General features: G+C 35.2%; 1 pseudogene; it reads left to right on the top strand.

Annotated features, from left to right (window-relative positions):
- The first annotated feature begins 53,689 nt into the window (after window positions 1–53,689).
- Window positions 53,690–59,998, top strand: LOC144249252 (uncharacterized; annotated as a pseudogene).
- Window positions 59,999–72,089: the final 12,091 nt, after the last annotated feature.

Raw genomic sequence — 72,089 nt, 5'->3', positions numbered from 1 at the left:
TTTTAACTAAGATAATTCCATAGTTTTGATAGCAAAAGGACAGAACAAACATGCAATTGGATATCAGCGGACTGGGGATATAGCTTAGTGGTGGAGAACTTGCCTAGCATGCATGAGGCCCTGTATTCAATTCCCAGTATTGGTGGGGGAAAAGGAAGGTAGAAATCAGTATCGTTAGGACTTGCTGATTAATCAAAAGTGTAAGGTCAAGTAGGAGGATGTCACAAAGAGGCTGGAGTAGTCCTCATCCCCCCCCAAAAAAAGAAACTAAAACAGATACACAAGCTATCCACAAACCAAATTAATACAGAAAGGGCTTATTAAACAATACAGTGGCCAGGCATGGTGGAGCATACCTGTAATCCCAGCTTGGGAGCCTGAGACAGGAGAATCATGAGTTCAAAGCCAGCCTGAGCAAGAGTGAGGCACTAAGCAACTCAGGGAGACCCTGTCTCTAAATAAAATACAAAATAGGGCTGGGGATATGGCTCAGTGGTCAAGTGCCCATGAGTTCAATCTCTGGTACTGCCCTCCCACTCCACCCCCCAAAAATGAATACAGAGGAACAAAATAATGAATATCTACATGAAAATGATTGCTGGTGAGATCAGCATACCTTAGATGCCAAAAGATGTCTAGAAGCATATAAGAAAAGTAGAGGCAATTGGTATCAGCCACATGAGAGTAGCCATCATGAATCCTAGAAACCTGGTCTGTGAGGACAATTCCCACTAGGGGACCTCAGAGCAGAAGACATGGCTGTGCACTAATTTCCTACCCACAATTCAGGTTTTGCACAGCCACTTCAGGAAAGAAACCCGTATCTCTTCCAAATCCACATGTGCCAGAACCCTGGAGCTTCCCCACAGATGCCCACATTCCATACAGTTCTATGACTGCACTGGGCCACATATCAGACATAGGAACCATTGCAAAAGTGAGCTAGTTCACAAGCTGGGTTCAGGAGTCACATGCTCACTGTGTGTGCTCATGTACCAAGCAATGAATGGCTCAGTTATACTCTAACCTTTCCCTGGAGCCACTCTAACCACACCCACACTTATGCTTCTATTCTGGCCTTTCTGGTTACTTCACAAGCATCTGTGTCTTAAATACTGCTACCATTGTGGTATCATGGGTGCTTACACCATGGGCACCAATGATATTATTGCCCTGGATCCCAGAGATATAATCCTTCTACACATGCCCACATTTCAGGCCTCAGTTCTGTGGATGCTCTAAATGCTTTTTATCATACAATAGTGCCATGAACAGAACCATGAGCCAGACTCAGTGCAAAAAAAAATTCCTCTCATCCATCACATTCTTGTGGGAGACTAGTAGCTGCTTACTCCAAAAACCTCAATACATTCACTGTTACAGAGGACGTCTACAGCATTATTGACTACTGAAGATCTCAGTAGTCTTTGACCAAATCGAACAAATAAGAAATGTAAAAGATTAAAGCATAATGTCACAAAACAAAGCAAAAATTTCATAGTAGAACACCCCAAGACATGGAGATATATGAGAACGACTGAAAAACCACTCAAAATAATTGTTGAAGGAAGCTCAATGAATGGTTTTTAAAAAAATACAGAGAAGTAATTCAGTGAGATCAGAAAAACAAAATAAAATAAATTTTTTTAATTTTTCAAAATAAAAAGTCCATACAGTAAAACTGAAATTATTTTTAAAAACAAGCAGAGATTCTGGTGCTGAAAATAAAATAATGAAAAACACAATAGAAAGCATCAACAGTGTACTTGATCAAGCATAAATAGAATTTATGAATTTGGAGAAGATTTTATTTGAAAGCATACAATCATAGAAGAATAAGAAACAGGAAAAGAAAGAATGAAGAAAATTTATAAGATTTATGAAACAGTATAAAAATACCAAATTGTCAAGTTATAGTAATTCACTAATGCAAAGGGAGAACAAAAGGAATCAATCTTATTCAAAGAAATAATAACAGGAAATTTTATAAATATGGGGAAAATATAAATAATCAGGACAAGAAGGTCAACAGTTAGATTTAATCCAAATAAGACTTACCTTGACACACTTTAAACTGTTAAAGATCAAAGACAAAAAGAGGATTTTGAAAGCAGCAAAGAAAAGCATCACATATAAAAATTTTTCCACTTAGGCTAGCAATGTACCTCCTAGAAGAAACCTTATGGGCCAGCAGAGAGTGGAAACAATGAATAGGTCAAATAACCAAAAAGAAAAATTAAAATGCATCATGAGACAAACTGAAACAATAATAAAATGTACCAAAATATGTGAGAAACAACAAAAGCAGTTCTAAGAGGCAAGTTTATAGCAATGAATTCCTTCAAAAAGAAGATTCCAAATAAATGATCCAGACTAACACATCAAGAATCTAGAAAAAGAAGCAAAAAATAAGTCCAGTGTTATTAAAAAGTAGGAAATAATTAAAAAGAAGGAATAAATGAAACATATTTATTATTCAGACTTTATTGTATAAAGTTTTTATTGATCTAATCTTTAACCTCTTTGGTTTAATTTATTCCTAGCTATTATTTTTAGAATATATTAGGGAAATAATTAATGAAAGTGAGATTTTAGGTTTTTTTTCCTTGAAAAGATAAAAATCAACATTTAACAGGCTTAATAAGAAAAAAAGAGACTCCCCAAATAAATACAATCAGAAATGAAAGAGTAGACATTACAATTGATAACTTAGAAATACAAAAAAATCATAGGAGGTGATTGAAAAGAATCATAAGAGACAAAGAATTATACATTAACAAATTGGGTAGCCTAGGAGAAATGGATGAATTGCTAGAAATATACAATCTATGAAAAGTAATTCATTAAGAAAATTTTAAAAACATGAACAGGCCAGTAGTAAGTGAAGAGAATAAATCACTATGTCTACCATCAAAGAAGATCAGGAGCAAATGACTTCACTGTTGAATTCTTCCAAACATTTGAAGAAGAACTAAAAACAATCATTCTCAAATATTTTTAAAAAGTTAAACAGGAGAAAATGTTTCCAAAGTTGTTTTTCTTGGGCAACATTACCTGATGTCAAAACCAAACAAGGAACCTAGAAGTATATGAGAAAGTGTTCAACATCTGTAATCATTAGGAAATGCCAATCAGAACCACAATAAGACATTACCTCACACCCAGTAGAAAGACTACTACCAAAATGCTGAAAGATAACAAGTATTGTAGAGGATGTGAAGTAAGGGAATTCTTGTGCATTGTTTGTATGAATGCAAGATAGTAAAATCATTGTGGAAAATAGTATGAACTTATCTCAAAAATTAGAAAAAAATATGACTATATATCATCTAGCAATCCCACTATTGGGTATATTTCAAAAAATATAAAATCATTATATCAAAAAGATATCTTCACTTCTATGTTCATTGCACTATTATACACAATAACCAAACTAATAGAACCAACCTGTGTCCATCAACAGATAAATAAAGAAAATATGCATGTTTACATAAACGTACATATACACATATATGGTGGATGTTATTCAGACTTCAAAAATAGGGGAAAGACTGTCATTTGCAACAACATGGATAAACCTAGAGGACATTGTATCTAGTGAAATAAGCCAGCACAGATAATGAAATCTTGCCTGATTTTACTTATATATGGAATATAAAAAATTCTAGAAACTGAGAATAAATTAATGATTACCAGAGGCTCAAAATTTCAGTTGGACAGAATAAGTTTAAGAAATCTAATACGTACATAGTGACTATAGCTAATAACACTATATTATACTCAAAAATTGCTGAGTAGATTTTAAATGTTGTCACTACAAAAATACATAAGCATGTAAAATAATCCATACTTGAAATAGTTTGATTTAGCCATTTCACAATGCATAGTGTTACGGTTTGTATATGAAATGTCCCTTGAAAATCTCATAAAGCAATGCAGGAATGTTCAGAGATGAAATGATAAGATTATAAGAACTGTAACCTAATCAGTGGGTTAATTTATTTGATGGATTAATAATATGAGAAAAATATTTGTTAGTCTTCAGTGTGTATGGTTCAAGTTCTGTAGGCAAATATAATTATCTAAGAAGACAGTGTGAAATAACAAAAGACCTCTGTAGACAAGATCAACTGCTGGAAGCCAAAAGGACCATCAGAAAGATTTCTACAACTAAAAGTAATGTCAATCTGCAAGGTGCCATAAAATTTTGATTTGTTATATATGACAGCATTACAATTCATATTATACATGTAGAGCACAATTTTTCATATCTCTGGTTGTACAACTTAAGGTAGAGTCACACCATTCATGTCTTCATATATTTATTCTGGGTAATGATGTCTATCTCATTCCAGAGTCTTTCCTACCCCAATGGCCTCCCTTACCCTTCCTCCCCTTTGCCCTATCTAGAGTTCATCTAATATTCCCATGTTTTCCAACAATACATTATGAATCAGCATCCTTAAATCAGAGAAAACATTCAGCATTTGTTTTTGGGGGGGATTGGCTAACTTCACTTAGCATTATAAATTCTCCAACTCCATCCATTTACCTGCAAATGCCATGATTTTATTCTCTTTTAATGATGAATAATATTCCAAGTGTATATGTACCACATTTTCTTTATTCATTCATCTACTGAAGGGCATCTAAGTTGATTCCACAGTTTAGCTATTGGGAATTGTGCTACTATAAACATTGATGTGGCTGTGTCCCTGTTGTATGCTGTTTTTAAGTCCTTTGGGTATAGATTGAGGAATCGGATAGCTGGGTCAAATGGTGATTCCATTCCCAGTTTTCTAAGGATTCTCCATACTGCTTTCCATATTGGCTGCATCAATTTGCATTCCAACCAGCAACGTATGAGTGTATTTTTCCCCCACATCCTCTCCAACACTTATTATTGTTTGTATTCTTAATAGCTGCCATTCTTACTGGAGTAAGATGAAATCTTAGAGTAGTTGTGATTTGCATTTCTCTAATTGCTAGATGTTGAAATTTTTTTCATATATTTGTTGATTGATTGTATATCTTCTTCTGAGCAGTGTTTGTCCAATTCTTTAGTCCATTTATTGATTGGGTTTTTAAATTTTTTTGGTGTTAAGATTTTTGAGTTCTTTATATATCCTAGAGATTCGTGCTCTGTCTGATGTGCGTGTGGTAAAAATTTGTTCCCAGGAAAAAATCAAAGTGATAGAGTGCCAGGGATCCCAGCAGCCTGCAGCAGGGCCCCGGAGATCCAGGCCAACTGATTCGCGTGTCCTGCCCTGCGGCTACAGAAGGCGTGGCGCCTCAGTGAAGCCATTAATTGGCAAGCAGGGAGGTTAGGGAAGGCCATTAGGTGGAATCCCACCAGCCAAGCCCACACGGACCCTTGGGCCGAGCACGGGATCTCAGAAGGGGAAGGAGGCGGTACAGTCCCATCCCCCACAGCGGACACTCCACTGAGGCAGTCAGCGGCCACCATCCGGGAAAGCTGAAGGATACACCGCCACTCTCCTTCAGAGTGCAACATCAAAACAGGTCGGTGTCATTCAGCTCACCCCCCAGACAGCGGGAATTCGCATAAAATCTCTCCTAGGCTTGCCGGGAGAGGGAGTATCAAGCTGAGCCTCCATAAAGACTTGGGGGAAACCAGAGACACCTGACCTCCAACCCCTCCTCCCAGTAGCAGCCAAAACGAAATCTGGCTAGAAAGCGCTGGGGGAGGGGCAAGCAGAAAAAATCAAAGTGATAGAGTGCCAGGGATCCCAGCAGCCTGCAGCAGGGCCCCAGAGATCCAGGCCAACTGATTCGCGTAGCCTGCCCTGCGGCTACAGAAGGCGTGGCGCCTCAGTGAAGCCATTAATTAGCAAGCAGGGAGGTTAGGGAAGGCCATTAGGTGGAATCCCACCAGCCAAGCCCACACGGACCCTTGGGCCGAGCACGGGATGTCAGAAGGGGAAGGAAGCGGTACAGTCCCATCCCCCACAGCGGACACTCCACCGAGGCAGTCAGCGGCCACCATCCGGGAAAGCTGAAGGATACACCGCCACTCTCCTTCAGAGTGCAACATCAAAACAGAGGACACTCCATCCAGGCAGTCAGCGGCCACCATCCGGGAAAGCTGAAGAATACACCACCACTCTCCAACAGCTTGCAACATCAAAACAGCCAGCAGCAGGACCCCGGAGATCCAGGCCAACTGATTCGCGCGGCCTGCCCCGCAGCTACAGAAGGCGTGGCGCCTCAGAGAAGCCATTAATTAGCAAGCAGGGAGGTTAGGGACTGCCATTAGGTGGAATCCCGCCAGCCAAGCTCACCGCCCACGCCCGGAACAGGCCCAGCGACCTGCCAGCATTGTAGTCACGACACCCCAATTGGAATAGGGACAGAGCAGAGCCGCCTTCCACTCCCGGAACAGGCCCAGAGAGCCGCCAGCGTGGTAGACACATCACCCCAATTGGAGTAGGGGTACAGCCGCCGCCCGCACCTGCAAGGGAGACTCTTCAAGTATACAAGAGCAACATAAATAAATAGGGGGTAAATTTCAAAACACAACAGTTGCACCAAGCAGAAAGAAACGCGAGCAGTATGAAAAGACAAGGAAAGAAAGGACCACAAGCAATGCAGGTCAACTCAACTTTAGAAGAGGTAATAGCTGCAACAGATGGAATATCAGATAAAGAGTTCAGGATATATATGCTTCAGATGATCTGGAGTCTCAAGGAAGACATGAGACAGCAAAATCAGACAATGAAAGACCACATTGACAAACAAATCCAGGAAGTAAAAGATCAATTTCACAGGGAGATAGAGGTAATAAAAAACAAACAAATTGAAATTCTAGAAATGCAGGAAACAATAAACCAATTTAAAAACTCAATTGAGAATACTACCAGCAGAGTAGATCACTTAGAAGAGAGAACATCAGACAATGAAGACAAAGTATTTCAACTGGAAAAGAACATAGACAGCTCAGCAAGTCTGCTAAGAAACCATGAGCAGAACATCCAAGAATTATGGGACAATATCAAAAGACCAAATTTAAGAGTCATTGGGATACAGGAAGGCACAGAGCTCCATTCCAAAGGAATAAACAGTCTATTCAGTGAAATAATACGAGAAAACTTCCCAGAATTGAAGATTGAGACAGAATCCCAAATCCTAGAAGCCTACAGGACGCCGAATGTGCAAAATCATAAGAGATCCACACCTAGACACATTATAATGAAGATGTCCAACATACAGAATAAGGAGAGAATTTTAAAAGCTGCAAGAGAAAGAAAGCAGATTACATTTAGGGGTAAACCAATCAGGATATCAGCTGATCTCTCAACACAGACTCTGAAAGCTAGAAGATCCTGGAATAACATATTTCAAACACTGAAAGACAATGGGCTCCAACCAAGAATCGTGTATCCGGCGAAATTAAGCTTCAGGTTAGAAGATGAAATTAAAACCTTCCACAATAAACAAAAGTTAAAAGAATTCGCAGCTAGAAAACCATCTCTTCAAAAAATCCTTGGCAAAACATTACAGGAAGAGGAAATGGAAAACAACATTGAAAACCAACTATGGGAGGTAGGACAGTAAAGGGGGGAAAGTAGTCAAAGAGGATAACAAATCAGGTTTAGTAACATCAATAAACAAATATGGATAGAAGAACAAACCATATCTCAATAATAACCCTAAATGTTAATGGCTTAAACTCACCAATTAAGAGACACAGGCTAGTAGAATGGATCAAAAAACAAGACCCAACAATATGCTGTCTACAGGAGACGCATTTGATAGGAAAAGATATACATAGACTGAAGGTGAAAGGTTGGGAAAAATCATATCACTCATATGGACCGCGGAAACAAGCAGGAGTGTCCATACTCATATCTAATAAAATAGATTTCAAGCCAAAGCTAATCAAAAGGGATATAGAAGGACACTTCATACTGCTCAAGGGAACCATACACCAACAAGACATAACAATCATAAATATATATATGCCCCAAATAATGGTGCAGCTGTGTTCATCAAGCAAACTCTTCTCAAGTTCAAGAGTCTAATAGACCAACATACAATAATCATGGGAGACTTCAACACACCTCTCTCACCACTGGACAGATCTTCCAAACAAAAGTTAAATAAGGAAACTATAGAACTCAATAACACAATTAACAACCTAGACTTAATTGACATATATAGACTATACCACCCAACTTCAAGTAGCTACACTTTTTTCTCAGCAGCACATGGAACCTTCTCAAAAATAGACCATATACTATGTCACAGGGCAACTCTTAGACAATACAAAGGGGTAGAGATAATACCATGCATCTTATCTGATCATAATGGAATGAAACTGAAAATCAATGATAAAAGAAGAAAGGAAAAAGCAAGCATCACCTGGAGAATGAACAATAGGTTGCTGAGTGATCAATGGGTTTTAGAAGACATCAAGGAGGAAATTAAAAAATTCCTAGAGTTAAATGAAAACACAGACACAACATATCGGAATCTATGGGACACATTGAAAGCAGTTCTAAGAGGAAAATTCATTGCTTGGAGTTCATTCCTCAAAAAAAGAAAAAACCAACAAATAAATGATCTCATACTTCATCTCAAAATCCTAGAAAAAGAAGAGCAAAACAACAGCAAAAGAAGTAGAAGGCAAGAAATAATTAAAATCAGAGCTGAAATTAATGAAATTGAAACAAAAGAAACAATTGAAAAAATTGACAAAACTAAAAGCTGGTTCTTTGAAAAAATAAATAAAATTGACAGACCCTTAGCCATGCTAACGAAGAGAAGAAGAGAGAGAACCCAAATTACTAGCATACGGGATGAAAAAGGCAATATCACAACAGACACTTCAGAAATACAGAAGATAATCAGAAATTACTTTGAATCCTTATACTCCAATAAAATAGAAGATAGTGAAGGCATAGATGAATTCCTTGAGTCCTATGATCTGCCCAGATTGAGCCAGGAGGATATAGACAACCTAAACAGACCAATAACAATAGAGGAAATAGAAGAAACCATCAAAAGACTACCAACTAAGAAAAGCCCAGGACCGGATGGGTATACAGCAGAGTTTTACAAAACCTTTAAAGAGGAACTAACACCAATACTTTTCAAGCTATTTCAGGAAATAGAAAAAGAGGGAGAACTTCCAAATTCATTCTACGAGGCCAACATCACCCTGATTCCGAAACCAGACAAAGACACATCAAAGAAGGAAAACTACAGACCAATATCTCTAATGAACCTTGACGCAAAAATCCTCAATAAAATTCTGGCGAATCGGATTCAAATACATATCAAAAAAATTATACATCATGATCAAGTAGGATTCATCCCTGGGATGCAAGGCTGGTTTAATATACGGAAATGAATAAATGTTATTCACCACATCAATAGACTTAAAAATAAGAACCATATGATCATCTCAATAGATGCAGAAAAAGCATTCGACAAAGTACAGCATCCCTTTATGTTCAAAACGCTAGAAAAATTAGGGATAACAGGATCATACCTCAACATTGTAAAAGCAATCTATGATAAGCCACAGGCCAGCATCATTCTGAATGGAGAAAAATTGAAGGCATTCCCTCTAAGATCTGGTACAAGACAGGGATGCCCTCTCTCACCACTTCTGTTCAACATAGTCCTCGAAACACTGGCCAGAGCAATTAGACAGTCAAAAGAAATTAAAGGCATAAAAATAGGAAAAGAAGAACTTAAATTATCACTATTTGCAGATGATATGATTCTATACCTAGCAGACCCAAAAGGGTCTACAAAGAAGCTATTAGAGCTAATAAATGAATTCAGCAAAGTGGCAGGATATAAGATCAACACGCATAAATCAAAGGCATTCCTGTATATCAGCGACAAATCCTCTGAAACGGAAATGAGGACAACTACTCCATTCACAATATCCCCCCCAAAAATAAAATACTTGGGAATCAACCTAACAAAAGAGGTGAAAGATTTATACAATGAAAATTACAGAACCCTAAAGAAAGACATAGAAGAAGACCTTAGAAGATGGAAAAACATACCCTGCTCATGGATAGGCAGAACTAACATCATCAAAATGGCGATATTACCAAAAGTTCTCTATAAGTTCAATGCAATGCCAATCAAAATCCCAACAGCATATCTTGTAGAAATAGATAAAAGAATCATGAAATTCATATGGAATAATAAAAGACCCACAATAGCAAAAACAATACTAAGCAGGAAGTGTGAATCAGGCGGTATAGCGATACCAGACTTCAAACTATACTACAGAGCAATACTAACAAAAACAGCATGGTACTGGTACCAAAACAGGCGGGTGGACCAATGGTACAGAATAGAGGACACAGTAACCAATCCACAAAACTACAACTATCTTATTTTTGATAAAGGGGCTAAAAGCATGCAATGGAGGAAGGATAGCATCTTCAACAAATGGTGCTGGGAAAACTGGAAATCCATTTGCACCAAAATGAATCTGAATCCCTATCTCTCGCCGTGCACAAAAGTTAACTCAAAATGGATCAAGGAGCTTGATATTAAATCAGAGACACGGCATCTGATAGAAGAAAAAGTTGGTTATGATCTACACGCTGTGGGATCGGGCTCCAAATTCCTCAATAGGACACCCATAGCGCTAGAGTTAACAAATAGAATCAACAAATGGGACTTACTCAAACTAAAAAGTTTTTTCTCAGCAAAAGAAACAATAAGAGAGATAAATAAGGAGCCTACATCCTGGGAACAAATCTTTACTCCACACACTTCAGATAGAGCCCTAATAACCAGAATATACAAAGAACTCAAAAAATTAGACAATAAGATAACAAATAACCCAATCAATAAATGGGCCAAGGACCTGAACAGACACTTCTCAGAGGAGGACATACAATCAATCAACAAGTACATGAAAAAATGCTCACCATCGCTAGCAGTCAGAGAAATGCAAATCAAAACTACCCTAAGATACCATCTCACTCCAGTAAGACTGGCAGCCATTAGGAAGTCAAACAACAATAAGTGCTGGAGAGGATTCGGGGAAAAGGGCACTCTTGTTCATTGCTGGTGGGACTGCAAATTTGTGCAGCCAATTTGGAAAGCAGTATGGAGATTTCTCAGAAAGCTGGGAATGGAACCACCATTTGACCCAGCTATTCCCCTTCTCGGTCTATTCCCTAAAGCCCTAACAAGAGCATGCTACAGGGACACTGCTACATCGATGTTCATAGCAGCTCAATTCACGATAGCAAGACTGTGGAACCAGCCTAGATGCCCTTCAATGGATGAATGGATAAAAAAAATGTGGCATTTATACACTATGGAGTATTACTCTGCATTAAAAAATGACAAAATCATAGAATTTGGAGGGAAATGGATGGCATTAGAGCAGATTATGCTAAGTGAAGCTAGTCAATCTTTAAAAAACAAATACCAAATGACTCCTTTGATATAAGGGGTGTAAACAAGGACAGGGTAGGGACGAAGAGCTTGAGAAGAATATTTACAGTAAACAGGGATGAGAGGTGGGAGGGAAAGGGAGTGAGAAGGGAAATTGCATGGAAATGGAAGGCGATCCTCAGGGTTATACAAATTGTCATATAAGAGGAAAGGAGGGGTAAGTCAAGAGAATACAAATGGAAGAAATGATTTACAGTAGAAGGGGTAGAGAGAGAAAAGGGGAGGGGAGGGGAGGGGAGGGGGGATAGTAGACAATAGGACAGACAGCAGAATACATCAGACACTAGAAAGGCAATATGTCAATCAATGGAAGGGTAACTGATGTGATACAGCAATTTGTATACGGGGTAAAAGCGGGAGTTCATAATCCACTTGAATCAAACCGTGTAATATGATGTATTAAGAACTATGTAATGTTATGAACGACCAATAAAAAAAAATTTGTTCCCAAATTATAGGCTCTCTACTCATTTCACTGATTGTTTCTTTTGATGAGAAGAAGCTTCTTAGTTTGAATCCATCCCATTTATTGATTCTTGGCTTTAATTCTTGCACTATAGGAGTTTTATTAAGGAAGTTGGGGCATTATCCAACACAATAGAGATTTAGGATTACTTTTTCTTCTAATAGGTGCTTAATCTACTTTGAATTGAGTTTTTTTAATTATTTTTTTAATTGGTTGTTCACAACATTACAAAGCTCATGACATATCATATTTCAGACATTAGATTGAAGTGGGTTATGAACTCCCAATTTTACCCCAAATGCAGATTGCAGAATCACGTCAGTTACACATCCACAATTTTACATAATTGAGTTTTGTACATGATGAGAGACAGGGGTTTAATTTCATTTGTTGCATATATATTTCCAGTTTCCCAACACCATTTGTTGAAGAGGCTATCTTTTCTCCAATGTATGTTTTTGGCACCTTTGTCTAATATAAGGTAACTGTAAATCTGTGGGTTAGTCTCTGTGTCCTCTATCCTATACCATTGGTCTAAAAGTGTATTTTGGTGCCAATTCCATGCTGTTTTTTGTTACTACTGCTCTTTAGTATTAGTTTAAGTTCTGGTGTATTGATGCCACCTGTTTCACTCTTTTTGCTAAGGATTTCTTTAGCTATTCTGGGTCTCTTATTTTTCCAGAAGAATTTCATGAGTGCTTTTTATATTTCTATGAAGAATGTCATTGGGATTTTGATTGGAATAGTTCTTTTGGTAGTATGGTCATTTTGACAATATTAATTCTGCCTATGCAAGAACAAGGAAGATCTTTCCATCTTCTAAGATCTTCTTTAATTTCTTTCTTTAGTGTTCTGTACTTTTCATTGTAGAGGGCTTTTACCTCTTTTGTTAAGTTGATTCCCAAGTTTTTTTGTTTGTTTGTTTGTTTTGTAGCTATTTAAATGGAGTAGTTTTTCTCTTTTCTCTGTCAGAGAATTTGTCACTGATATACGGAAATGCCTTTCATTTATGGATGTTGATTTTATATCCTGCTACTTTGCTGAATTTATTTAATAGTTCTAGAAGAGTGATGATATTATTTGGTTCTTCTAGGTATAGAATCATATTGTCAGCAAATAGTGCTAATTTGATTTTTTCCTATCCTTATCCCTTTAATTTCTTTCATCTCTCTAACTGCTCTGGCTAATGTTTTAAGAACTATGTTAAATAGAAGTGGTGAAAGAGGGCATCCCTGTATTGTTCCAGTTTTTAGAAGGAATGCTCTCAATTTTTCTCCATTTAGAATGATGTTGGCCTATGGCTTAGCATTGATAGCTTTTACAATGTTGAGATATGTTCCTGTTATCTCTAGTTTTTCTAGTATTTTGAAACTGAAGGGGTGCGGTACTCTGTCAAATCCTTTTACTGCATCTATTGAGATGATAATATGATTTTTATCTTTCAGTCTATTGATGTGAAGAATTACATTTATCAATTTTTGTATGTTGAACCAATCTTGCATCCCTGGTATGAATCCCACTTGATTGTGGTGCACTATCTTTTTGATATGTTTTTGTATTTGATTTGCCAGAATTTTATTGAGAATTTTGCATCTATGTTCATTAGAGATATTGATCTGAAGTTTTCTTTCTTTGATGTGTCTTTGCCTGGTTTTGGAATCAGGGTGATATTGTCCTCATAAAATGAGTTTGAAAGTGCTCTCCATTTTTCTATTCCTGAAATACTTTGAAGAGTGTTGGTATTAGTTTTCCTTTATATAGGTCTTATAGAACTCAGCTGTGTATCTATGTGGTCCTGGGCTTTTCTTGATTGGTAGCCTTCTGATGATGTCTTCTATTTTATCACTTGAAATTTATCTGGGTAAATTGTATACATCATCCTGATTCAATTTGGGCAAATCATATAACTCTAGAAATTTGCAGATGCCTTCGATATTTTCTATTTTATTGGAGTACAAGTTTTCAAAATAATTTCTAATTATCTTCTGTATTTCTGTAGTGTCTGTTGTGATATTCCCTTTTATATCATGTATGTTAGTAATTTGAGTTTTCTCTCTCTGTTAGCATGGCTAAGAATTTGCTAATTTATTTTTTCAAAGAACTTACTTTTTGTTCTCTCAATTTTTTCCATTGTTTCTTTTGTCTCAATTTTATTGATTTCATCTCTGATTTTAATTATTTTCTGCCTTCTACCAATTTGGGTGTTGACTAATTTTTCTTTTTCCTAGGGCTTTGAGATGTAATGTTAGGTCATTTATATGTTGACTTTTTCTTTTTTTAAGGAAGGAACTACATGCAATGAACTTTCTTCTTAGTAATGCCTTCATAGTGTCCCAAAGATTTCGATATGTTGTATCTGTGTTCTCATTCACCTCTATGAATTTTTAATCTCCTACTTGATGTCTTTTGCAACTCATTGTTCATTCAATAGCATATTATTTAGTCTCCAGGTGTTGGAATAGCTTTTTTTTCTTTTATTTTATCATTGATTTCTAATTTCATTCCACTTGGTCTGATAGAATACAGGTTAGTGCTCTACTTTTTTATATTTTATAAGAGCTGCTTTGTGAAATAATATATGTTCTATTTTAGAGAAGGATCTATGTGCTGCTGAAAAGAAAGTGTATTCACACATTGAAGGATGAAATTTTCTATATATGTTAGTTAAGCCTAAGTTATTGATTGTATCATTGAGCTCTATAGTTTCTTTCTTTCTTTTTTTAGCTTTTCTTTGAAAGATCTATCCAGTGGTGAAGGAGGTGTGTTAAAGTCACTCAGAATTATTGTGTTGTAGTCTATTTGACTCTTGAACCTGAGAAGAGGATGTTTGATGAACATAGATCCTCCATTGTTTGGGGCCTATATATTCGTAATTGTTATGTCTTATTGATATATGGTTTTCTTAAGCAGTATGTAATATCCTTCTTTACCCCTTTTGATTAACTTTGGCTTGAAGTCTACATCATTTGATATGAGGATGAAAACCCCTGCTTGCTTTCTCAGTCCATGTGAGTGATATGATTCTTTCACCTTCAGAATGTGGATGTCTTTTCCTATGAGATGAGTCTCTTGGAGGCACCATATCATTGTCTTTTTTTAAAATCCAATCTGCCAGTCTATGTCTTTTGATTAGTGAGTTTAGGCCATTAACATTCAGGGTTATTATCGAGGCATGATTTATATCCCCAGTCATTTTTGTTGACTTTTGGTATTTAACTTGACTTGGCTTCTCCTCTGATTAGAGTTTCCTTTAGTATAATACCTCCCTCTGCTGATTTTCATCATTGTTTTTTATTTTCTCTTCATGGAATATTTTACTAAAGATGTTCTGTACTGCAGGCTTTGTAGTTTTAAATTCTTTTAACTTTTGTTTATCATGGAAGGCTTTTATTTCATCACCAAAACTAAAGCTTTATTTTGCTGGATATAAGATTCTTGGTTGGCATCTATTTTCTTTCAGAGTTTGGTATGTGTTGTTACATGATCTCCTGGCTTTGAGGGTCTGGGTTGAAAAATCTGCTGAGATACACATTGGTCTCCTCCTCTTTGTGATCTGATTCCTCTCTCTTGCAGCCTTTAAGATTCTGTCCTGGGTTGGGGTTGTGGCTCAGTGGCAGAGTGCGTGCCTCATGCAGGTGAGGTACTGGGTTTGATCCTCAGCACCATATAAAAATTAATAAACAAAATAAAATATTTTTAAAAGATTCTATCCTTATTCTCTGTGCTAAGCATTTTCATTATAATGAGGCTTAGTGTTGATCTGTTTTAATTTTGTATATTTTGTTTTCTGTAAGCCTCTTGTATTTGATTTTCCAATTTGTTCTTCATGCTTGAAAAAAATTCTGGTATTATCTCATTGAAAAGATTTTGCATTCCTTTGGTTTAAACTCTGTGCCTTCTTCTATCCCAATAACTCTTAAATTTGGTCCTTTGATGTTATTGCATAATTCTTAGATTTTCTGCTCATGGTTTTTTACCATTGTCAATGTGTAGTCAACTTTATTTTCCAGATTGTATACTTTGTCTTCATTATCTGGTTTTCTGTCTTCCAAGAGATCTAGAATGCTGGTAATACTTTCTTTTTCTTTTTCTTCTTTTTTTTTTTAGTTGTAGTTGGACATAATGCCTTTATTTTATTTATTTATTTTTATGTAGCACTGAGGATCAAACCCAGCATCTCACACGTGCCAGACGAGTGCTCTATCGATGAGCCACAACCCCAGCCCATGTTGGTGATGCTTTCCACTGAGTTTTTTATTTGGTTTATTATTTCCTTCATTTCAAGGATTTCTGATTGGCTTTTTTTTAAGATTCTATCTCTTTCTTGAAGTACTGTTTTACTACCTAATCTATCTCTTTCTTGAAGTACTAGTTGCTCCCTTATCTGTTTGTTGGTGTTATCAATGGTTGCTGGTATTTACTCGCCTATCTCTTTGTTAGAGTGAACAATTTTTGCATGTATTTTCTCATTTAGGTCATTCTTTAATTCACAGATCATTTTAATTATGAACATTCTGAACTCCTTCTCTGACATTTCATCAACTGTACTATCTATGGGTTCTGTTATTGTAATATCCTGGTTTGTTTAAGGTACTTCCCCTCCCCCCCACACACACTTTTTTTTTCATGTTGTCTATGTGATTTCCTTTCTTGCAGTGTGGATCTGAGGTATTGTAGTTTCTACCATATAATCTTATAGTATCTGTGCAGATTATCTCTACCTCACCTTGGTGTTGGGCTTCTAGTCCTTGCCGGTGTCCCAGGATGGATGCTACTGCAACTATAGGTGGTGGCGGCAACAGCAGGAGTTAACTCAAGATAGCAGTGGAGGTGCCCCATGAAAGATCCAATGTCTTTCAGAGATGGGGCTGGCAGGGCGGGCCTTACACTGGCTTTGGGATGCCTGCTCCAAGATGCAGCTGCTTCTAGGCCCTATCTTTTGTTCCAAGGTAGAGGCTACTTTATGGGAAAGACTATGGGGATGGCTGCAGTTTCTCAAGGTTAAAGTGGGTTAGATCTGGGCTCCCAGGTGGTGGTGGTGGGGTGGACCTAGGCCTATACTGGGCCTGGCCTCCCATGCAGATCATGGCAGGGGCCTTAGCACTGGGGGGGGGGGTCTGCAGGTGGCAGGATGGACCCAGACTTACCCTAGGCCCTGACTCCAGCACAGGTCATGAGATGGATCTGGGTGAGGCCTGAGCTCAGGTGGGGGTCTCTATGTTATTGACTTTTAAACATGTTGCAGGTAATTAAAAATAGGTCATAAAATTTTCATTCTTATGTGCGCAATAGAATTAATCTAAGAGAGAAATAAACCTGAATTATAAGATGTGCTTTCAAATATCACATTTTGGGCATAGAATAAATTATTGCCTTCCTAAATTAAAAGCAGAACTTGATTACTTGGGAAATTTAGTTTCAAAATTGTTTTCTACACTATTTCTACAGTTTACTTTAGAATTATTGTGGATTAATGTGGAAAATTTGAAGGTAATTGGAGTCAAGAAAGCAGAAATAAAAAAATTTACTCTTTTCCATTTGTTTTTCATAACCGTGAAAAGCCATTGTGTTATAAGTTGGTTCAAAACCATGAATGAGAAGAAATAAGATCCATATGAATAGAAGAGTGGAATCCAGGTAGACGCCTGGATATAAGGGTCTCATATAGATTACAAGTTTTCCTCACACTAGGTTTCAGATATTTAGATGGAGAATATGGGAACAAAAGATGTTGGTTTCACATAAGAGTGTGAAGGATTATATGAAAGAAAAGAAATCCAATTGCAGAAGGATTCAGACACAGGCTTGCTGAAGTGAAATGTCTCATTGCTGAGAGCAAGGAGGGTCATAAACACAAAACTTTTCACTCTTGACCCTTCCTGTCATCACCAGGGCTGTTTCATATGCAATAATGCAGGGGGGGGTGCAGTAGAAAAAAAGTAACCATGGCTTTAGCATGCATGAAAAGAGTGATCCAAAAGCAAAGGGAGGGGAAATCTCATTAACCAATACCAGTATGGTGCTTCCGCAGAGCAGCACCAAGGTGGATATCCAAAGTCCCCACAGAATAGCAGACCTTGTTGAGTACTTCCACCAGCCACCGGCCCTCACCTCCTTCACACTTGTCAGAAGAATACCATTTTTTTTTTAATGTGGTCTTGCTATGTTGCCTAAGCTGGTCTGTACTTTGTAACTTGAGTTAGTCTCCTGAGTAGTTGAAATTACAGGCGCGTGCCTTGGTGCATACCTTGCCTTTTTTTATTGGAATTTTGCCCAGACTGGGAATATAAACAGTGATTAGTTTAAGTTGATCGGTAATCCTTTACTGTAACGTGGCCATGTAATCTAGCTCCAGCCCCTCTGATGTAAACAGTATTCTGCTTATACTTTCCTAAAGGCTTTCTCTGTCTAATAAAACAGCAGGAAAAGCACCTTTTGCTTGAGTGTCTGCTTTCTTTTCTTACCGCTTAGAATGTTATAATGTGAGGTGCCCTAGCAGCCACTATGTGATCAAAAGAAGCAACAATTTCAACAATCTGAGATTGGCAGAGAAGATTTAAACAATAAACTGGGCCCTTGATAATAGTATTGAATTTCTACACCAAGTCTGGAATTACTGACTTCCAGAATTTTTGCTAAATGAGACAATCCAAGGTCTTAGTTATTTTAGTCAATATGAATGAGCAAAGCATTCTGTCACTTATGGTGAAAGCATTACTAACTCATACACACACGGTAGCAACAATATGATGTTTTCAAATGGCTTCACAGCTCTCAATAGTCCAAACAACAGATGTTTCAAGATGTAATACTGGGGTAGATGGGGATGTTAAATGGTAAAGAAGAGGTCTCTGTTAAAATAATACTTCCTGTCCCACTCCCCTGAATTTTTGTTTTGGTGTAAGGATTTTTAAAAGTGGTGCTTGGAAGTCTACCTGATAATCTGGATATACCTAAAACATATTATTTTGACTATTATTATGATATTGTTATTTATCCCCTGAAACTATTGAAACCTAACATGAGAAAATTTAAAGAATTGAATGAATGAAATCATAGTTAGCTGTTAATGAAGTTATACAGAATAAAACAACATGCTAATGAGCCAAATATAATTTTGCTACATAATAAGTGCTCATTAACTTTCTGTTAAATCTAACTAAAGCCTTGGGGCCCATGTTTCTTGAATAAGTTATCTCTAATAAGTGAATCTTATCTCAAATGGTATTCATAAATATATTCAGATGTTAGTAACTTTATAATTTCTTTCTTATATACTATCTGACTTATATCTCATATCCAGAATTGGGGATATGGATTCCAGTGAACAGTGGTAAATTCAGTAACTCTAGCAGGGTGAAGGTTCTAGGAATGGAAGGAAATGGGTAAGTACTACCCTACCCAGCTCTCTACCAGAGTGAACTACTAAAGCTAAAACTTTTTTTTTTTTAAGTTCTAAGATATATGGAAAACACTTACTTCAAATTTAACCCTATTCAAATTTCCAAGGCATTAATGCCTGGGTAGTACTAATACGGAAGGAGAAGCACTGGGTTAGCTCAGAGCTAGAGCTCTTGCTTAGCAAGTGCAAGGCCCCCAGGTTGGATCTCCACCACAACAAAAGAGCAACAAAAACTAAATAAATAAAAAGAAGGAGGAAAAGTTCATTTCTTGTTACTTATAGTTAGATGGGGTAGGGGGACAAAAAGCAAAACAAAATACACAAAAAGCATATGAAGGTACAGACAGTTGTCAATCAACTTGAAAGCTATAAGGGGTAAGGGATGTGGGCAGGGCATGGTCAGCATCTGATACAAATGTCTTTTAATTGTTTCCTGCTCTGTCAGCTTCTGCTGCTTTATCCCAAGTTTCTGAAAATATGTGATACAGTTGGATGGAGACAGTGGTGGGTGGAACAGATGACTGATAATGAGAAGATGCATTGAAACATTGGCAAATGGACCCATGCTGCTGTTCTTTCTTTCTTTTTGGCAGATTAAAACTGAGTCTTATGCCTAGGCCCGGATCCTATGTGTCTTCTGCTCCTCTCACAAACACAGCTTGTGGTTTAGCACCTTCCGATTCTCACTTTCATCTTGCACTGCTGGAGGCCATATTTTGAAACCTGTGTATATAGTGCTTTTCTATTGCCCTCTGGTTGCCCTCAGGTTTTTCCACAGACCTGACCATCTCAGACATCCCTGTTATTCTAAAATTACGTTGCTTCATTACTTCCTTCTGCCTGTATCAACTTCTATTCTATCAGTGCCTCAACTAAGAAAAAAAGAATGCAGCAAATTGAATAATACAAAAGTACAGAGAGGGACACACACAACTCCAAACATGTACAAGTTAAGTCAAGGCAATCAACTTCTCTGTATAAGAAAAGGTGACAAACCAGGGGAGCAGACACTTGGGAAGGCAAGTATTCCCGGCACCTCTCAAAACATCCCCTGTACCCTTAATTCATTCATTCAAATCTGATTTTTTTCCATCCCCACATTTGACCTGTGAAAACAGACAAGGCTAATATTCCCAGGTGTAAGAGACAGGCTCTGAAAATCTACATCTAGAATATTCTGTTAAAAACCATCAGCTGGTTTATTTCTTTGTAAAATATTATTATCTCCAGCACTGTGCCCTACTGAAACGAGGCTTTTAAAATGTTAATTGTTCATTTATAAACGATCCCTGCTTTCCAGTTTTCCTGACACTGTATTTTCAGAAAGTAACAAATTCTGAGCTTAAGTCTTGCCTGGTCACTGGACTTGTGCTCAGTAACTGAATTCTCAATTCTCTACTCTGAAAGGACAGCAACATCATTGACATCAGTTTTCATTACTGCCAGTGAGGGATAGACATAGGAAGTGCTTTGGCTCTGATTTCCCAAACTTTGCCATGTTCCTGCTCACCTCTTCTTTCTATTCCAGAAAGAGAATATCATACTTCCTTTCTGAATTTTTTTCTCTGTCAATATTTATTTTATGCAGTGTTAAGAAGGGAGGAATAGGAGGAGCAGAGAGGATTCTTAGGGCAGTGAAACTTAACTCTATATAATACTAAAATAGTGGGTATTTGTCATATACGTCTGTCAAAATCCATAGAATACATAACATCAAGAGGAAACTCTAATGTAAAATATGAACGTTAGTCAAGAATAATGCATTGAGTTAGACACAGTGGTGCCCTTCGATACCTTGCCACTTGGGAGGTGTAGCAGGAGGAGAAAATTGGGGGAGAGAAAGACAGCTGATACGGTATATATGGAAACTCTCTGGACTTTTCAGTTAATTATTTCTGTAAAATCTAAAATTGTTTTAAATCAACATGTTAATATTTACAAAGTTAAATTTAGGCCTCTGTGACCTAGCCATTTCACTTCTAGATTTTCACCTGAGAGAAATGAAAATATATGACCATACAAAGATTTAAACATCAACATTCTTTACAGCTTTATTTCTAATAGCCCAAGTTAAATACAACACAAATGCCTATCAACAGCTAAGTAGATAGACAAATAGATACAAACATAAACAATGGAATACAATCCATCGTTAAAAAAAGGGATGAGCTATCAGATGATCTCAAAATAATTATCCTGAGTAAAATATGCCAGACAAAATAGAGGACGGGATTATGAAGGAGGTGGATTCCGTGGTGATGGATTCATTTATTATCTTAATTATCATGATGGTTTCATGGACACATACACATCAACATTTATTCATTTATACACTTTATATACATACATATTTGTGGTATGTTAGTTATATCTCAACAAAAAATAATTAAAAGAGCATTACCTCTTATTCCTACCTTCCATCCTTCTCCCTATTCTTCCTTATATTCATGACCCTTCCCAGATCGTGCATCACTCCATGAGATATTTATGGTACAAAAAATGTTATCTGTCCATGTTTACCAGATTCAGGTTCATTAGCAAGAGTTTGCATAGCACAGAGAAGAAACCACTGTTTCTCAACAGTGGGTAGTTGTTGCTCTTTCTACATTGTGAATGTCATGGGTATACATTCCACCACCTGATGATTGATCTATTAAGTAGAGAAATGGTGGCCTATGATCTATAGTTCACCATATAGAGAAAGAGAATCCACCCTGTAAAGAAGAAATCCAAAGGATGAAATATGAAAGGTTTTTATAGCCTCATTTCTCAATTTAATCCTTTCTGTATATCAGTAAAATATAAAGATTATAATCTTATTCTTTAGAGGTCAAACAACATAAAATGTCTGTTATGTATTGCAGTAATTCACACTGACTTTTGGGAAAGAAACAGGAATATATCAACATATGTTTAGTCTGTCCCTGTAAGATTAAGGGAAATTTTTCAACCTCCTTATTTTATCATTTTTTAAAATCAATTCTTTTTCTCTAAAGTAATCCATTCTTTTATACATTTCCAGTGGGAAATAATTTGAATAAATTAATACATTATAAAAATTCATGTTGTTTAACAATGGTATAGTGTAGCATGGAGGAATCCCCTCTCAAGTCAGGCTGCCTAAATTTCAAGAACAACTTTTCATGAACCAGCCTGTTAATATCCTCTCTAAGCTTTAAGGTTTCTCTCTGCAAAACAGAATTAATAGAGCATATAATGATTGTGGTGAGATGTTTTGAGCACATTTCGAGGCACATACTAGACATAAACATAGTCTTTACCTAATGAAACTATTATAATATTATAGCATTTGGTTACTCATGTTTGAAAAACATAGATATTTTTTTCCTGTGACAATGTGCTGATTAAAGACATTCATCTCTGTCCTGCAAATGCTAAGCCGTAAATAACAATGATCATCATTTCCCAATAAATTCAGATGAAATGTTAGTGTAAACTAAAAGTGCAATCATAAACTGAGGATTAATTGTGATTACAGCAAACGATTTTATGCGAGCCTATCATTTACGCAATCATGACCTAGCATTACCCAAATTATGAGAATCATGATGTATTCTGGGAAATCCACCCACCTATCAGAGTCTTGCTGCATAATCATTCAATTATTACTTTAATAAATATATTGAGTACCTATTGTATGCTGAGCACCACTCTCAAAGCTGAAATGCAGCAGCAGCAGCAAGATGTAATTAAGATCCCTTAAATAGATTATCCTCAGCAGGTCCAGTGAGCCTTTAAATGGGACAGGTCTCATGCTGATCAAAGATATTCATAGTATGAGAGTGATTTGACAAGGAGATTTTCAATTGCTGGCTTTGAAGGCAGAAGGGGCCCCCTGATAAGAAATGTGGGCATCTGCTGAGATTCACCCTTGGCTGAATACCCAGAAGGAAGCAGGAAACTCAGTCTTACAAGTGCAAGGAGTGAATTATGCCAATAGTTTACATGATCTTGGAAGCAGATTCACCACTTGTGGCTCTAGACAAGAACTTAGTATGGCCTTTACCTAGATTTTTATCATAGAATATCCTGAAAACAGGAAGCAGTTGTTCCACACTCTTTTGACCTACAAATCTAAAAGATAATAAATGGATATTGTTTTAAGATTTTCAGTTTGTTTCTTACATGGTTATAGGAAACAAATATGTAATATAAAAGCCAATTTTATACTATATACTAGAAAGCAATAATTGGAAAAGAAATTAATCAAGAAAAAAATTGGCTTATGGTAGGATCATCAAATAGTTGGAAATAAAATTAACAGAAGAGGTACAAGCCCTCTAATAACTAGAAACAACAAAGTATTGCTAAAAGAAACCAGAGAATAAATGCCTAAAAAAATGAATATTTCTCCCCCATAAGTATAATTTTATTAGTTGTAAGAATCATTATTAAATATAAATTCCCTGCAAATTAGTTTGTATTTCAATGTGACCTTAACAATAATCTCAACAGAATTTTTTTCAGAATTTGATTAAGTTTATTATAAAGTTCACATTCATAATGACAAGGGTAGTGAAAACAAAAATATAATAAAAACTTGTTGGAGGATTCATACTTCCTGAATTTTTACTTAGTATAAAGCACTGATTTAAAATAATGTGGCATAGAAATCAGTAGGAACAGATAGCTTAATTGAGGGAAGAGTAGGTCCAGAAACAAACCTAGACATAGATGTTTTTCCACAGGATTCCCAAGATGATCCAAAGAAATAGGATCATTTTCTCAACAAAGAGTGCTGGATAAACTGGATAAAAAATATTTTAATGTATCTCTACTCCTAGTTCTCAGAAAATTAATTTGAGATAGATCATAGACTTAAAGGTAAAAACCTAACCCATTACATGAAAGAACATATTTGTGATCTGAAATAAGCAAATCTTTTTCATGGGGGACACTAAAAGCATCAACCACAAAATAAAATGAAAACAGCATCAAAGTTATCTATTCAGCTTATCAAAATCATCATTAAGAGAATGAAAAATAGTTAATACTAGAAATATTTATTTTCAGTGCATAATTTGACAAAGAACTTATATTCAGGATACAGAGAGAATTTCTACATATAAGGTTGTTAAAAGGCAAAACCTCAATTTCTTGTAAAATTGAACGTTCACTTATCCTTTGACTCATTGGTACTATTTATGGGTGTTTAGTTGAAAGTAATGAAATACATGACCATCAAAAGATAGTTTTCTTCTAACTTTTCCTAAAATGGAAATAACTAAACTGTACAATATATACATACATAGAGGAAAGGGTTTGTGGCTCAGTGGTAGAGCACTTGCCTTGCACCTGTGAGGCACTGGGTTTGATCCTCAGCACCAAATAAAATAAATACATAAAGGTATTTATCCATCTACAACTAAATATATATACATCTATCTATTAAAAAATTTATATAGGGGCTGGGGATGTGGCTCATGCGGTAGCGTGCTCACCTGGCATGTGTGCGGCCCGGGTTCGATCCTCAGCACCACATACAAACAAAGATGTTGTATTTGCTGAAAACTAAAATATATATATATATATATATATATATATATATATATATATATATATTAAAAAAATTCTCTCTCTCTCTCTCTTAAAAAATTATATATATGAATAACCAAATTGCAGTATATTCAGACAGTAAAATATTAGTCAGCAATAAATAAAAATGCAACAAATTAGAATTGTGTTGATGAATCGCCAAATCATTTCAAGAAGTCAGACACACAAAAAAGTACATATTTTTATTACTCAAGTTTTATGAAACTCCATTAATGTAAAATCATCTATTATAATAAGAATGATTACCATGGTTGCATACAACAGTACTGGGAGAGGACACTAGGGAACTATCTAGAATGATGGAAATAAAAAATATTCTGTATTTTGACAAGTTTACATGGCCATATGCATTTATAAATCTCATCAAATTGACACAAAATCTGTGCAATTCATAGCATGTGAAAAATATTTTAATTAAGAACATGATGCCATTAGGGGTTTTCTTGGAGTGGTGAATGATTTTACATCATTTTAATTAGTTTCCAATGTTATTTATTAATAATTTAAAAACCTTACCTTAAAATTATACAATAAAAATCTTTATCAGAGTACTATTAATCTTTATTTTTAAAGTAAGCTTTAGGACAATTAGCCATATCTTTGCAAAGTTATACAAAATGAAGCAACTTGAAAAACTTTAAATCATCCCAATATCAGCCTGTCCAGAAAAGTTAGTTCAAATTCATTTGTGTCTAAATTTTATTTATTGCCCTATTAGAATTAATTGGGCATTTGAGCCAATATGAATGAGTCCAATTCACAGAGTCAATTTCCATTTAATATACAAATCTCAATTTATAGAAAAAACTATTAATGTTAGCACCTAACAGTGATCAACCATTCACAAAGTTCTGTCATACCTGTTGTTTCATTTAGTGTTCACAACAACTCAATGGACAAGGGACTTTACCTCTATTGAACAGATGTGAAGATGGAAGATCTCTGAGGTTAAGGGAGTTTTTAAACAAAGGAACAAGCAAGCCAACAACAACAACAAATACTTAAGCTATCAGGTCTCAGAACCAGAACTCAAGTTCATATCTTCTGTTTCTGGGCCTCGTCATCCTCCATCCAGCCACCAGATATGACTATGGGACTAAAACAAAGTCATTTCTTGACAAATTTATAAAAAAAAAAAACAAAAAAAATGGTGAGAGGAATCTGTTCTTCTCCAGGGTTTAAAGAGTTGTCATGTGTTAAATTATTAGACTGGTATTACATTTGAAGAAACTTTTATATAACTTTAATAGAAAAAGTCTATACAAAATAAAATTGTTCAAATGCAAGATCTATAATTGATAAATTAGAAGAGAGAATGCTGAAGAACGTGTGTAGTATACTGGTTTTCAGCTGAAGAGCTGTCAGTTGCCTTGGCTTTGCCCCATTTAAAATTTTGACATTTAAAGATAGATTGCAAATGAACTGAGTGAAAAGGCAGTTGCTTCAGTATGAACCCGTATTTCTGATCCACAGAAATTGGCCAATTGGCCAAATGGATGATAGAGGAGAAAATGTCAAATAATGATTGTAAAAATTGATCCTTGAACCCATTGTGATGAAAGATCTGATTAAGAACCTCCAAGATATAGATCTAGTTTCTTTGGAGGAGACATAGGAGGATGTAAATTGGACATTACTTGGTCAACAGAAAGTAAAAATTAAAATGTAACATCTTTATTTCAGTTTGAATCTTTAAGAGTTACATTGATATGGATGTGTCTCAGTTTCCTACAGAGTTAGATCATTTGAATCCTTCTTCTCAATATCTTTTGCCAACTAACCATTTCAAAATTACAGCTCAATTAAAAGCAGTGCCTGTTATTTGTCGTATACTGGAACTCGGATCTTCCCTTGGAGAGCTCTGAGCTCATTCAATGAGGCATAGCACTTAATTTCATTTGCAGACTTTCTTCTATCCAACTTTCCACAAATTAAATGAGATCCTCACTGCTTTCCCTCAGGCTAATGGGACTTAGGTTGTTTGTCCACATTTAAGTTCCTAATATCTTGGTTTTATAGTCTGATCTTTAATAACCAATCAGTGATGTCATTGAATATACTGTAGAAAATCCTTCTGTTTATCACCTTCCTATGGATCTATGGAACCTTAGATCTTTTGTAGCTCAGAGAATTGCAAACTCGGATGCCTACTGGGCTCAGAAAGGCTATAAACATGTGAACTGAACTTGATACAAGAGAAGAGAGCAGACAGAGATTCTATGATGGCCTGAAGACAAAGTTCCTTATTTTAATGAGTGAAAATTAGCAGAGTATATTACATAAGCAAAATGACTATTTAATCTAAAGCTGGTCATGTAGAAAGCATGGTCAGGATAGTTAACACTATGTAATTGGTTCAATTAATCAAAGTAAAAGTGTCAACTGAAAATGAGAACTCAGAATCTGCAAAAGTATAAGACAAAATGACAATAATGATCTTTGTTTATCTCTATCTTGGTTTTAGGCACAAGATCAGGCATTTTCAAGCATTCAAATTTCAAAGTGTACTGGCAAATCTGTATCGTAGGTTGCTTTGCAATTTAGTTGAAGTATAATATTTCTTTATTATTGTTTATGAATTTCTTTATGAATTCAGAATTTGTAAAAAAAATCCCATGATGCTTGTATAAATCATTATAAAGAGTGAAAATTATTTAGAGACACAGGGGACAACACATAATTTTATACTAATTTTCTATCTCCTAGGAAGAAGGAGAGGTGGGAAACGCATGCATGCTAGTTCTTGTGAACAAGATTGTGTGTAGAGGGGGTGACCCAAAACAATGAATCCTAAGATTCTAATATTATCATACATACAGGATGACTTTATGTATAAAGTTATACAAACTCCTTCTATTTAGTAAAAAGGAAAAATACTAGTAAAAACAATTCCTTCATATAGTATTGTTTTTTCCAGTTCTAGATTTCACAAACTGGTAAAAACCTCTTAAGAGATTATTATTATTATGACCTTAGATTCAAAATTCCCTCTGCTCCTTAAGAAATAAGTACTACTTCTCTCTTTGGCCCTTGTAATGCTTTAGCAACTAAAAATTATAGAATACTTAGGATGGGTGACATTTAGCTGGAGATTTCAAATTTGTCGTTTTAACTCTAGGAGATGTTCTGAACAATGCATTTCTGTCTGTCCTATAAGAATCATTTTATTGAAAGAAGAAACTGACAGGAAGACTCTCTCAAATAGACATTGTAAAAAGTGGCTTGGTGGGGGCAGATTTATTGTATATGAACCAAGAGTTCTATTTAGAACAGGAAACTCTTGCTTTTCAATTGACAGTTAATAAAAACAAAGTTTGCCTCTGGTCCTTTATATAGCAGGGTGGAGGGAGTCAGATTAGTAGATTTAGTTCAGACAATTAACCTAACATAAGGAAGAAATGTTTCAATTGAAGGAGGTATTTCACATTAAAGAAGTAGTTAAGATTGAAGACTTTGCAATCAGAAGGTAGATTTTGCAATCACAAGTCATATTGTCCATGTTCAGAAGAAGTAAAGAGCCATAGAAATTAAACTGCCAGGCAGCTGCCCCAAACTTAGAGATTTTAAGAGCTTCTCCAAGCACTTGATACTATGAATAATAAAGAGAAAAGTAATTTTAATGTATTTAGTATCTACATTTCAACATCTGAATATAATGAATTTGAAGTGATGAAAATGACCTCGTACAATTCAAAGTGGGAAGAAAAATTCAGCATTTAGAAAAATTCTGAAGTCAAATGCTCCATTTGAATTTAAATAACATTACTGGTGATTGGACTTCTGGTTTCTGATAATCTTTGAATACCATAAATAAATAATATTTGCATACCAAAAATTTTTAGAGCAACTTCTCTGATTATTTCAACCATTAATCCAAATTCAATGTATTGCTCTTTAGTTGGGCAAAATTACTTGGTAAGGTATACTGAAAACTGTCTTATCAGTCTCATACTTTCAAAACATTTTTCCATACTCTTCTACACATTTCCCTTGGAGGCAATGTATAAAGTAATGAAGTGCTAAATTGTGAAATGAATTATCAATGAAGTTAAACCTCCAACAAAATATGTGTATATTCAAATATAATATTTAAGCCAAATGACTTTTAATTGTTAATATAAGTGCAAAACACATTTTTAAGGGGCTGATTTGCAGGGAGTGGCCTTTACTTATTCTAGAATCCCATATTCTATCATAAAAATGCCAGAAGAAATAGGTTCAGTGATTGAGCACAAGTCATTGAGAATATTTCTTAACACTATTCCTCATATGTTGTTTTATATTTTTATACATATATAAATTTACTGGGGATTGTAAATTCCTTTAATTCAGATTTAACTTATTATTTCTCATACTAGACCTACTCCTAATGGTATATAATAGCAAAATGTATTCATGAATATTTTCTTTAAAAAGTAATAAATATGTTTTGATAGAAAAATAATGTTTGAATGATACATATGTGATTTTCTACAACATCAATTCCCGAGTTCTATTATTTTAATTAGACACTAAGATGTAAAGATGTGATATACACAGCAATTAACTGAACTTTTAGGGCCATTGCTAAAGTCTTAATATAGTATAAGTGATAGCAATATGTTATTTGCTATAGAAAAAGCACCCTAATTTTTGTATAACCTTTGCGAAAAGAATGGGCTAAAAATGAATATTTTTGAAGTTTTCAGTGCATCCTTAGTAACCTAAAATACCATGCTCATAATTTCATCATATACCTTCTTGAGTGCTATGTGCTTATAACAACAGTGCTTGCTCATATTCTGAGAAAAGTTTGGGTTTCTTCTGTGTTTAATGAACCACAGTTGTTGTTTTTTTCAGAAATGCAGTACCAAAAATATAAACAGAAGATCATAAAAAGCCAATAAACATTAAACAAACCCCTACTCTAGATGTTCTGGGTGATACCAAAAACCTCAAGGCCCTTCCATAAGGATTTTGTAGTGCGGAGGGGGCGGTAAATGAAGACAGATGTATTTATGTTTTTCATGAAAATACTGGAACCTATATGAAGCAATAAACAAAAGACCTATAAAAGGAGAAATCATGTACAGAAAATATAGCTTTTCTGTTTTTAAATTCAGGTAGAAACAACACATTTCATAATTCTGGGATGAAATCTAAGATTTGTTTCTCAGTTTTTTAGTAAACATCATTTTTGATTTATTTTAGTCAGAAACAATTGGTTGCAGACAATAAAATCTACTCAACTTAGCCCAAGATGATGGAATTTGCTGTCACAAAAAGATATTTTTTAAATTTAAAGAAAAAAAGTACATCTAAATTTGAGTAGGCTTGGAAAATAAGAGAGCTCTAGGGAGCTGAGCTGTGGGAGTTTATGGGCCTTAACTCTAATGATCTGCTATTACCTCAGCTAGCAATTTATTAGGTGTCTGTGTGTTTTAGTTCAAATTCTCAAAAGGGAAATGATTAATTCAGATTAGATTATGGATTGGTTCCTCTGGGGTTGGATAGCTACTCTTGGTTCAATCAGCCATGCCAGGGGAATGACATGCTAATTAAGGATAAGCAAGAAGACACAAGATATTTATCTCTAGCAGAGATGTTTATGAGATTGGCCCATATTTATTTGTATGTGAATATATAATAGAAAACACACTACATGAATATTAAAAAAGGTTATCATATATTATTTTGGAGAAGTACATTTAAGGACCAATTGTTGTTCTTAAGTCTGCATACTCAACATCTTGAGTGACACATAGTTACAAAATTGTGTAAATCAAACCCTGGTATTCTTCTTGACTGGCTCTAGTTATAAATTACACCTGAATGTTTATTGAGCTCTGTATCACACCTTGACAACTTTTAATTTTTCCTGTAAGAAGCCATGAGAGTACCAGGTTTGTTTTTGTCTCAAGTCCTAACCAGTCTACAATGGATACTTCTCTCTTCCAGGAATAGAGGTAGCATTGCACTCCTACTTAAAAATAGTGAATAGTTATGGTTCCTAATTGGTAAAGTTTTAAAATTCCATAACAGAAGTGATTAAAAAATATAGTTTCCTCTTGATTTTCCCAGGAGCCATAGGATACTGACATATCTAAAACATGTTGAAACTTGGAATAAATCCATTCTAACCAGCTGGAGTAATGGTGTGTGTGGGAAAATGAAGTTTACCACTGAAATACTCAAATAAATTAGAGTACTATGTAAGATATACTGAACTAAAACTGGAAAAGTAACACTCTTATTCACATGTCAAAAACCTTTCTGAATTTTCACTCAACACTGCTATAACTTAATGTTATATATTATATATGAGGTGTTCCCCAAAGGCTAATGTGTGAGACAATGCAAAATGTTGAGAGGTGAAATTACAAGAGTGTTGTATAATCACTGGGTTAATTCACTGATACTGATTTTTATTTGGATGGTACCTGTAAGAAGTAAGGTACAGTTGAAGCAAAGAGGTCACTGGGAGTATGTCTTTTGGGGTTCTATTCTCTGCCATATCCTGAACTGTTTCTCCCACTACATTATTCTGTCATGAATGATGTTCTGCTTCACCTTAGATCCAGAGCCATGGAGCCTGCAACCATGGACTGAACCTCTGAAGCCATGAACCAAATAAACTTTTCCCCCCTCTAAGTTGTCCTTGTCAGGTGTTTTGGTCAGTGATGAAGAAACTGACTAAAACACTGAGCATGAGTTTCTGAACTTATGAGATGGGTCTCTTCCTTATCAGAGACAGTAGTCTTTCAGGTGACTGAGTTCCTCATCTTCCTTGATTCCTAGAGTTACCTGAGTCCACATATGTATCAAGACTCCATATGTTTCTGGAATTCCGGCTTCAGGCATGCCAGGAACCCTAACAGGTTACTTTAAAATAAGACTGAACCATCCAGACATCATGGCCAGAGATGCTAAGCTTTGTGATAGGGCTGCCTCTAAAGGTAGGGGACTCAGTCTACCCAGGAAAGGACTTAGCAGTTAAAGTCACGACATTGGAATAATTGGAAAACAACATGGAATAATTCTCTCTTCCAAGTAATCCTAGAATACATAACACAAGAAGGCAGAGGACACATACTTTAAATTAGAAATTCCATTCAACCAAGAGATTTAGATACTAAGATTTCAATGTATGTATGTGTTCTTTGTGATATCAAGTTTGTTTTGAAGATAAAGAATCTGCTTCCCTAAAAGAAGTTTGGAATGCTATGATTCACAAAAACACATTATAAAGATGTATTGAATCTTGAAACATGTTTGGATCTTAGGGCTTCAAGAAAGATTATTTGGAATGGAAACTGCAAACAAAGAAGAACATAAAATACTTGGTTTTAAACACAAAGATTTTATTGTAAAAATATAAAATGTTTATATCTGAAAAGTTTGCTGGAGTGCTTATTTCCACCAGACAGTCAGAATGACTCTGAGAACATATTTATATGTAACAAAAACAAAACCCCATTATATATATATATATATATATATATATATATATATATTTTTTTTTTTTAAACCAATAGTTACTATTATTTTCTTAACTAGAGTCAAGTCATAAAGAAATACAATTTTTGCACTCACAATGGAACATAAGGCAGGAAATATTTGCTTAAAGATAAATATCTTCTTCAAAACTTAGTAATTTGAATGTCTATTTTTCTGAAAGATGTGGAGATTTCTTCTTAAAAATTTAAAGTTTAATGCTATTCCACTTATTGATTCTTGGTTTTATATCTTGAGCTTTAGAGATTTTGTTAAGAAAGTCAGTGCCTGTGCCAATATATTGGAGTGTTAAGCCTCTGTTTTCTTCTAGCAGTTGCAGTTTCCAGTCTATTTCCTAGGACTTTGGACAATTTTGAGTTTACTTTGGTGCAAGGTGAGAGATAGGGATCTAGTTTCATTTGGCTACTGAAAGCTTTTGCACAGCAAAAGAAACTAGAACATGAAGAGAGAGCCTATAGAATTACGGGTCACTGTCAGCTGCTTCTCTGACAGGGAAGTAATATCCAGAATACATAAAGAACTCTGTTAGAGTCTGTAAACAAGTCAGGATGGTGCCGCCTGGCATTTTGCCAGGGGAATGTTAGAGTCTGTCAACAAGTCTGGATGGCGCCTGGCAAAATGCCAGAGGGAGTGGTTTGTGAAGTAAGGCCAGTGAGCCATTAAGTGTGGAGATTTCTTATTGGTTGACTAATGTATCTAGTTTATGCTAATTAAGATAAGCTGTGTGGAATGTATAAATATAGCTCTGGTCCTACAATAAAGGGCTCCCACTCCTCCTGCATCAATCTACACAAGTTGTTTGTCACCCCCCCCCCCGGGCTATTTTGCTGCAGTTTGCTGCAGCAGGACTGCAGCAGAACTCAAAGAACTTAACACCAAAACAAAACAAAACAAAACAACAACAACAATAAAACTACCAATCAATAAGGCACAAAAGAACAAAATATACATTTCTCAAAAGAAGAAATACAAATGTCCAACAAATACATAAAAAAAAATCTGGCATCCTTAGGAATTAGGGAAATGTAAATCAAAACTACATTGAGATTTCACCTCACTCCAGCTAGACTGTTAATCATCAAGAATACAATAATAAATAATGGAAAGGATGTGGGGGGAAAATGTATACTCATACATTATTTATGGGACTGGAAATTAGTTCAACCACTTGGGAAAGCAGAATGGAGATTCCTCAAATGACTAGGAATGAAACCACCATAGGACCACCTAACCCACTCCTTGGTATTTATAGTATACTAAAATATGTATACTATAGTGATACAGGCATAGTAATAGTCATAGCATAGCAACAGCAAAACTGTGGAACAGTCCAGGTGCCAGACATAAAGCAGAAAGATATATGACATTTGCTAATAAATGGATGAAACTGGAGAATAGTCATGCTAAGTAAAATAAGCCAGTCTCAGAAATTCAAGGATCAAATGTTTTCTCTCTTATGAAGAAGCTAGAGCAAAATAAAGGTGGGGGCAGATTTTATGGAAATAGAAGAGAGATCAGTGGAGTAGAGAAAGAAGATTAAGGGGGAAAGAGGAAGGGCAGGGAAAAGGAAGAAGTGCAGAATGAAACTGACCAAATTATAAATTCTAAAATCCACCATTTTCTATGAACGTATTAATAAGCCAGATCATCTAAATTTATCTCATTGTATTAAAAATTGAATTTGGAATATATAGAAAATTTTCAGGGTACAATTTCTACATATTTTTGTAGCAATGCTTTAGTAATTTAATTCCTTTGTTCTTAATGCATTGTATATATGTTCATCTATTATTTTAATTAACTTTAAAAAGTTTAAATGGATATAGTATTTTAGTAATAGATACTTTGAAAATTTTCATTAGACTCTCTATAAGTCAAAAGGATTATAGTCACATATATATTAAGAACTGTGAAATGTATTAGAAAATCTTGGGAAAATTTAAAAAAAAAACACATTTGGGGGATATGTAAACTAACAACAATTAAGGAATTCTAAGATAGTAGATGTCTTCTTCAAAATCCTCCTGGAACAAAATTTAAAGAACTAAGTAGTACTAATTGATAATTCTAATTGGGAATTTAATGTGTACACTTTCAAACATTGGTTTAATTAAGAGTACACAAGAAGGCCTAGCATAATGGCCCATGCCTGTAAGCCCAGCAGCTGGGGAGGTGGAGGCAGGAGGATCACGAGTTCAAAGCCAGCATCAGTGATTTAGCAAGGCGGTAAGCAACTCAGTGAGACCCTGTCTATAATTTAAAAAAAAAAATAGGGCTAGGGATGTGGCTCTGTGGTTGAGTACCTCTGAGTTCAACCCCCATCTCCCCACAAAAAAAGAGTACACAAGAAGATATATGAAGGTTGTAAGTGAATATTATGTTTTATCAAAATAAAGTGAGCTTTTTAATATTGTTCAAATAAATAATGTATCAGAACAGAATTTTCAAATTTAAAATTTAAATGTATATGTAAAAACATGTAGATTTTAATACTATTTGAAACTGAATGCACAAAACAGAATTGCTATTCCTCTGCCGAAGTCATACATATGAATCTTCTCCATATAGCCATGCGTTTAACCATGGCAGATAGACCAGATGGTGGCTAAATGAGAAACTTCTACAGGGCTTTGGAGATTAAACTTCTGAGGTTTTTTTTTTTTTTCCACGTCTCATAAAGTAGACCAACAGAATTTTTTTCCTACCACTTTTCACCAGAAACTAAATATCAACTACTAAAATGATACTAAGAACATAGAACTGTCATCTGTTTGAAGGATAACACCGTGAATTTGAACTGAATTATAAGAAATTGCACATCAAATAAATAACTCTATAGCCATATAGATTGAGTTATATGCTAACTCAAAGTACATTGTACACAGATATCAATTAGAATGCATACGAGAAGTAGAAAAACCTGTAGGAAAAGTAGAACTTATTTCAGTGTTTTATTTTTAATATTAATATCTATTTTATCATTATTTGGGATTTCTATGCAAATAATTATATAATTACACTTATTTTGTCAGAAATAAACATTTTCACTATAAGGAAATAATAGTACAATTACTGAATCAATTTAAGCAAAATATGTGGGCATGGTGGCACGTGCCCACATAATCCCAGCTACTCAGGAGTCATAGGTAGGAATACACAAATCAAGCCTGGGAAAAGTCATGAGATTCTATCTCAAAATGGAAAATAAAAAGGAATAAGAAAAACTGAATTTGTAACTTGATGGTAAAGTACCTCTGAATTCAATCACCAGGACTGCAAAAAACAAAACAGTAAAATAAATAGAAATGCCATAGTGTTCAAACTGAATGGGGTCATCAATATAATGAATACATTTTAAAGAAAACCAAGTATTTATTTTGTACTTCTGATGCCACAGTAAGCAATCTCAAAGCTCTCATGCCCCAAAAACATGAACCTAGATTATAACTTCTAACATCTTCCTCGAAAGAATCAAAGGTGCTTTTGAGCCATGGATAGATAAAAGGTAGGTCTAGAATATCTTGGAATGTTTGAAGGAAACTAAACTTTCAGTGATTACTACCATTATTCTAAGGATGAAGAAGTCCTATTAAAGAGATTTTATTGGCTAATATTTTGAAAATATGAACACCCAAATAAAAAGAACTGTATATGGTCAAAACACATTGAGTGAGAGTAATAACTTAATCCCTATTATCATATTTTTAAAATTACATTTTCTCATATAAGCAAGTATTAAGTTAAAGAACCCGTCAACTGAATATAGAGAATGAAAGACTTTCCAGTGGTTATTCTATGAAATATTTAAAGCAAGGCATTGTACTTTCTTGTACAGCCATACAATAGGGGGTTTTCCCGAGTGAAGATATACAGTATGAATTAGTAAAGAAGCAAATTACAAAATAACTATGGGGAATTCTGATTTATTAACAAGACTATCTCAACTACCTCTTATTTTTTCGTATGACAAGAATTCATAGGAGAGTCCATAAAGGCCATCTGGTTCTTCAGGTGTATATGTTAATACATTTATTTTAAGAACAGATATTTTGCATTGATGAGTAATAAGTGTGAGTGCTTCATATGCTTGGTAATTTACAAATACTTCAAAATGATTTTCAAAATACAAGCAATTATTTTATATCACAAAACAGTTCTTATGTTCCTAAGAGATAGAAGGAAGTATAGAAATTTAAGAACTATGAGCTTTAGAAAAATAAAAACTGTAGTTGTGTATGGTGGTCCATAACCATAATCCCAGTGATTCAGAAAGCAGAGGTAGGACAATAGAAATTTCAAGACTAGTCCCTACAATTTGGTGAGTCCCTCAGCAACTTTGTGAAATCCTGTCTCAAAAAATAAAAAGGCTAAATAATCCCTGGATTCAAATCCTAGTACAAAAGAAAAAAAAAGAAAACAAGAACCACAGAGCATCCATATGAAATCATGAAGCCATAATACAGTGGTTATCTCAAAATTCTTAGAGCCAGTTCAGCCATTTGGCAGGGCAGAAACCCAAACTGTAGAGGGCTATGTTCCTCATTTTTCCATTACTGTGGGGGAGGGGGGAACCTGATAGAATCAAATTAAAAGGAAGAAGCTTTTATTTTGACTCACATTTTCAGAGATTTCAGTCCATGTTTGCTTGGTCCACTTTCTCTTGTCCTGTGAAAACACAGTACATGATGATGGGAGCAGGGGGCAGAGGAGATGGCCAGGAAATAGAGAGATGAAGGCACTGGGATGCGAATATCACTTTCAAGGGGACTCTCCTGTGACCTAATATCCTTCCACTCAGCCGCTCCTCTTCAGGGTTCCACCATCTCCCAATAGGCTGACGATTAAGCCTTTAATACATGGGCCTTTAGGGGTTACTTACCCAAAGCACACCAAGGGTTAAGGAGAAAATTTAAGAAATAATCATGGACAGTGAGCTCCATTGGATTTACAACAACGTTGGCAACAAACGGAAGAAGAAAGATGAAGAAACATTTCTGGGATCAGATCTTAAATTTGTTTGTTGTTCGCTTATTTTTGGAGAGTAAGCCATAAAATGGGAACAAATTATAAGGAAAGTAAGTTCTCACTCTATACCAAATAAGACTAAAATGATGAGAAGATTGTCCTTGACTACAATTTGCAGAGGGATTTTTTTCCCCTTTTTGAATACAACTTGTATGTTTTCCATCAGGCAGCTGTTTGCACAATTATAAATACCAATATCTGACATATTACAAATACTGTTGGGTGACATATTATTGAATTTTGATAATTACAAAAAAACTATTTTATAAATAGTTTGGTTATATTCAGAAGCACAGAGAGAATATACTCCAGCTCTTCTCTGCCTTCCAGAAAAAAAGGTATCATCAGGATCTTAGATATATGCATGAGTATTCTCTGAAATATGTAGAATAAAAATATCAAGGTGTCAAGTGCACCTTCAATAATCTTTCCTTCATTAAAATATAGAAAATGTTTTTAGTTTAAATGTTCAAGACCTAATGTTTTATATAACAAATAGGATAATTTTGGGGGGAAATGACTGAGTCATTAGGTACATTCATTATGAAAAAAAATTTCCTAATAGACATACAAAAACCAAAAGCACTATGAAGTAGAGCTTAAGAGTTTTCAAAATCCTTTTACTTCCCTGCATTAAAACAAAATAGATTCCTTTGTTTTACTAAGCCTATAGTTGGATTCAACTAAAGTGTATGTGAGTGTGTATGTGTGTTTAAACTTGATAATATTTTTTTCAATACCCATGGCAGTGGAAAGAGACTTTTAATTTTTTTTTCTCTTTGAATGAATATCTCTTTTAAAATATAATAGGCTATATAAAAAAATAAAGTAGGAAGACTGTAAGAATGTTAAAAATTTAGGACATACACAAAATGTCCCCCTCCATAGGTTTTATATTTATGGCATTCATTTAAAAATTCATATGCAAGCCAGATGTGGTAGTACATGCTTGTAATCCCAGCTACTCAGGAGGCTGGGGCAGGAAGATTGAAAGTTTGAGACTAGCCTGAGCAACCTAGCAAGAGCTGTTTCAAAACAGGCCTAGGAATGCAGCTCAGTGTTAAAGTGCTTGCCTTGGTTCAACCCCAATACCATACACATACACACAAAGCAATTGCATAACAATCTGCCTCAAATAGGTTTTTTTTTTAAAAAATTAAACTTTCATAAACCTAAATCTTTAAAGTTAATGCAATATGTAATTTAAGAGATTTTAAACAAACTTTTTCCATGGTCCTATGCTCAGAGCCAATAGAAGCATGACTTATTTTTGTGTATCATGTATTATTTGCATTGTAATTGGAAATCACTGAATTTCTCTCTGAAATTCAATGTTCTCATTTGCAAAATGGTAAAATAACATGTTTCTTTGAAAGGGTTGTGGTAAGGATGGTCTTGGTCTACTGAGGTTTCCATAATAAAATACTATAGCCTAGGCATCTTAAATAACAGAAATTTGTTTCCTCACAGTTCTAGAGGCTGGAAGTTGAAGATCAAAAGATTAGCATGGTTTGTTTTCTGCTGAGGATTTTCTCCTGGCTTTCAGATGGCTATCTTCTTGCTGTGTCCTCAGATGGCCTTTTCTGTGACTACATGCACTTCTCTTACTCTTCTTATTATCCTTTCTAGATAATTAAATATTTTAGTTTTATTCAATTGAGGCCCCATCATTATGATCTCATTTACTTTTGTATTATCTCCTTAAGGGCTCTTTCTCTGTACAGTTACACTGGGATTAGAACTTCAACTTGTAGATTTGAGGATGAAACAATTCATTCCATAACTACTACCAAATTAGAATCTCTGATAATGAAACTTAGTAACCTAAATTTTAAAAAATCAGCCTGGGAAATCTTTAGAGACACGAAAAAATTTGATATCAACACTCTACAAGTTACAAAGGAGTTTTCATGTGGTGTAATTTATATTATAAAGGACAAATTCCCCTGCTTTTTGTGTGATAACTACAGCTATCAACTGGAAGGAATAATGTGTCATGGGAAAATGTCAGGATTCTGAAGATATGGGTTCTGATGAAGAAAAGTTGTTTTGAACAAATTAAAAGGCAAGAAATAATTTATTCAATACTAGGGTCATATCTACCTGATATTCCTTGTTAAATATTTTGCATATAATTCTTATATGTGGCAATCTACTTTTTATAGTTAGAAAAAATCCAATAAATGCATGCACATTAGGAAAAAAGGGAATTCCTAAGATTTCAGTATGTCTTCTTTACCTAAGAATCTCCATAACCACTGTAATTACTATATACTCTAAAAAAAATCTCTGGGATCATATATTTGTTTTCAGAAGTTAAAAAATCCTTCCTTTATGTTCAGTTAACATGTATTGATTTTGGTCCTTTGAAAAATGGATAGGAGGCTATAAGTGAATCAAAATATTAACTGTCTTCTCAATCTGCCAAAGGAAAGGAAATAAATAAGTACTAAGAGAATCCATGGCTAATTTGATCATAGTTGGTGGACAGATTAGAACTATGATGATTGGGAGAATTAAAATTGTCTTTATGGTTAGGTGCATTTGGGGATCATTGACTTAGATGAAAGAAGATGATTTAGGGGATATTCTAGAATTTTATTCAAATATTTAAAGATTTCTCATTTGAAAAAAAACATTAGTCTCATTCTATGAATCCCCCAATTCAGAATAGGTTTAAGGTGAACAATTACAGAGATATTTGGGGATTAATGTAAGAAAGAATTTTTCAAATCAGAGTTAATTCAAAAGCCCTCCTTTATAATTCCATGTAGCACCTATGCCAGAGCATTTTCAAATAATAAATTATAATCAGGGATTAATTTATCAGAATTTCTCACCAAACTATAATATCCTAGAAGTCAAAGAATGCATGAGATTCAATTCAGTGTCTGGTGACATTTTCCAGCACAACCTGGATATCAATTAGTGTATGTTAAATGGATGAATTAATCAATAAAATTGAATTTCTTGTTGCAGCCCTTTCTGGAAAACCCATTCATGAATATATTCTAGGAGAAGTTCAGCCATGAAAGGTTTAGATTACCTTTTTAAGCACATTTCAAAAGAACTAAGTGTTGTGAAAACACAATTCATGGTTATAAATTCTGTGCATTAGAATCCAGACTTCAGCAACTGCATGGGTTTACTGAGATCAGATATATATATATATATATATATATATATATATATATATATATATATATAACAAAAATGAAAATACCAAAGTATAGTTAAAATGAATTAATAATCAAGAATAATTATTTGATATGGATAAATTATAAAGTAAAATATAAATATTACAGTTAGCCTCTGATCTAAACTTGTGGTCTATCTCATTATCAGATGGGGACCAATGGACTGGTTCACTTGGTAATGACATTACTCTTTAGGATGAGCTTAGTGCATCTTCTTAAACATGTTTAGGCAGCAATTACAAATTACAGCTGCTATTTAAGATGAAAATTTTTTCTAAGACCTCATCTAAGGAAATACTCAGTTGCTGATCTAGTATACATGGCTTTTTCCAATTTGTTCTCTTCATCTATCTCCCACTTTTATGAACATAAACTGCCAAGACTGGGATAATAATGTTCTTAATTCATATCCTTTACCATTATTTCCAAGTTCTCCCAATATCTGCTAATAAGATTCCTCAAAATTTATATTTACCTAAATTGAGTTTAATATTAATAATTGTTCTAATTTTTTTTATAAATTAACACTTTCTAAGTGGTTTTTACTTTAAATATATGTTAATATTTCTTACTTCCTTCTTAGGGAACTACTCGTGTTTTGTAATAATTTGAGCACATTGTTTTCATGTTGTTACATGTCCCGAGTCTTTGGAGGTGTGAAGAATGCACTAAACTCTTCTTGTAGAAGGAAACATTTGATATTACCAGTAAAAGTAGGTCACTCACTGGGCTGAATCATTTAGTCAATGGCATACCTGTTCCCTGTCATTTTTCTTCTCCACTTTCCCAGGCCTCAAAACCTCAGACACTGGGATGATGGTCCCATTGCAACATGACATGGACATCATGGTTGCCCATACCTATCCCAGTTGTGAATCTTAGCTTGATCTCTCTTAACTTAACAAAGGCATGAATGAGGTCAAGAGGAGATGCACAATTGATACAAAGGCATGATTGGCTTATAAAAAGAAGTAGAACAATTTTGCTGATGATTACTTGGTTTTCAGAATTTATAATTTTTTCATGAGAAAATAATCAAAATTGGTCCTGTCACACATGGTCTTGGACATTATCATCTTCATATCTAAGCAGATCACCTCATCTGCCCAATATTCACATTATCATTTCCAGATATATTAAGAACAGCCATTAGTAGGGGTACTTTAAAAGATAAAATGGCACCCAAACTGTACTTTCTCTCTATATTATGTGGCTTTGCCTCTACATTCTGACCAAAATTCAGGGTATTCTGTCTCTATCAAGTTCCTTGAATCTACTACTCTTGTCACTCTATCATACAGGATAATTAAGTTGATTTCACAAAACTTACTTTCTACAATGTCAACCAAATTTTATTCAGAATCCCATGATTTTTTAAGTGTTTGAAAATTAATTCTTTGTTGATATGTTTTAGTAAGTTTCCAACTAAGGAGTGAAAGTCAATAATTTCTAGGAATTTCATTTTTTTTCTTCAGAATAAAAAAAGTGGAACAAACTAAGATAAGTACTGCATTTAGTCTTTTTAATATAGAAGAATACCAAGACATTTTAAAATTAAAAGATGTTGGTTTAATTGTTCTTTATTGACTTTAGAAAACTGTTTAAAACATTATAATTTCCCAGAATTTGCAGTTACACATATAATTTAGTACATTAGTATTACTATGGAATCCTCATATCATAGCCTGAATCTTTTACAAAGGCTATTATCAAATCTGATCTATAATTTTAACATTTAAAATAGGAATTTGGAAATTTCCAGTTTGAAGATTGGCTAAGCTTTGCAACTATTTATATTACTTATAGTCCTTTCATATATAAAACTTCATTGATTAAACATGTAAGATTTAAGATATTATGTTGAGATATATTTCTTCTGTTGAATTTATTTATGTAAAATAAAAAGTAACATCCTCCTCAGGAGTACATTATTGAAACAATTCTATATAAAAATTCTTAGATTGGTAGATTCATAAGACAAATAAGAATTAGATGTTTAATTAGATTTTGTGATTTTAGCCTCTGAGGAGAAAGACTTTTAGTGAACTCATTTAAAATAATATATAGTTTAACATATATGAATCAAAATCAAATTATCTCAGAAACTATAGTCTTATATAGTTTGTAAAGGAATATAACTGACATTTTAAAGCACTTTTTGGAGTGTCAATCACTACACTTAAATACTGCTCATAAAAGCCAACAACCACTGAACACACTTTCTGAATGTCAGACAGTATGTTACATTCATTATAAACATGATTTCATTTACATTATTGGTTGAACAATAGCTCTATTAAGAGATACTATTATCATCCTAATTAGAAAGTGAGAAAATTGGTGTTTAAATATACTAAATAATTCATCTGTTGTTATATAAGCACTAGTGTTGAAGAGAAATTTAGAGTCAGTTGGTCTGAATCTACAGTTCACAGGCCTGAGCATTCCACAATAATGCCATGGGACCCAAACCTTCACAAATTACTTGAGTTGGATATTAGGGTCATTTTTATACACATGGGCCTTGAAGCTCAACAATGGTTAATGTACAGTTCAGTCATACATCTAATAAATGTCTCACCAGAATCCAAATTCATACAGGGGAAGAGAAATGAAATAGCATCCTACCAGAAACTATCTAAAAAGAAGAATGTGCCTATAGATAAGTGTGAACAAGTCTCCTTTTCCTGGGAAATTCTTATTTTTGTCAGCATGTTTCAATCCCAATTGGATGCTCCTTTTTGTCTAACATCTGTAGAAAAGATAATAGCTTAATTAATTCATTAATCTGCAGATTAACTAGTTGATTCCAAAGTATGAGCAGAATATGATTCTGGTGAACTTAACACAATTTATTTATTTATTTATTTTTTAAATTGTATGTGTTTCCAAGTGCATGGATTTAAGAAGTCAGGGTTATTTAGAATGATCCATCAGGGTAGCTAAGAGGGAACACTCCCCAGCGATTAGAACATATAGAAAAAGTAAGATTTTTCTAAAAAGAAAGTAATGTCTCCCTCATAGTTTTCTTTAAATGATTTTTGACAGGACAATATTTTGTTTCTCTCTTCCTATTTACTTTAAAAAATATGCATAAAATTAGCATAGAATCATAGTGTCGTAAACATATTTGAGATAAAACTTAGTGATAGAAACCTCTTCTAGACCAATTAATTATTTATTTGACTTTTCTTAAATTGAGATGAATTATTTTATTTGGGGTGTCTCTGTGCTCAGAGAAGAAAAATTGGCATCCCAGTCTCCCTTGAACAAAAGTTTAGCTAAGTGGCAAGCTTTGGCTAGAGAGGGTTTTCTGAGACAGAAGTCAAAACAAAAATAGTACCCCCAAGAGAAGCATTCGGCCATTTTACTTTCCTCCTTCTTAGAAGATGAACACTGTTTTTACAGATGTGCCATCTTTCTTGTGAACTTGAGGACAAAAGCTAAGAATATATAAAGGAATACTTGGCATAACGGGTCCTAACTCTCACTTGGTTGGAAAAATGAACTCTCTGTGGAAGGCTTTTCTGTTTAAGTCACTGTGGCAGGATTTTATGTTATTGAAGGTCACATGAAATATTATCTGATTCTTCAATGTTAGAAAGTATAATGATATCAAATATTATTTTAGCCCTAATAAGAACTCTTCAAATTACTTCACTTAGAGATAATATTTACATTTAAATATAAAATAATTAAAAACATTGCCTCTCATTTGAAGTGGATGTAAATGTGGGCCTCCATTCTGAGCACTCCCAGCTCTGTCTTTGTTTTGTTTTGTTTTGCTTTTTAAGAAAAATAACTTAAAACAAGATTTTGTTAAGTTGAAAACCAGAAAGAGAAGTATGCTCATTAGCCAGAAACTGAAGACCATCACGCTCCAACATCAAAATTTCAGTTTTCTTTTAGAGATGAAGACAAGCCAAGAACCCTGTGAAAATTGCCCCTTTGCCCCTCTAAGGAGAAAGGGCTTGGTGAGACCCAGGTGGGATGAGAGCCAGATAGTAGTAGACAGGAAATTTTACCTTCCAGTTCTCAGTTAGCAAACTTCAAAGCAGTGAAAGAAGTTTTGATAAAATATATTTGAAAAAAGGTCTTTGTCCAGAAAGACATGAAGAGCTCATTAATTTGGTGAAACTCCTTCCTTAAGACTTACAGTGTTGTGTTAATATGGAGTGGTAAGGATCTTCACCTTGATTCTCCTGTGGAAGTTTCACAACCCACCAGGTGTCTTTAGATCACAATCTGTCAGTCATTCATGTTGCCCCTGCTCTTAACTAAGTAGTGGCAAATTTTACTAGAGGGTATTCTGTCACAGATTAAACCTCTTTTTGCTTTTGCTTTTAGTTGGAAAAGTTTCCAGGTTCATCACAGTGCTGGTAAAGAGCTCATTAGGGATAACCTCTCTTGGAAAACAAAAATGTTGGGAATGTCTAAGGGAAGTATCTATAGAATCTGGAATTCAAGGTGAAAAGTCCTATTTTTGTTTTTAAGTTTTTTGTTGTTTGTTTGTTTTTAATAAGAAAAACTGAAAGAGGAAGTCTCAGAGGGAAAGGAAAAATAGTGGATTTTAAATGCCTATGACAATTTTGCTAAAACCAATCCTGAACCAGCACCTATAAGCCAAGTGTTGCCTTGGGAAATGTTTTTTTTTTTTTCTTTTTTTTTTTTTTAATGTGTGTGTAAGCAAAGTTATTCTGGTACCCTGTTCTATTGAGAGCAATTCTTGGGAATGAATTCCCCAAAGCATTGCTGTGTGTAAGTATGAGCCTGGACCTCCTTTAAAACCTGAGCAGAGAACTCTGTATCTGCCATTGAATTCTGAACCAAACTATTATAGGAAGCTTTGTGTATAAAACAGATAAAATGTACCCACCTAAGTCATCTTTTCCCAAATAGACTCAACTGCAGCCTCATCTTGAGTATTTCATAACTTCCACCAAAAGTACTTGGTTGTCAGCCCTCATCACCCCAGTCAATGCTCAAAATAGTAACTAGTGATTCGATCACCAATTTCGCTGAGTATCCTGAATAAGGAAAGTGGAGAATGTGAGATTTGGAGGGGTCAGACTGCTCTACAATTCCTGTTGTCAGCATTGTACTCTGAAAATGCACTCGGATATATTCTTTGAATCCCATGCCACCTCCAAACTGTACAATATCACTGAATTATGTAGTTAAAAGGAACAAGACCCCGAGAAACCAGGACCTTTTTAATCTTCAGTATATATTTGCAGCTCTGGACCATTGACTCCCATCTCAGCATTTCTGAGAGTTTTCTAAGAGTAATGAACCACGATATTCTATTCTAATTTCTTATCTTTGTTGTTATTTCTGAAAAACAACCATCCTTAACAGATTCGTCTCTGCTAAAAATTCAAAACTAGTTTGTTTTAAAAACATTTTAATTGACACATAATAATTTTACCTATTTTAGTGGTACAGTGTGGTATTTCAGTATATGTATACAATGTGTAAAGATCAAACAAGGTTGTAATTAGTACATTTATCACCTTAAACACATCATTTTGTTGTAAAGATTAACTTTGTAAATTTGAGTTAATTTACAAACTTGGGGGAAATTTTCAAATTTATTTGGATTGCTGTTAGAATGGTTCTTAATTAGTATATTTCTCAAATTAATTAAGACTCTAGAATACCATTAATAGAAGCCTAATCCATGTACCCTGCCTGGATCCCAGCTGGTTGGATTTGACTGCCAGCCCATATGAAAAAGAGACAAAAAGTAGAAGAAAGAATGACCTTTATGCAGTTATATCAAACTGGGGAAAAGCAGTTGCTTATCCCACCGGTTTCACAGACTCCCTTATAATATATAGAAACAAAAGTTGAGTGACAGACATATGTAGATTTATTTGTCTTGTGCTAGACAGGCCTGAGCAGAGGCATCTCCACTCCTAGCTTCATTGGACCCTAACAAGGTGGGGGTTGAAGTCCTTCAGTTTTCACTTTCTGCAGTAGGAAGTACTTCTTAATTCAGAGTAGGGGTGTGTGTGTCAAAATTCAGTCTGTTTGAATATCATTTATGGCACTGCATAAAGAGATTATTGTGATATCGTAAAACACTTTTGAATTTCCACATATTTAATCTTAAGTTATGTAAACAACAATTTTGATTCATAGAAGTCATTTATGAGACTCACTTTATACTCAAAGAAATTGAAACTCAAGGCCACAAGGCAGCTGAATAAAAATTCTCTGGCAACAATCTTAGGGTAGTGAATCCCAGTTCTGTATTTTTTATTACTACCCAATAAGCAGCATGTCCATATTATGGCATTCCCCTAACTATATCCCTTTTATTCTAAATCCCATTCATTCATTGAAGATGAATTTGATTTTATTTGTTGTTACTCTTTTTGTTTATTACTCAAAGAAAAAAAATTATGTATTCATTCATCTCCTTACTTAGGGAATTTTAACAATATCAGAATATTTCTACTGATGTCATTGGTGATCTGATATTTGTTTTACATGTGCATACCAAATTTCAACTTTCCTTTGATTGGTGTGTGTTGTGAGGGCAGATGAGAGGCAGGAATTGGATGCCATTGTCTTCAACCCCACTTACAAAAAATTCTCTCCATTTGGAAGCCATTTTATTTTATCACAAGTCATTTAATAATATTCTTTGTATACTTTTTGATCACTGTTTGCATGATTTTCAATGATAGGTTTTTATGTGTTATATGTGATGAAATACACATAACATGAACAATTGTTACCTTTTGTTTTTATATGTTGTTTTATAAATGTTTTTTAAGTACTTAACATAGTACCTTCCTCATAATAAGCAATCAACAAGAATTTATTGAAATAATGAATGCTATTATATTGTCTGGAGTTCATAAATAGTTCTATGAGGCAACAAAGCAGTTTTTAAAATTGTGGGGTTCATAGGCTTTAGACATCAGAATCACATATATTGCACTATCAGAAGGGAGAGTCCCAGGGCCTATTCCAAATCTAGGAATTCTGAGACTCCCCAATGAGTCCTCAGGAATCTGCACTGTTAACACTGAGGTGATGTTTGAGCACAGCGAAGGTGAGAACCAAAGCATATCTGACCAGACTGTAAACCCTTTAAGTTGGGAATTATATTTCCTAACCCTTTGGCAGCTTTCTGCAATAAACTCTAAAAGGTCTTTATTCTTTGTATCACTAACATTGAGATTCATATTTGAAACTTCAGGAGAACCAGTTTTGAATGGGTGTTTTTCCCACAGTGATGCTCTGTATTTGAATGTGGTAGAAGCTTGCCATGTGACAGAACATCAGCTTTACTCTAAATAATAGGTATTGTCTGGTACCCAGCCTACCTGGAATAATCCATGAAATATTTAACAAATATCTTCTTTTGTTAAATACTAGTTATCCACATCCTGCATACAGCTTGCTAGGATGCTGCAAGATGGGTCCTTTTACTGAGGATTAGTTTTTGTTGTATAGAATCTGCAAACAAAAGCTGCTTCAATCAGCCTGTAACTGGTGAACTTGTAAGCTGAGTACTCAGCACAAGAAGGGTCATGATGGGAGGTGCAATTCTCCCTTCCATGACTTACTAAATAATGTAGCTCCCAGAGGTAGCCATGAGAGATTTGGTGTCTGGTAACTGCTATCTGGCGACGTATGTCCATCATGCTTGATGTTCATTAGTTAGATGAGATCAGTGAGTTAAAGAACTGTTAAATTTGTGTTTTCCTTTAATGGATACGTGACTGTAGTAGCAGAGTCACAGGACAGAAACTTGACAGAAAAGGACATGGCAGTAAGATAAGCTTATTACAAATGTACAACTTCATAAATTCTTTTAATAACTTGTCTTAGCAAGGTGTCTTAGCCAATTCACTTAATAATTGCAAATGAGGGGATAAAAGAAGGAAAAAATAAATAAATGCATTATTTCTATCTTTTTCCTTGTGTATATGAATTATGCATGCATATTATTGGTGGCAAATTAAGTAATGTACTGTTAGGTACATTTTCAGCAAGAAAACTAATTGAAAATCTGTTTTGATGAACTTAGAATAACAGAAAAATTAATGAAATTGGCAACATCTAACATTAAAGCTGTAGTTAGATTTTTTTTCTAATATTGAAAATGCTATTTCTTTGAAACTTGGCTCATTTCTTTTGCATCCTTATCAGGTAAAGATAGTCAGTAACTATCTTCCAAGAGTAATATAAATTTCCCTCCCTCAAAATATCAGTTAATTCTTTTTCAAACAATTTTAATTGTTGCCATTCGAATTTCTTCACTGAAAATAAATATTGTCTGAGAATATTTCTCAATCACAACAAAAATGCAGACAATAGAAAATGCAAACAAGACAGAAAATTAAATTGCACTAATATTAATATAATAGACCTAATTTGGGGGATTTAAAAGCTAAAGCTTTGTTGTAAAGTGCTAGTTTGAACAATTTCCCTAACCCTAACTTGCTTTCTACAGTTGCAAGACTTAAGGGTTTCATTGGCAGAGAATCTGGCTTAGTGACAACATAAATTTGGCAGGTTCTTGGAAACCTTTAGTTTTGTAGATTGAAACCGCAGCTTGTTGATGCAGATAAGCCTTGCAATTTACTTATGTTCTATCATCTTGTTGGAATCATTAGCTACTCTTTTAAAGGAGGCTAGAATTGTATTGCAAAATATTTTCCCTTTGTAGTCACATTGTTGTAGTTTACCAAAACTTTGAGAAGTCCACTAGAAAAAAGTTCTATCCAATAATACCTTTGATTCTACTCTGACGTTTTTTATTCTCAAATTGCCAGAGCCTTCATTTTGATAAAAATGTTTCCTAATTTTAGTTTGCATGAAAATTGCTAAATATCTGAAAAACATAATTATAGTCATGTTTAAAGGGCATTAGGAGAGGTGCTCTGATTTCTGAAGTAAAATGGGCAGGAGGGTGGTGAGGATTGGTAAAAGAGAGTAGAGAGAGACCAGTAGAGACAATGAGAAGAAAGAGAGGCATTTTTTAGTCTTTCATGAAAAAAGAAATTGATTTGTGACTGGGATTACTGTACAAAACAGCTCTGGCAGGCAATCCAGGCCCTATGCAGCATGCTGTTTTCAGAAATTCAAAGTCAACTTTAAAATATTGCAGAGAATGAAACAAGAGTTAAACAGTCACCTGAAGAACCTCTAGCTGCAAATTTCAGCAAAAAACCATCCATCCACATCTCCACAGCAAATATATTGAGGAGGCCTCTTGAGTTCCTGAAGATGAATTTTGTATTCTTTTCTGATATAACCTTTGACAGGTTACTTGACATAGAGTGCCACACTTCTAGAGCAATGAAAATGTCATCACTTGCAGGCACAGGTATCATTTCATAGAAGTAATGTAAATAAATATATTTATTACCAGCAGAGGGAAAAGAGAGGCTTTGCATGCTGATTTTGGAGACGGAGATAGTGTTGTAATTTAAAACAGAGATGATTGCAGTAAACTGACTCTTGGATTTAAATTACTTTCGATGGTCATTCTGTGCTTAGTGAAAAGTGAGAATATTGGAATTTGATGCTATAAGTATTAGAGAGATTGGTGAGAAATTAAAAAATATACCAGAAAAATCTATAATTGTTTGCTTTCCCACCTCCCGTGGAAGAAAGTACACAATTTAAACCTGTGTTGCTAAAGATAGGATTTATTTTTTTTTTCTTTCAAGTATAGAAAAACCAACTGTCTTAAATCCCAATACAGCAGTACAATTGTTTTCCTTTTCAGAAATTCTTTCAGTTCTTGAACATATACATATGTTTTGACACTGTGAAATAGAGTCCCTTCTGTGCACTTCTTTGCCTAATGTTATGCCATAAATGTATTTCAATATCTCTGTTGTCTTTTTTATATACCATTGAAATGGCTATACAGTTTCATTGTGTGGCTAGACCAAATTCAGTAAAATATTCCTCTTACATTGTTCTCTAGAATGTTCTCTTATTTTTAATAACTACAAAAGGGCTTCAAGGCACATTTACATATAAAGAATGCCTTTCTATTAAATTATTATTGCAGGATGAGTTTTTCTTTTAGAAATTTAGCTCAAAGGTGACAGTGTTTTTTGTCACTCTTGTCATCTAGCAGGCTGCTTAAAACATTTCACTCACAATGTTTCTGTCGTAATCATATATTTGTTAGGTTTGGAAATGTGTTTCAAGTTGATAAATAACCATGCTTTCAACTTGAAACACTCTTAGTAGAAAAGTACACCAAAGCATGTCTTCAAATACAAGAAACGAGAGTTATGACTTATAAGAAGTCTTAGTAAATCAACCATAAGAGACTATTTACAAAGCTTGTTTAAAATTTGACTTTAGGGAATTTCAGTAGAATGAGGAAACATTTGGTAATTTTTCTTCTCTCCAATACTTACACAAACATTTTTTTTTTTCTGAGCAGAATTGTGTCCTTGACAGGCCACATCATTGCTATTTTTCTTGTTGTTTTATGCAACGGGCCCCAAACCTGACATTATTATTATGATTAGGAATAAAATCACTGTTAACAATAATAGAGGCAGGAGATAATTCTTATAACTAAAGAGATCACAAGATACAAGAACACTTTTTAAGAATTCAGTCTTTAATGGACTGACAACTTAGTTTTGGGAAGGCTGTCCCATGTGTGCTTAAAAATTCTCCCTCTGCCTGCCTGATACTCTTTCACATAAGGGATCAGATCACCTGACAGCAACAAGAAGCATAATTTTGGAAATCCTAGCATAAGTGTCAGATGTGTATTTCCTAAATCTTGGCAGATTTTATCTCTGTAAGTCAGTATAAGCCATTGCTCCATTTATTAGTGTTTCTCAAAGTATGAATCTCAGACCACTTTCCTTAAAATTACCTCAGGTGATTTTTAAAAATGTGTTTAATTGGGTGTCCCTGAAGATCTTCTGAATCTAAATTAATCCCAGGAAAAATGTTGTTCCATACATTGAATCTATATGAGAAGAAGAAGGGGGAAAAATCTATTTCCATATGTTACTGCTGATTTGCAGAAAAAACCTAAATTTCACAGCATTGGACCATTGATTCCATTAAATACTGATTGGACCACAATTTTTTGCCAGATGCTATGTTAAAGGCCAAGTATAAACTGTTCAATAAGAAGAGGTATGTGCCCTGAACTTGGGGATTTCTCAAGTTAGGAAACAAAAATAAAATAGTAACACAAACAAATATGATATTGCAATTGGGATAATCTGTACAATGAAGACCATATTGTAAGGGAGATTAAATAGTAAGCTAGAATGCTTTGGAAAGTTAAGAATGCCTCTCTAAGGGAGTCAAGCTTTTAAGAATAGAAAAACAATTAATAGATAATAGATGAATCGGAGAGGGAAGAATACATCAGGAAGAAGGAACATCATTTGAAAAGGACCTGTGGTAGGAGAGAAAATTAGAAGAACTACCACAGATTAAGAGAAGGATGGAAAATTAAGTACAAGGAGAGGTCCAAGGAATAGAATCTTGGCTGAAAATCCTTGAAATTAGCAAAACCATCCCCTAACAAGAAAATTTCAGAAGTCTAATACTCTCATGTTTTAGGTATGTTATTTTTCAAGTATATTCTTTTCTCCATTAAAAAAAGAAAAAAAAAAGAAAAGAAAATGTAAAGTTGATTAACAGAATCAAAATGACTTTGTGCTATATGTGACAGTCTAAAATAGCACATATTTGTACTGAAAGGCAAACATTGTTTGTGTTAAGCATCAATGTTTTTTTATAGGTCATTGGTTAATCTTATAGCTTCCATGGAAGTTTTTAGTTTCTTCCCACCTCAGTCTACCTTGGCATATCATGAGACTTAATGACTCAACATACTGAAGCTTAACTTAGAGACAATAAGCCCTTCACATTGAAGTTCAAATGTCCTGCATTCAACTTGTTCTTAAACATTTCTTACTCGTGGCTGGATGAGATGACAAATAGGCCTCTACATATATAAACAGTTGCAATTTTTGTGTCATGGTCATAGGATATCACCTTGGAATCTTTATTTCAACACATTTTTTAAAAATCAGATGTTTTTAGAATATTATTTTAAAATATATAACAATTTTCCTCTGTTCATACAAACCTAGAATTTGACTTATGCAATTATCTGAATGCTGGGGAAATTTTATCATTTTATTCATAATCTGTACAAAAAGGAAACTGAGTCTTACCTTTTATTAGTGATTTTTTTCCTCTTTCCACATTTTTATTGGTGTACTATAGTTGTACATAAGGATGGGATTTGTTGTTACATATCCATATGTATACACAATATAACAATATAATTTGGATAATATCCTTCTTATGTCAACATTTATCAAAACGAATCTGATGGAAGACAACACCTCAGGACATCAGGGGCAATTTATTATAAAAGACTCCCTAGTCAAATAAGTTTGGAACAAACTTGAATCACTTGGTCTTCTTTTAAAGGACGTTTCACAGCATTTAACAAAGAAATACACCTTGTAATTCTCCCAGATGAGATATATATCAACTTTCTTAAACTCATTTGTCCATATAATTCTGTCTTATTTTCTGAAAAACATTATATAGGACTAGCATTTTAGGGACAAAATCAGGGACATGCTGCCTTCTGCCATGTTGTTGCAACTCCCTGCTCAGGAGTGTGAAGGGTTTCCCAACCTCATGTCACACAGCAACACAAGTAACAGGATAGCAGTGGCACAGAGCATCACTAACAACACTGAAATATATATCAGCATAACCTGCTGTCAGAATTAGACAACAGACATCTCTGAACGAGAACAAGTGGTCTGGCTCCAGTCAAGAAATAGAAGCCATGTAGTAAACTAAACAAGAAATGTTAGTGTAAGATCTTACAACTGTAACTCAAATAAAACAAAACAACGCACATATAAGGCAAAACTGTATGGTAGCCTAAGATTGAAGGATTGACAAACTTGAAAAGGATCCTGGCAGCTTAGAGAAGGTATGGGTCAGCCCGTACCATGTTGGTTAGCCAGGTGATTTAGCCAGGCTAGGGCTGGTCTGCAGTTTCTAGAGAAGCAATAGACCATGGGCCTGAGTGTACATGGAGCAGACAATCAGCAGTTGGTGGCAAATCCAGACTTTGGGAATCAGAGTACCTGTCTTGGCCAAAGACCTTCAGAACACATAGACTATCAGATTTATAGAGGGAGCAGCAATCTATGTTTATCTCTTGGGGTACAGGGAGGCTGCATGCAGGATGCTCAGGAGTTTACAGAATCAAAAGCTGTTCCCTGTGTGACCCTCTAGGTTATAGACAGCTATATGCTTTACTACCTATGTCACTTAACAATGTGCATGCAGGTGCTAAAGCTGATGTTTTCCTCCTTCCACAAATAGAATAAAACTTGGAGTAGTGATTACCAGATTATTAGGTGCCAACTTTTTATTTTTGAAATTATTATACATTCACAGAAAGTTGCAAAAATAATAACAGTGATCTCATGGATTATTTATACAGTTTTCTCTAGTAATAACATCTTACATAACTACAGTACATTATAAAATCCAGAAAAATTATATTAGCATAATGTGTCCATATCTAGTTCTGTACCATTTATCATCACAAACACCACAATCTACAGAATTTTTCTACTTCCACATAGTCAACCCCCCACATTATAATTCCTAGTAACCACTAATCTGCTCTGCATATTCATAATGTCATCATTAGAAGAAAGTTGTGATCATGGAATTATATTTTTATGTCACTTTTGAGATTGAGTTTTTTTCATTCAGCATAATACCCTTACATATGTAGTTGGACAATATTTTTTTATCTACCCTACAAATCTTTTGTAATTGGTTTATTTAGACCATTTACATTTCATGTAATAATTGAAATAGTGGGGCTTACATCTAACATTTTAGTTTGTTTTCTCTTTGTACCCTCTTTTCCATGTTGCTGTATGGGTTAATTGAATATTTCTTAGAACATATTTTGGTTAATCTATTGTGATTTTTAGCATACCTCATATATGATAGATATCTAGATGTTTTCTCTAAGTATTATATATATATATATATATATATATATATATATATACATGTATACATATAAGCATTCATACACACACACACACACACACACACACGTATAAATGACTGAATCCCTGTAAGCACTTCTTTAAAGTGAGTAGTGTTGAGCATTCTCATATATAATACTTAGATAAACCATCTGAATATGCATCATAGATATGTTAAAATCACTACAGATAATATAATATTTATGTTAAATATAATAAATATATGCCTATATGTATAATATATGTAGATCTTCTCACAATCTATTGGCATTAACATTTTAAAAGTTTGAATTAAGTGTAAAATTTTTACTGAGTTTATTTCTTTATCTTTCCTAGTTTATAACATAACTATATTAAGTAGCTCCTCTATATCTAATGAAAACTACATCAGTTAACATTATTACACATTTTGTTTCAACTGTCAACCCTAATTTTAAAAAAAAGAGGTATAGTGTATGTATCCATGAGTTTGCTCTTTCTGTTCTTTCCTCCTTCCTGATGTTCCAAGAGTATTATTATTATTATTTGTTATTCCCTTTGTTTTTCAAGAACTCCCTTTAGCCATTCTGTTAGGACAAATTTATTTGTGCCAAATCCTCCAAGTGTTCCTTTTCTGAGAATTCTTTATTTTCTCTTCATTTCTGAAAGTTAATTTTTCCAGACATAGAATTTGGGGTTGGTAGTTATTTTTTTAGCACCCAAAAAAGTGTTCTACTTCCTTCTGATTGCCATAGTTTCTGATAAAAATCTGCTGCCTTTGATTTGTTTTTCCTCTTAGGCAAGGTGCCCATCCTTTCTCATTGCTTTTAATAATTTTAACACAATGTTGTTTTCTGAAATGTGATATGATATTTGTGGGGGTTAGTTCACCTTCTTGAATCTGTAGATTTATGTATTTTGCCAAATTCAGTGAGATTTCAGTCACAGTTTCTCTGAATACTTTCTCAATGATGCCATCTTTCTTCTGTTTTTCTAATATTCCATGATATTGACATTGATGTTTTTGTAATCATGTTCACAATTCCTCAGGAAAGCAATTTTATATTGGCAACTTTAAAAACTCTTTTGTCAGATGATTCTGACATATCTGTGATCTCAATGTCGGTGCCTGTTTTGCTTATATTTTTTATTGTTGTTTTAATTTTTTTCCCCTTCAAGTTTAGAAGAAAACTTGATCAGAGTGACCCTTTCTCTTGGTCAGGGTGATTTCCAATTGTATCCTGTATTCTTTTCTATTGTATTACAGATTCTGAGTCTTAAGTCTGTTTCAGAAGAGGGGAGTTGCCCTGTTATTGCCAAATTGAGTTAGAAATCTAGTTTCCCCAATTAGCCTCCTTTGACTCTTAAGAGTGGGGGGCTCCCTTATTGCTGGGTGGAAGTGGTATTTCAAGTTCCTCACTAATATTCTATCGGAATCACCCTGGCTAGCTGGGAAGAGGAGAGGCTCCTCTTGACTGCTCTCCATGTGGCTGCCAATGACAACCCACTAGAAGGAAAGTCTCGTGCATGAGGTGGGTGATGGTGAAATGTCTTCTGATATAAACAGAGTAGAGGAAAAATGAGTAGAAGACAGAGATAGGAATAGGATTATTATTCCTAGGATAAAGATAATAGGATTTATTAGTCACTGTGAAATCTATTATACAGTAAAGATGGGGAATTTTGGTATTTTTAAAATCACACATTAAAATTGTGTGTTACCACTAGGTGGAACAGAAGTACAGGGTGGCCCCCACTGATATCTTTGAGAAGGACTTGGAAACAATCAAATGGGACTAAAAATCCTGCTACCTACTAAGTGTTCTCTGACACCATGCTAGTATGTGGGGCAGGGAATAGCAAAGGTGTAAATGATCTATACTCACTTCTTTCCTTTGGTGATGGGAGTGGGGGTTTAGTTGCAGCTCTTGATTGGTGTTTTTCCAAAGGTTCAAAGGTCAAAACTGTTCTGTCTTTCAATTTGTACTTTTGTCCTTCTTTGACTAGAGGAAGCAAGATTTTTCTGGGAAAAGTTCTTTGTCTGCTCTGAAGTTTTTGGGCTACTCATTCTTCTGTTAAGCAGTACTGTACATGTGAAGCAAAAGGCAAGTCCAGGGGTTCCACTGCCATATTGTGACTCAGGTTCCAAGGCCTCTTGACAACTCACCTTTTCACTCACTTTCAATGGTTTCTTAAATTAATTGTTAAATAAAAGCTCCAGGGTTTTTAGCTGTATTCAGTGAGATAAATTGATAGGTTTATGTTTAGCCTATCTCAGTGTTACTTTTTTGGATCCCATTTTCAATTGGAGAAAATGACTCTCCTCTCTGGCTTGCCAATTTTTCTTTCTATCAGCCTTCCTTTCCTAACTATGCAAGGTTGGCTCAGAAATAATTCTTCCAATAAATAACCTCATGAGGTCACTATTACCAGCTGTGACAGTTTCTCAAACATCCCATGTTAATAAGATCTTTTCTGTATTCCATTTATCCACTCAGGAGACAGACATTAACAGTATATGTTGATTAAATTCTCAACATATGCTGATCAGTTTCCTGAACAGATATTCAGGTCTTGTTTGGTGCTACTGTTTAATTGAGACTTTCCATAGTAAGGGACTAATCCAAACTTATTAATTAACAATGTTATTAAAGCCAATTTTTCCAGACTGTTTAGTCTATGGATTTGTGTCTTAAAACACTCAATTTCTTTTCCCAAACACTCTGATCTAAGAGGATCATGAGTGGTGTAAATGTTTTAGTAATTAAAATGATGTTGTTTTAGCCAGAGATAGAGATAGGAATAGAATTTATTAGTCACTGTGAAATCTAATATACAGTAAAGATGGGGAATTTGGGTATTTTTAAGTGCACACATTAAAATTGTATGTAATTATGGAAAACATGTGATATTTATACACACACACACATATATATATATATATATATATATATATATATATATATATATATAGTATAATAGTCAAATCAGGGTAAGCAAAGTATTCAAACATTTATTATTTTTTTGTGGTGAGAACATTTAAAGTCCTTTCTTTTTGATTTTATAAAAAAATCAGTACATTATCATTATCTATATCACCCGACTATGCAATAGAAAAAAACAGAAATACTTGATCTTATTCACATATGGACTCTAAAGCTCTTGGTTTTACAGAAGATGAGAGTAGAATGGTGGTTGCCAGAGGCTGAGGAACATAGAAGTAAAGAAGAGACAGGGAAAGATTGGTCAAGGAGTACTAAGTCACACTAGAAAATTCACATGGATTATCTGATGCATCCTCAAAATAAATACTTGATGCATATTTTACTAATAAAGCTTTCTTTAGGTAACCCAGCTAGTAAAACCAAAACTGGGACAGAACTCCTGCTGTAAGTTCAGTGTTTGCCAGCTGTCCCACAAAAGACTAGTATACCATTAAATCAACTTAATGGGGGTAAACATTGTTTTAAATGAAAGATCAGAGTAGAAAATATTAACAGACATTTTTACATAGTAAGGGAAAGTATTATTTAACAAAAGCTATACTTTGTTTATATGTATTTATATATTTATTAATCTAATATATATACTAAGTCCCAATGCATTAAACATTTTCCATACATGGCTGACAGGCAAAGTCTAGGGCTATTGTGTTAGGTGACCTTTGATATACTTCCAAGACTTACTCTATAATATAGTTTATCATAGCCATTGTGCTAATACTTTTCCAGGAAAATACATCATACTTTAAGAGTAATATTTACTTTTTAAAGCCCCAAACTTGCAATGCATAATCTCTGGGCTAGAATAGAAAGTAGTTAATACACACACACACACACACACGCACACACACACACACACACACATATATATATATCAAAAGTTTATGCTAGCATGTAACTTTTGCAGCCCATAATTTAAGTATGTGTGTGTATATGAATGCATACACCTATGTTTCTGGTAAAAGTATATTTATCCATTTAAAAAAAATTGTTTTTAAATGTTGATGGACCTTAATTTCATTCATTTGTTTATATGCGGTGCTCAGAATTCAACCCAATGCCTCACACATGATAGGCAAGCACTCTACTACTGAGCCACAACCCCACCCCTTGTTTTTCATACTACACACTACATAACTCTAAAACAAGGTGAGATTCCAATTAGTTTCACAATGAATGAGAACTGAGCATTTAAAGTACAAAAAGTATTAAGCTTCAGTGGTTAGGAGAGCAGATTCTTTAGTTGCATAAATGTATTTCAAATCGAGGCTTTGTCAGTAAGAACCCTGGACCAACTATCATGCAACTCGATTTTCTTACCTGCACAATGTTAGTAATAGTATAAACCAACTTGTGTGTGATAATGTTGGGGATACACTGGGGTGTGCATATAGAGCTACTATTAAAGATTTTGCTTTAGAGCAAAAACTTAATAACTGTTACCTATTAGACTATGATTTCTGAAGTAAGACATTTGCAGAAACCAATAATTTCAAAAGAAATCCTAAACTGACACAGGCAGGAATGACCCCTTTTGCTTCATTGCCTTTTTCATAAATTGCCCTTTTATCAGAGTATACTAAACAATGAATTATCAAGGCTGGTTTCACATAGAAGAGAAAGGAATAAAATCATGTTTTCGTAAATCCTGTCTCTTTATTTAAATTTCCACATCTGTATAAACCATTCCCCTAATAATGTGTTTATTCTAGCTTAACTGGTATAACCTTTGAGGTCAAGTCAGGAGCCAGATATCATATAGCAAGACTTGGTACTCCTGAAAGGGGTGTCTTGAAAGTGACTAAGATGTCTGAGCACATTTTTAATAAAAAAAAAAAAATCTCTTGACATTGCAGGACAACCTAGAGCCACCCCTGTTTCCAATTCAGAAGGGCTCCCTGAACCTCCTGAGGCAGAAATCGGAATCCAGTGATTACCAAAGAAGTGAGTGTTGTCCTGAGAGCAGCCGTTTCAGGCTCTTGCAGCTTCAGGAAAGCAAACTGCTTGAGCCCAAAGGAGAGGAGCCATCAGCACCTGAACCTCTCCATCCCCCAAGACTGCCTTGCAGAGCACAGGAAGAGACAGTGAGTACAGAGCCTAGAGAGAAGGGGCCTGAGCACAAAAGTGACCACTCCAGGGAACACAGCCGTCCTGAAGTGCTGAAGGAGGACTCCCTGACCAGTCGACTCAGGATTGAGCACTTTTCCATTGCCCTTGATGACTTGAGGAGTGTCTTTGAGGCTCCCAAGAGTGAAGACAAATCAGTTGGACCAGCTGAATATGACTGAAAGATAAGGAGCTATACATTGAGAGTCTCAGTTTATATTTGACCAGCCAGGCAGTTTGCCCAACCTGCTATTTATTTCTAAGTATGTAATGCTTTCTTTCCCCCCCTCGCCTGTACTCTAGACAGATGTCTGGAAGCAATCATTTAATACAGTGTGAAGTGCAGCATCCTCTATTATTGACTTCCGTTATGGTCTGTTGCAGTGTGCATCTGACCTCCTTCTACTCCCACAAAAACAATTCTGATGTGTCCTCTTATGTTGGTATTTCTTATGTACGTGCCTTGTTTGCACAATTAGGGTACAAGTTCTTAGAGGCAAGGGCCATTCCTAACCATTCTTTCTATTTCAAACATTTGACAACGGTGCTGCTTTTGCCATAGCACAGCAAGGACTGTAGGGAACTTGATTTTTCTCTTTTCCCTCTGAAGTTTCCATAATTTTCGTCAATGAAATTAAGCAATAGTAGAGTAACAGAAGAAAAAAAAAAGACTCCTGTGCCAAAACACAGGACTCATCCCCACACAGGGAGACTCACAGGAGGGCTAGGTAGTAGAAGCTTAAATAACATTTGAGTGTACAAAGAAAAGGGACCTGTGGCCCCTGAAGGATGGGTGGCAACAATCTATGGGAGGTGGAGAAGAAGAATACAAGGTGAACAAATGTTTTGTTAGGCAGATAAAATCTCTCCTGTAGCTATCATCAGAAGATATGGCTGTGGTCATTTGTTTGCATCAAGTCTTAGACCCCCAATCTCTTCTTCCTATGAAAAGATCTTCTCTAGGCAGAGAGGCAGCCCTCAGTTGGAAAAATTTCTGTCTGTGTCTGCTGTTCACTCATATAGACCTATTTAAATTTATTTTTATGAAAGGATAGCATGTCAGAGCCATGTTTGTGTTTGCAGTTTCTCTGAATAGCCAACTTGAATATATCAAAGAAATATTTGGGATGGACTATTGTGATCTCCCTCAGGACTTACCAATAATGAAAGTGCAATGGAATTTCACTGGCTTTAAAACCATCCAGGGACCTAGTCTTTAAGCCTAAAAACCTGCTGTTTACTTCCCCGAATGACATTTAACCTTGCAAATACAATGTCTTAACCAACTACTTGACATGGGATTTTTTAGGGGATTATATATAATATATTTAAGCTACCAAGAATAGACCCTACAAAGTATTGTGGCTGATGATGATCATGCCTTAATAATTATGATCTACTATAATGTCACATGTGAAATATGTGTATTAGCTACAGAAAATATTTCATCAAATGCAGAAAATAGGATTAGCAATGTTATTAACTAGGACCACATTATACTTCTGTTGCAATTAAAAGCAACTACTATTTCAACTAGAGTTACTTGAATATATTGTACTCATTAAGGCCCCTACATACAAGAGATTATAGGCAAATTTTATGGAGAATTATTAAATGACCTCGTTTTCCATTGGGAAGCAAATTCTGCATTTTCTTTTCTTTTTTTAATGCATTATCCTCATTTCATTTATCCATTCATCCATTCTTTTTTTTTTAATTTCTTATGTACATGACAATAGTGGAGTGCATTACATTCGTAATTATCCATTCACAGCACAATTTTTCTTAACTCTGTATATAAAGTATGTTCACGCCAAATTATGCCATTATACATGAGCTCTCTTATTTTATTTTTATTTTTTTGCATCACAATTCATTTTCTTTTTGAGTTTAATCTAATGGTGATTATCAAGGAGACACACAGTCCTGTTCTTATTGATGGGTAATTAACCTACATAGAATATATTATAAAAATAGAAAAATTCAAATTAAATTATTTTGCTAACACTTGCTTCCAGTTTTTCTATTAGGACAATTATATTTAGTCTGCTCTTCTTGATCACCAAGTAACTTGTTGATTTAATGAGATTATACAGGATATAAAGTTATACTTATGAGGTTATGCTGAAACTAAACAACTTCTCAAAAAATGCAGCCACTTGCTGAAACCTGATTTGAGGCTTCTTTCCCTTTTTTTTTGTCCTATCCTTTTTTGTTTGTTTGTTTTTGTACATTTTAATGTTGTTCTTTTAATTAGATATCTAGGTATGCAATATTTTATACATATATGTATATCTATTTATAGACATATTTTCATACTTGAATGTATATATGCATGTATGTATGTGTGCTTGTTTATATGCATGTATTTTGTCTAAAAATTTTTAGCAAAACATAAGAAAAATATCTTTCCATTAAAAACTTTCATTTAAAGATAGTGCCATTCAAGAAGAACTAGAAAACTTTTAATATTATTTTCTATAAATATGTAACCTCATTAAAGAAAGATATCAATTCCTAAACATTTTACCATGTTCCAGAGCCTTTGTTACATTAATTTATCCCAATAATTATAATAGAAAATCAATGAGAATTTTTTAACATAATTTTATCTGCTGATATTTTATAATTCTCAGAGGTATAGAGACTTTTAAAATCATTTCTAAAGCACTCTGTTAAATAAATTTATAATCAACATTTAAAATGAATATTTTTATGCTTATGAGGCAGATTATATTTCAAAGATATTCACACATGTATCATTACTAACTGTGGTGAGCCGTTTCTGTGAACTGTGGCCGCCATTACAAGATGGCGCTGGTTTCCCCTGTAGTCTGTGACAAACAACTCCTTATCAGAATGAGTTGGCACGCTGTGACTTGGCACCCTGTGAGAAAAGTCCACGTGGCAGCTTCGCATTGGGGCTTGAGGTGCTTTATTAAGGCTGGGAGGGGCATCCAGGGGAGAGAAGAAAAAGTATCAAGGACCTGAATAAACTGCTGAGAGAAGATTCCCGAGTTGCGTCTTCCTTGCGGGCAAGGGGTCGCGACAAGTGGTGCCGAAACCCGGGAACCAGAACTTTCAGTCAGTCAGGGGTGGTGCACCGGTTAGTCCCAAGTAAGTGGGATCTGCAATGAAAGCAGGGATAGTCCCAGTAAGTGGGATCCGCGTCCAAAGCGGGGTCAGCTCCTCTGCAAAGAAAGAGAGAGCCTCATATTTATTGCAGCTGCACTGTGTACTTTCACTTTTGTTTTCTGTGTTTCTTTTGTTGTGTCATCTCGTTTTTGTTTTTTGTGGTATCTCTTGTTGTTTTTTGTGCGTCTTTTGTTGTTGTGTCATGGGTGTCGCATCTTCAAGTCCACTCCTCCTGGCCCTAGATGACCTGTTACATTCCAAGGGCCTGGAAGTGAAACGTAGTACTTTAGAGAGATTTTTACAGAAGACAGATATTGCTGCGCCGTGGTTTGCATTTTCGGGCAGCCTTACTATACCTAGTTGGGACAAATTAGGGAAAGATCTGGATTTCGCTTACAAACAAGGAACTTTAAGGGGCAGTACCATTCCGCTTTGGAAATTAGTGAGGGGGTATATAATGGATGGTAAATGCCAGAAAGCTGTGAGCGAGGGTCAAGCTGTTCTTGAGCAATTGCATGAAGAAAAATCAGAGGGGTCACATAGCGAGGTAACAGAAAGTCTTAGGAGTAAGAGTGGTAAACAGATAAGGGAGTCTGAAGTTAAACAGAGGAGAAGGCTCTATCCGGACTTGACTGAGTTAAAAACTCCCAAGGACACAAGTAGCTCAGACAGTTCTGAGGAATTAGATCCACCCTAGCCGCTCTCAACCCCGCCTTCTCATCTTCCCCCTCCCTATCAGGCCCACAGAAAAGTCTTAATTGACCTTCTCCAGAATATTCACCATGGCTTATTTTAGGACTTTCAGCAAAAGAATCTCTACAAAAAGGTTCAATATAGATAAAATTTCCTATTTTCATGTTACCCTGTTTTACTTGGCCACTGTCTGAAAAAATCAGCATTCCAGGCACTGGACACTCCCTTACTAGTTTTTCACAAAAATATGTAACAAGGCCTCTGGCCTTGAGCTGGGCTTCACAGTGCTGACTACATTTCTAAGATAAGGGAGTTACTAACTGGGCTCCATGGTAACAGCTGGCAGGAGGAAGAATTGGAAAGGGAGATAGAAGAACTGGAGGGTCAATTAAAAAAGTCAAGATTTAAAGCACCTACGGCCCCGATGCAGTCATGCTCCCTCCTTGTAACCCCGATTGGGACAAGGACAACCCCAGAAGGCTGGGGGGTGTTCAGTGGCAGCCTAAGACGGCCCAAACTTCCCAGTAATTGAAAACTTGGATGCCGATGGACAGCCGGCCAGAATACATGTTCCTTTAGCCTTTAAGGATATTAAACAACTAAAGGAGGCAATTACTAATTACAGACCCCTGCCAATCAGCTGACACCTAGTGACTGGCAACAGCTTTGCATGGCTGTGTTGTCCGGAGGGGATTTTTTGTTGTGGAAAAGTGAAAATCAAGAGAGGTGTCGCGAGCTAGCCTGAGTCAATCAGGACGCCGGCTTCCCACGGCATAACCTTGAAATGTTAACAGGCTTGGGACTATATGCTATCATAAATCAACAAATTAATTATAATCCTGGGGTCTATGCTCAGATAGCTACAGCAGCCATTTAGGCTTGGAAGGCTCTACCTATTTCAAATGCTAAAACAAAAATTTCAAAAATTGCTCAAGGACCCTCTGAGCCTTATTCTGACTTCATTGCCTGATTGATACAGGTAGCAGAAAAAATATTCCCTAACTTGGAACAAGCCATGCCGGTCATTAAGCAATTGGCTCTTAAAAATGTAAACTCCTATTGCCAAAATGCTATTAAATCTACCAGAGCAAAGAGTGTTGATGACATGATTCGAGCTTGTAAGGATATTGATGGAGCTCATATTACAGGACAGGTTCTGGCTGCTGCCCTCAAAACGGAAACAGGGGCCCAGCCCGGGCCCCGGAAGCCTAGGTGTATGGGGCAATCCAGGGACGGAATGGTACCCCGGGGAGTGGGCGACTTCGTCACCTCCCACGGACCAACCCCTTTCTATCTGTAGACTCCCTAGGGGAATGCCAGGAAGTACAGGATGTACAACTGCAACCGCAGGTCACAGAGACAGAACAAGCTGCTACCGCAGTAAGATCTTGGCCAGGCGGGGGAAAATGCAGACAAAATCAAACAAAATACAATCGGCTAAGAAAACTTGGAGAACTTTTGCCCTGAAAATGGGCACCAGACTCCATGTTGTTTGCATCACCATGGTAACCATGGGGTGCCTAGCCGGCATAGCTGCTTCCTGGTCCCACCTCCCACACTTTTGCAGGCTTCTGATTGGTTCTTCCACAGTCACTCAGACAGGACTTCTAGTCCCGCTTTCCAGCCACTAACCTGTACTGCTGTGTTTCAGGTTTCTACCGGAGCTGCTCAGAGCCTGTATTTTTTTACAACAAAATGCCTACCTGTAAATGCTAATGAAAGATATCTTTTTCAGACAAAATTTAATTCCACAGGTTTCTATGTTACAGTCCTAAATTTAAGCTAGTTCTAAGTTAAATAACCTGACTTTTTCTCTATAGTTGTGTTACTGAATAATGTTCTATTGATGAGAGATATCAAATATGCTTCTTTATATTTTACTTTTAATTTTGAAGGTTATGAGGATGCATTTGCTTGCCACAGGAACAAGCCAACAAAGTTCCTGTGATGACCAAAAAATCCTTATTTTCATTGCTAACTATAAAAATAAAAATGTATACTCAAGGATCTTATTTCAATTACATCAAGTGACGTCACATAGAAGAGTGCACTCCTAGTTAAAAAATAAATTTAAATGGATCCAAATATTTTAAGACCACGTGGTTACATAAAGTTAATACAATTATAAGTTATGTTCTTATTCTTTATATATATATTTTAGATATTTAGATAACCTATATTTGTTAATCTATAAATTAATTAGCACATGCCTAATTGATTAGTTAATATATATTTGCCTAATTGTTTTTCTTCAACAGAAAACCTATAATTTAAGTTTTATATTTACATTTATCAGATACTCTGTTTTTTCAGTTACAGATATTTGAGATAAATGTGTTTAGTATAAATTTGCTTTTAAGTAAAAATACAATCAAGTAATTTCTAAATCTCAAAGTAGAATTAATCAACACATTTTATCTGGGATTTTGGCTGCTAATCAAAGGATAGAGTTACTTCAAGCTCAAGTTGAGGAATTGTCTGACCTAGTACATTTGGGTTGTATTGATCAACGAGCACATTTATGTATAACCTCTGTCAGATTTTATGATTCCAGAAATGCCTCATGCATCATCGGAGAATATCTATCCAGAACCTGGTCCATGGAAGCAGAAAACTTGATCCAGTCTCAACTAACTCAGATTGCTGTTTTGAATAACACCCATGTCAATCCAGTGACCTTGGGTCAATTTACCAATTGGTTGTCATCTGCCTTTTCCTTTTTTAAGGAGTGGGTGGGAATAGGCATTTTTGATGCAATGTGTTGCTTTGGTATGTTTCTCTGCTTGTGGTTTCTCTGTCGCCTCAAGGCCCGCAGTGCTCACGATAAGGCTATGATCATACAAGCTCTTGCTGCTTTAGAAAACGGCAACTCGCCACAGGTCTGGCTTTCGCATCTTAAACAGTAAATCTTTGACATGGTCGTTGCACCCCAAGTTATTATAACATTGCACTGGGATCGACATGTCTTTCCTCGCTATTCTCTTAGTGTTGGAAAGCCCTTGCACTCTGCCGGTCTTGCTGCCATTGCACGCAGATGGGTTTCCACACTAGTGCTTCTCTATCGCTTTAAAGTCCGTGCCTTTCTTTCAGGGTGCTGTCAACTTGTTTGTCATTGTACACAGCCACAGTTCAGCCTCAGCTATCCCCCTCCGTCCACCATCGTCACGGTACAGGATGCAAGGCAAGGCACTGCACTTGAGTGATCCTTGGAGTGGACCTCAAGGAGAGCATGTCCTATTGCATGCGGGTTTGACGTCCTTCCTTACCCCACCTTATCCACGCCCCGCCCCACGAAAAAAGGCGTCGGCTGATATGGCCTCGGATCTGGGGAAGGCGCCTCCTTAGGGCTGAGCCATACTATGCAGCCACTTCTGCACAGTGGGATAGGACCTCTACTCTCGCCTGTATTGTCATACAAAAACAAAAAAGGGGGAACTGTGGTGAGCCGTTTCTGTGAACTGTGGCCGCCATTACAAGATGGCGCTGGTTTCCCCTGTAGTCTGTGACAAACAACTCCTTATCAGAATGAGTTGGCACGCTGTGACTTGGCACCCTGTGAGAAAAGTCCACGTGGCAGCTTCGCATTGGGGCTTAAGGTGCTTTATTAAGGCTGGGAGGGGCATCCAGGGGAGAGAAGAAAAAGTATCAAGGACCTGAATAAACTGCTGAGAGAAGATTCCCGAGTTGCGTCTTCCTTGCGGGCAAGGGGTCGCGACAACTAACAAGTGATGAGCATTTATAGAAATCTGTTATAAGATCCTAAATCTCAGATAGAATGGCATGTCTACTTGCAGTGCTAAGAAATAATTTGTTATTATGCAATGTATCAGTTAGTATTTACTGAGTAACAAATCATCTCAAAATTAGCAGCTTAGGCTTGAAGAATTTATCAATGTTTACATCTCTGATGATTTCAGTAGTTCATCTAGTCTTTTCACTCATGCATCTACAGTCAGCTGGAAGGGCAGATAGGGTCTCACTAGTCTATGGAGACAACAGAATTGGAATAAGTCAGCTTGATGCAAGTGGTTTCTCCTTTTCCAGAAGGTTACTCAGATTTACACACAGTTCATGAAGAGTTTCAAGAGAGAAAGCAACAATTCATGAGGTCTCTGAAGGCCTATGCTTACAACTTGTGCAGCATTATTTTTCCATATTCTATTGATGAAAGTTGTCACAAAAAAAACCGGATTTACATTGTGCTGAAACAGACTCCGCCTCTTAATGCAAGGAAAGGAATAATTGCTGCTAGGCTGCAAATAATCTACCACTGGTAAATTTACTAAATCTAATTGAAGAATCTTTTGGACTCCCATGGTAAAGAATCTATTATGATCTTTCTCTAAAGCTCTACTCATTCATGCAGTCAGCTTGCATTAACCTCATCTTCAACTGTGATTCTTCCTACCATTTATTTCAGGACCCAGGTTTTTGACAAAAATCATCCAAACATGAGATGAACTTGATAGAAAATAGAAAACTCTATCAACAAATAGTGGCTTTACTGCCTCAGAATACATTCATTCAACTAGTTGCATGATTGCTGGCATGGAGAAAAACATGTGGCACAAAGTTGAGTGACTATGAACATTTGTGTGCACCAATGTTTACATGGCTTATAAGTAATCAAAGATGGTATATTCTCCAGCATGTTATTTTTATTCACTCAAGTAATCAAAGCCTCTAGCTTTTCATTTAACAATCAATCTGTCATCTTCTACTTCTGAGTCCTTTGTATTATCAGGCATTGAAAAGCACTAGTGAATTATGACTTACAGTTGCCTTCCACTACAAACTCGCCTTGTTAGTTACTTGAATTATTATCTTTGCTCCTTAAACACAGGCATGTGGGGTCTTAGGGATTAATTTTTCTTTAACCTCAGAGCAGAAAGCAGCACTTCACTGGCAGTTACCTCTCCCAGAGCCTTTTGACTCCAACTCCTACCCTCCCCTTGCATCAGTGTCTCTGAGCTAATTTTTGTCAAGCATGATATATTTTGTGAAATCATTGAACAGAACAAATGTTTTTACAATCTTGTAAATGATTACTGAAGAACTGGTTCAATAAAGACTCACAAAATAGAAAAAATAATCATTCATATTATAGAGGAAAACAAAAAATAGAATAGCAAAACAATGATTCTTTGAAGAAGTAAAATATTTTCCCTTTCCTAAACAATGGCAAAATTTATTTTTCTTTTTGTTATCATTTTATAGAGCTGCAGTACATAGCTTAATGAAAAACTTCACTACATTTGTTAGATAAAATATTATACAGATTGGTAATTATAATTTCAGCCTAGCATATAAGTACATAATATTTGATGGCAAAGGTTTAGTTGGAAAGTTTGGCTCAGCAATTTCCTTATTGTATAAACTTGAATGATTTATTTTGCCTCATTAATCCTTAGTTTTCATATCTATAAAAGGAAGAAATTAATACAGCATAGGATTTTTATAAAGCTAAGAAGTATAACCTGAAAGAGACATTTTTAAATACCTGAAAGAGAGGTATTTAAGAGGCAGCACCTAATAAAATTTTAAAAATAGCACTTAAGTAGCACCGCCTGAGGACTTCTTGTATGTTCTCTTCCTTGTTACCTCTGTAATTCGCTACATGACCTTGGGGAAAATACTTAATCTTAAAGGACCTCTATTTCTCTCACCTATAAAGGAAGAGGCTTGTACTCTGTGGTTTCTAATAGCAGAACAGTGCTTTGAGCAAATAAGCTTTATTTCACATATGACATTGTGGTGGTCTTCCACCTGCAAAGCCCCATTTGGAACTGCTCTCTAGAAACAGCAGAGCAAATGGAAGTAAAACTTTCTAACATGAGTTACCGTCCCAATTTGAGATGATGAGACAAAGGACTACAGTTTGTGAATTATAATTCTGAATACTTCATTAAGACCCTAGAAAGAGACATATGTCACTTTCATTGTCCTCTTCAATTAATGTGTCATTCCGTGACTTAAAATTCAAGTCCAAAAGAAGTGAGAGTTATATCATATAAAAAAAAGTTTGTTATACTTATATGCACAACCAGGTGCACAAGTTATACACACATACACACACACACACACACAGACACAGACACAGACACAGAACAAATTATTAAACTTAGACCTCAAGGATACCACATGTATGGGTTATAATATTTCATTTTATTTTATGCAGTTTTTTCTTTGTGTTATAATTTGTTTTTAAAAACAATGTTAGTGTTCTTTGTTCTTTTCATCCACTGATATGTTTGCTACTTTACTGCCTTCTCTTAAGTGTTGCATTTTAGATGGAAAAAAAATAAAAACTATCTGGTAAAAATCTCAACTGAAAACATTTGCATGGCCTTGTAGACTTTCAGAGGAAACTGCCATCTCATCACATTTGTGTGTCACAGTAATATATACAGTCACAATCCGACACTATTGAAGAATGTAGTACCAGTAACCACAGAAAGATGTTAAGCAATATTGACTCACCTTCAACTGGGAGAATTGCTGTCAGTTCTTAAACTGGCATTCTTTGACATTTTACTTGGTAAACTAGTGAGGGTTTTCACCCTTATGTTATAAGAATATTGATGGCAGCTCTGCTTCCTGTCTGGTATCTGCTTTTTTTTTTTTTTTTTTTTTTTTTTTACCCATTCTAACCTAACATCTCCGGAAGTTTATTCAACATTTCTACTCATTGACTGAATTAATTTAATAACACCAGGCCTGACAATTTATCACCTTCCCTGTCCTTACATTGCTAATTTTCAAACTCTACCAGGTGCTTTTTGAAGAACCCTGTCACCAAAATAAAGGGAGAAATGAGGAAACCTCATGTAGAAAAGAATGATCATATAGGGAAGATTTTGCTCTTTAATTAGGCTTTGATTCCACCAGGGGCTGTTATGATGACATTCTGAAGATAGTCTCGAAATCCATCACAGAAAATTCACCAGCTGTTTAGGGGCTATCCTAAAAGGAATCAACACAGGAATTTCTTCTACCATCTCTCTTACATAAACTCCATTTTCTGTGGAGAACCTGGAAGAACCATCTTAACTTAGTGATAAGACATATCAACATATTGTGCCTTCTGACATGATATACTGTGAAGGGCAAATCATCCCCCTTGTGGTGTTCTTGTGGAAAATATGTAATCATGAAAAACCTTCAGATAATCCCTATGTAGAGGACATTCAGTAAAATAAGTGGTCATTGCTTTTTCAAAATCCTAAAGTCATATCAGAAAGACTGAGACACTGCCACAGATGGGAAGAAATTGAAATGGCCTGACAACCAAGAGAATGTGGGTTCTGCTACGGAGTCCTGGAGCAGAGAGGAGTACCTCACTGGGAAAGAGGTGAACATTGAGTAAGAGCGTATTTCTTGCTTTCAAAATCATACTGTGGCTAGGTAGGATATTAAGAGTAGGGAAATCTTCTTCCTGCCAGATGACCAGATGGCCAACTTTCCTATTCCCCCTTTCTGGGCTTCTTCATTGCCAAACAAGTCCCAGCATTGATAGAGGCAAACCTTCTTTAATAAAATTGCTCCTGTTTATTCCTCAATCTAAGTTCTTTGTCTGAATGTGGAAGTCTGATTTTTTGTCAGGGTTGAAATTCAAGGTATTTAGCCTGTGCAGGCACTGACAATTTGGAATACTATCAACAACAGATATGGCCATCCTGACCACTCATTCTGGCAGTAATACAGCCAGGAGGAGCCTACCTGTACCCTTTTCCTAGCACCTGCTTAGCACTCACTATATTGTATGTGGCAAGAGGATGGTTAACTCACATTTTCCTACTTGGAAAGATAATTCGGTTTAATGTGTAGTGGTGAGTGAATGCAATGAGTTCCAAACACATGAAACAAATTCAAGCTCCATTAATGTTTCTCATCTGCACCAGCTACCAAATATGATGATTTATAGTGCTTAATAGTGTACTAACTTGTTTTATGCCAATGTAAGTCATTTATTGGATGCCATGAGACAAATTGCTCTAATGCATGGTAATGCATCATAATAGGTGCAGGGATTTTTCCTCCCCCTGTTTGTGAAAACATGTCAGGAGCATGTTTTAAATTAATCAAAATGTTCTGATTTCAACATTGATTAGAAGTCAAAGTTTTTGTTATTAATGATAGAGATGATATAAAAATATTTCCATTTCTGATTATAATGATTTTATGACTTAAGATTTAGTTCCTTTTCCACTTTACCTTTCTTTTTTTGTCTGGGATTTTTTTTCCTTTTTCTTTTTTTAGTTAAGGGGCATTTTTTTTAATGTCTTAAAATGTATTGGTTTAAAATTTTTATAGGAAAGAAAGTTTCAGCTACTCATAGAGGAAAATAAAACAGGATCTCTACAAATTCATTTTCTGTCTCTTCCCCACCCCCACTAACACAAAGGCTTTGTAAGAAATTTCAGGTTTATAGTTAAAGCACAGAAGCATAGAAGTTGCTGGCCTTATGTGCCAATGTCTTTAAATATT

The sequence above is a fragment of the Urocitellus parryii genome, chromosome 1 (genome assembly GCF_045843805.1).
Source record: "Urocitellus parryii isolate mUroPar1 chromosome 1, mUroPar1.hap1, whole genome shotgun sequence".
Classification (NCBI taxonomy): domain Eukaryota; kingdom Metazoa; phylum Chordata; class Mammalia; order Rodentia; family Sciuridae; genus Urocitellus; species Urocitellus parryii.
The sequence above is the reverse complement of the archived record's forward strand: the minus strand, read 5'-3'. Positions and strand labels throughout refer to the sequence as shown.